The sequence below is a fragment of the Styela clava genome, chromosome 1 (assembly GCF_964204865.1).
Source record: "Styela clava chromosome 1, kaStyClav1.hap1.2, whole genome shotgun sequence".
NCBI classification, from domain to species: Eukaryota; Metazoa; Chordata; class Ascidiacea; order Stolidobranchia; family Styelidae; genus Styela; species Styela clava.
In genome coordinates, this window is record NC_135250.1 from 27,627,415 (window position 1) to 27,699,503 (window position 72,089).

At 33.9% G+C, this 72,089-nt stretch overlaps 4 protein-coding genes and 1 long non-coding RNA gene across 6 annotated transcripts; 2 read left to right on the plus strand and 3 right to left on the minus strand.

The window, feature by feature from the left end:
* Positions 1 to 6,773: 6,773 nt before the first annotated feature.
* LOC120326575 (uncharacterized) lies at positions 6,774 to 13,199 on the plus strand. Its single transcript, XM_078116379.1, has 3 exons — positions 6,774 to 6,911; positions 10,569 to 10,815; positions 11,517 to 13,199. The coding sequence occupies exons 1-3, from the start codon at positions 6,878 to 6,880 to the stop codon at positions 11,707 to 11,709; spliced, it is 474 nt and encodes a 157-aa protein (XP_077972505.1). The 5' UTR covers positions 6,774 to 6,877; the 3' UTR covers positions 11,710 to 13,199.
* A 5,225-nt stretch (positions 13,200 to 18,424) lies between these two features.
* LOC120326586 (uncharacterized) lies at positions 18,425 to 23,022 on the minus strand. 2 transcript variants are annotated; one of them, XM_078115734.1, is made up of 4 exons: positions 20,510 to 20,924; positions 20,007 to 20,235; positions 19,469 to 19,660; positions 18,425 to 19,388 (listed from the first exon to the last, which is right to left on the minus strand). In XM_078115734.1, exons 1-4 carry the CDS (start codon positions 20,646 to 20,648, stop codon positions 19,352 to 19,354), a joined length of 597 nt encoding a protein of 198 aa, XP_077971860.1. In that variant the 5' UTR covers positions 20,649 to 20,924; the 3' UTR covers positions 18,425 to 19,351. The 2 variants fall into 2 exon arrangements, with proteins under 2 accessions (XP_077971860.1, XP_077971859.1); XM_078115733.1 differs by lacking the exons at positions 18,425 to 19,388; positions 19,469 to 19,660 and adding exons at positions 21,742 to 21,936; positions 22,086 to 22,319; positions 22,875 to 23,022 and having other exon boundaries at positions 20,110 to 21,206.
* A 6,776-nt stretch (positions 23,023 to 29,798) lies between these two features.
* LOC144423035 (uncharacterized) lies at positions 29,799 to 31,290 on the plus strand. The gene is made up of 2 exons (XR_013475525.1): positions 29,799 to 29,932; positions 30,471 to 31,290. It is a non-coding gene; the product is annotated as an uncharacterized LOC144423035 (long non-coding RNA).
* A 1,207-nt stretch (positions 31,291 to 32,497) lies between these two features.
* LOC120326318 (ceramide glucosyltransferase-like) lies at positions 32,498 to 58,170 on the minus strand. The gene is made up of 8 exons (XM_039392583.2): positions 58,003 to 58,170; positions 57,361 to 57,499; positions 55,226 to 55,328; positions 51,179 to 51,393; positions 50,206 to 50,387; positions 47,943 to 48,029; positions 37,565 to 37,754; positions 32,498 to 36,611 (listed from the first exon to the last, which is right to left on the minus strand). Exons 1-8 carry the CDS (start codon positions 58,110 to 58,112, stop codon positions 36,441 to 36,443), a joined length of 1,197 nt encoding a protein of 398 aa, XP_039248517.2. The 5' UTR covers positions 58,113 to 58,170; the 3' UTR covers positions 32,498 to 36,440.
* Positions 58,171 to 65,948: 7,778 nt separating this feature from the next.
* On the minus strand, positions 65,949 to 69,541 carry LOC120326356 (uncharacterized). The gene is made up of 4 exons (XM_039392631.2): positions 69,189 to 69,541; positions 68,056 to 68,438; positions 67,725 to 67,870; positions 65,949 to 67,281 (listed from the first exon to the last, which is right to left on the minus strand). Exons 1-4 carry the CDS (start codon positions 69,487 to 69,489, stop codon positions 67,098 to 67,100), a joined length of 1,014 nt encoding a protein of 337 aa, XP_039248565.2. The 5' UTR covers positions 69,490 to 69,541; the 3' UTR covers positions 65,949 to 67,097.
* Positions 69,542 to 72,089: the final 2,548 nt, after the last annotated feature.

Sequence of the window (72,089 nt, forward strand, 5' to 3'; positions counted from 1 at the left end):
TTCAGCTTGTACTTTTATATTTGCAAGTTTAGTTTGTTTGCTTCAAATTTTAGGCCGGATAACAGTTTGTTTTGTCGCAACTTATTAGCGGAATACCGTAATTGAATCCTGTGCGTAAAACAGACTAGGAAGTGTGCATATGCTGAATATTATTTAGGCATTGGTTACACAAGTATTTCTTAGACATGGCAAAGTTTGACCTTATCTGTTTATTAATTATATTTCTGGCTTTTATACTAACGATAACTGCAGGAGAAAATAGCGTAAAGGCGGCACTGAAGGTACTTACATAAGTTCAATTAAAGTTCAAGTTAAATTAAAGTTAAAGTTCAATTACCTTTTTGCAAACTTTTTACTGGTATTATATCAGTTTGTGGCGTTTAAAAGGTAGAGGTGATAATGGAAGTTGGTTCAATACACGAAAAGCAATTTAATGTAATATTTAACAAGCGATGTTGTGTTAGTTAGTTCATTGATAGCCTCGCATACTTTAAGGCTTGATTTTCAGAGCAACATAATTTTGTCATCTCTTTTGGAGAAGACCGATTTTTTTTTTTTTTTTTTCCAAAACAATCAGGCTTTTACTTTACGAAGATACATATTGAGTTTTAAAATTAAAAGCGTGTATTTTCTCCGGATATAAATCGATTACAATTTCAGTATCAAACACACAATTAAGAGTCAAAATGTTTAAATTAGGTATCTGTGGGACTATAAGCATTCTAAGAGGTTTTTTTGGCACCGAACATTGACTTTGAATACAATCATTTTCCAAAATTCTTTAAATTTAGCATAATAGTCGTTGATTCTCAGAGGATTTTTAAAAATACTTGTCTCTGAATTGGATTTTCACTTTTGAATTTTAAATACCAACTCCTTAAAATACTTTCTGCAATATTATTGAGCAATCGCATCTTATTTTATAGAGTTCTGCTGCTGCATATAGGAATCTCGTCGTCTATTCCAAAACAGGCAAAAGAGGTAATGGAATCCCTTTTTTTTTTCTTAATCTGACTTGGTTGCGTTTGATGAGATAACGTCAGTAAACGGATAAATTAATAAATTTATACCAAGAGCACGAAAATAGCTAAGTATGGATTATATAGATGTTTACTGGGCAAACCCTATCCCTATATTTCAGTGTTTTTCAAAAATTTCAAGAAATGTTCCATACATTTATAAAGGTATAAAAGAGCAATGCAAAAATATATGGACACGAAGATGCCATTACCGAATGCTCGCACTATTCACTGAGTACTAGTTAGCCAATTATATCCACACTTACAATAAATGTTTCATATTTTGTTATTCTCTTCAGATTATTCAAGCGGCACATGGACAGACAACACAAAATGTGAGACTTTTATCAGATTTGATTTTTTGAAGTTTATTGAAAATGTTTTTATAATGAATTTTACGTATCTGTTTCTTGTGAGTTCGCTAAAAAAAGTTGAGATCACCCTACTGAAATTGTGCTACTGAAAACTTGTTATCTTGTTGGCCGAAAGCTTAAAAATATTTTAAAAATAGCTCAAAAATATTATTCACCAATTTAAAAAATATAGTCTATAATTTCAGATTCGAACTTTCAAGAGACGTATGAGCTCTGTACAGGTAATGTACGACTATAGTAAGCTTATATATATTTTTTGACGAAAACTTTAGTGTTGTTTCCTTCGGAAGGAGCAACCTTCTGTAAGCCTCGCCCTTCCACCAGTTGGTTGGCATAAAACAGTTGAGCAGTATATATATATACGCTTTTAACTAGGCTTAAAACTAAAAACTTCAAGCAGCTTTTTCCATCTTTAATTTGAATTTGAAAAAAATGGTCCATTAGCTACGAGGAAAAGAATTTTTTTCCAGCAACAATTTAGCAGAACAATTAATATTTACACTTCATATCCAAAATATAGGTATCGTAGGGTTGTATTGAAAGTTTTCGCAAAAACATCTAATAGCCGGTTTTTGAAAAATCACCCCATAGCATAATATTAAATTACAAATAAAATCAATCTAATTATATTTTAGTGTCAATTTCAATTTCATTTCCGGATCTTGATTGCAAGAGTGCATTCGGCTGTCCTGGCTGATTAGCGAGTTCATTGTACTTCAACTATAAATCTCCAAAGACTTAGAATTAGAAAATGTAATTTAAGAGCCTTATAATTATTATATAATATGCAAATATACAAGTGTGTGAAATATCTTGAATATGCGATTGATTGTATTGCTGACATACCAGTGTATCATACTGTTCTGTCGATGTCAAAAACGTTTACGGCCAAAGGCATTTTTTAAAGAATTTAATTACTTGGAGTGCACTTTTCCATATTTGCTCTTCTGATCTTATTGACTTGGCATACAGTACTTCAATATCTTTGATATTTGTGGTGCTTAAAGCACCGCCACAAATCAGTATAGTTTTAGTATAGATCGGTATTAGTGATTGGCCGTATATCTGATCAGAGATGAGAGTCTCATTATCTCTGAATGATTTGCATAAAGTTAATGGGGCAGCAATTGAGGATTATAATTGATATATAATGAAATTTGAATGCCTAACGTGTAAGAGATGATGGGCAAATATAAAGGCAGTATGTTTGATTATAGAGAAGCCACACAATGTTAATATGGCCAGCCATTTACGCAATATGTATTTTTTTACGTGTCTTTTGCTAGGTCAGCATTTATATACTTATCCAGGGGAGAAGAAAGTTAAGCATTTGGCGAACAATTATCTCTCGTCTGGTTACCAGTCCATGTCGAGTATAGCATAGGTTGTCAAAGTGCTCCGTACGGATCCCCAGGGCTCCGCGGAAGAAACCTAGGGGCTCCGCGTGCTATTCGATTACTTTTCAAAATACTGACTTTGCAAATTTTGTAATTGTTCTAAGAAGCAATAACAGGTTTAATAAAATTTGACAACAGTATAGCCTCGAAATAAGGCAAAGAGGCTGAATTCAGAAATGACATTATTTATAAGCAGTAGCGCAGTCAGGATTCTTAAGAGGGAGAGGGGTTCAAAATTCGAATCGGAAATTTTTGCGCAACATTCTTCGCTATTGAAAAAAAAATTTCATTAGATAACGAGATTTCTGTTGCGTAAAATATTCAATCCATGACCATTGCGAGCAACATTTAAAATGTCTTGTCATAATAATTTATTTGTGCTTATCGTTACTCACGTTTGATTCGAGATTACTATTAGGATTACTAAAATAAAAGATTACTATTCTAAAATAATATAAAATACGTGATAAACTGCCAACAATGAATAAATTGGAATCGTATTTTTGCGATCTTGGGATTTGTCAAACTTGATTTGTTCTTTCGCATTCGAGGTTATTTTTAAGCAAGGTATCGGCGTTACAAAAAGCTCTAGGTTGACGTTAAAACTCAAAAAGTACAATTTACAATCAATGACCGATGCGGGCATATTTAAAATGACTTGTTCCTTGGGTTAATTGAGTTCAATGTAATAAATCATTAATTCTCAAATTCAGTGGCGGCGCGTGGTCATTTTGACAACCGGGACAAGCTACTGCGGGAACAAGTTACCCCCATCTACGGGGACAGGATGAGCGCTGTAAGTTCTCCCATCATTTTATTAGTATAAAAACCATTCCATCGGTAACACCAATCGGCAAAAGCGACAATTTTTAACTATAAGAAAGTGTCTTTAAAACCGGTCCAAGTCAAGGGATTAATAAATATAGACATAGTTTATTTTGAAACCTCTTTCAAAAGGAAAGGTAATATTTACCCAGATAAATACAATGACATATTAACAGAAACTTCGGGAAAGCAGACAAAACCTAAAATAAGGTTTAAAACGTTACTATGAAGAAAGGAAAGTTAATGCAAAGATAAGGACATGCGTCGCTCACTCATAGATATATATGCTGCTAGACTTCTACTGCTTGAACATATATGCAACACGCCGCGGTTTCTTGGAAGCAAAATGCTCAATAACGCGCTGATTAAAGTCATGCATCCCAGAAATAACGTCTTTGTGAACGGATAAAACAGCCAAGGAATTTAATCTATCTTGCTTCATTGTGTTTCTGAGATACGTTTCAATACGCTTCAGCGTGCTGAATGTTCGCTCTGCGTCGACGGAAGAAATAGGCGTCGTCAAAATGATATCCAAAAATTTTGCAGACGCCGCAAAGGTAGTTACTAGAGTGTTATCTATGAGGAACCCATAGAGCGCGCAAGATGATGTGATGTTCAAAAAAGTTTGATTGGTGTATGTACATCGCAATTCATTTTCCTATTTACCCACGTTTATCATGGGGTAAAATTTGGAGACAGTAGCCAACAAATGGATGGGAATTTGACGTGCAAATTTTGAAAAATTTTTGGGGTTCATCAAAGAGAACGCGGCAAGGTGTTCAGTGCGCAGACGATCGCCTATTTGATTCAACAGAATGTCACAGCATTCCTTTGCAGACAAAATCAAACGCTGCGTTGTTTGCCCGCGGCGTAAATAAGCACTCCATGTGTCGTCGTATTTTATTGTTTCCCGGATACGAGATACAGCATCGCAGAAGTCTGAAATACACGACTGCACAGACGCTCCATCCTTTAGCCTTGACTGCAATGCGCCGTATAACACATCCACATGATAGAATATTGTGGAGAAAAAAGCGAGAAAAAATGAAAACTCACCATCTTCTAGCAGACGCTTTAGACCCGCCGCCTCCCTCACAGAGCGTTCGTCCCAAACCGGAGAGCTCTGAATGCCATTGAAACACTCAATGAGCTCAGACCTAATTTCGGACACGCCCTGCACCACGCGTGATTGGAAGTTCCAACGTGTTGATGCACAAGCTGGGAGACGGCGGCTACATATCTGGCGAAGGAGGTCAGAGCGCTTCGGCGAAACGGAAAAAAATGAAGAAAACCCCAAAACATTTGCAAAAAATATACGGACGAGAGGGGTATCAAGACACATATTTTTAATAACGAAGTTAAATTGGTGTGCATAACAATGTAAATCTTCTTTTATATAAACTTGAACACCATGTTTCGACCCACTCATGACTTCCGCGCCGTCATAAGTTTGAGCTATCTATCAATTTTGACTTCGCGTTGTAAGGCTGTAACACTTCTTTCAGTACAGCCGATATCCCGCAAGCCGTGCGATCAACGATTGGTACAAAGCTGTGAAATCTCTCGGTAGGTTTACCATCTCTCACAAACCGAAAAATCACAGCTAGTTGGGAAACGCACGTGATGTCAGTTGTCTCGTCAGACTGAATCGAAAGGAACTGGCAATTCTCAATTTCAGCGGTTTCAGAAATCTACTCGCGCATAATTATCCCCCATGTGTTTTTTACTTTGCACGATTAATCAAATGATGGAAACCTGATGAATCATTGCTTTGAATTCCGAAACCATGATAGGTTTGCAACTTACGAATTATATCACTATCTGACTAACGTGGTACTAAGTGTAATGAATGTTATAATAATGTACAGAATGTCATTGTAATGCTCGAGTTGTCATATAAAATGAGTCGGAAAGTATTTTCCAAAAAATATAAGTGATAGTTTTTTAGCGATTTATTCTTTGGGTATAAATAGTTAGAAATAGATCAATCAAATAGCTACTTAAATAAGCAATATTGTCGCAACGACAAACTCATTAACCACAATCTAGAAAAACGACACTTTATATTTCAAAAAATACGTGAGACACAGTAGTAATTCGGGTCAAATTAAGGCCCTATAATAATATAATGAGTCTTAGAATACTGCTATATAATTAACACACGTGATACATCATTAATTAGAAAATGCAGTTTTTTTTTCTGAATAATTTCAAGTGTATGATCGTCATTCGTACGACGCAGCAATATTTTCGGTCACTAAAATTAGGAGCTTTTTCAAGAGTTCACTACCGACATGAATATATATATATATATGTCAGAGTTATTCGACTTGTTAAATAAATATAATATTCATTTAACAAGTCTGCGAGCAGTGCTAGGATATTTTTTTTGAAAAAATTTCCCTAAACTTTTGTAGCCCAGCGCTGTCTAAGTTGAAGTTGAGTAAAAGTCGGATAAAACTGAAGTCAGGTATTTGAACCCAGTTCTCTATATCCATCAGATGCGTAGGCTCTTTAATGAACACGCCATGACGCACAATCATCAACATTTGCTTGTGTTATTCCAAAGGTTCTCAACCAGTGGGCAATGGTCCACCACTGGGCCACGCAAACATTTTCGGATGGGCCATAAACCTATCGAAAATTGCTGTAGTTATCGACTGATATGTTGTTAATTTCTATTGTATTAGAAATGAATGATAATGGTGTTTTTTACTACTGAGTGGTAATTTAAATTGTAATTATTAAAGTGAAAGTGTCAATTTTGCAAAAATATTATTTTTTTTTTCAGTTTTTGCCTTTGGATGAAAAAGTTGACGGGCCACATAATTTTTGTGAAACGAAAGTTAGCCACGAAAGAAAAAGGTTTGAGAACAACTAGCTAAACATATGAATCTTTTTTGGCAATAATGAACTATTCTAACCTTCCACGCATACAGTGAAATATTCAACAGAGGTCAATCGTTTACCTATCCTACCTCAACGTAAGTCATCAGCAAATTTATTTGGTCATTAATCCTTCTTTGCCAAGAACAAAGCATAATAATTTGATGCAGGTGTAAAGAGTAATTAATCATCAACGTGATTCAAACGCAACTCTCGGTGAAATCATATTCTGATCACGCACTTTCATTAGTAAGGTTTCAGTTACCAAGTTCGTCGTATTGTGCTATTCAGGCTCCATAATAGTAAAGGTTAGAAGTTAAAAATCATTTTATGTAAACGAAGTTATTTCTTTATAGATTAAACTTACAGCACTACAATGGCGAGTTACCAATCCTATTTCTTATTGAACGGTAAGTAAACCTAAATTTAGTTGACGTTAAATAGATTGAATCATGTTCAATGTATATAGCACTGTTTGGTCTGTTATTTCCGAGTTTAATACTAATAATTTGTGATATGAAAACACGAGTAATTTCGTTGTATGTCGCCCACCGAGGTGCCTTCCGAGGTATGCATACGCCTAGGAGGCTCATTCTGATTATTTTTGCTGGAATGCAATGAGAAAAAAAGATTTATTCCGTTGAGCCAACGCTATTGAGCCAGCTCGAGTTAGATCTCACGCTATTGCCAATAGTGCCAAGATTAGGTAAACAGTGCAATATAAAACAAACGCTTTTATTGTCCAAACACATTGGCATTATTTTTCATTTATCAAGCTAAAACATGCAAAAATTCATCAAAACGTGCAAAAATCTTACTATATCAACATTTAGTGTAAGATTTCAAACTTTTAATAACGGAGAAAGTGCCATAAGGAAATTTAGATTGTCACCGGCACAACTTACAGACATAGTAAGCAATCATTGTGGTATTTTTCCTCCGATGTCCAGTCAAAAAAATTTGTTTGAATTGGGTAGCTTTCTTTTTAAACTCATGTTTACGAAATAACTTACAAATAATTACAGATTGATTGATCACAGAATTTGACCTAATTTGAAATACAGGAGGGTAATTACTAAATTTTCTGACAAATAGGCAGCATTTTTGTCATACTGTTACGACTGGTTGCAAAAAAACACCCGACAGGAATTATTTTGTTTGTCCATAACAATCATATTCAGTAATCAGCGTAGCCAACCTAAGCTAATAGATTCCTCATTCGATTTTTAGTTTTCTCTGAATCCTATTTTGTTAGCATATATTCCAGACCGAAAAGATAAAAAGTCAGTTAACAATTTATACTAGCCAAGCACATTATTCAACTTCGCTAGTTGCCTCAGCTAGCCGTAAATCTAGTCAATTTAATGGCATTGGTGGTGTAAAAATATATCAAAATAATTTATGGGTATTTTTATGACGAAACAACACCAATTGCAATTTTTTTGTTTACCCTCCTGCAAATGCGACGCGGGCCACGGATACTGAAGCGGCGGGCCACATTCCACTAGCACAAGGTAGATCTCCCGCTATAGTGTGGTATATCTCAAGTTATACCACTAACTTGAGGTAGATTTCACGTTTTAGCACAAGTTTGAAGTATATGCCAAGCTGTATTGTGCTGAACATCATGATATAGTATTAACTTAAGTGGAATTTCGCACAACAGTGAAGTAGACCACACGCTATAATACTCGCTTACGACAAATCTCACGCTATTGCGGGATATAAATTACACGATAGTGGCGCCTGATTACCAATCATAATAGTCACACGTTCTCATCTAAACGACTTTATACTTTCTCACAAGTAAAATAAAATACCATATTAGAAAAAATTTAAAAATATAACACTGCCTAAATTTATTGTAGCAAACGTATCAAATACATGTGCTTAGGGCGGGAAAAACTCGTGCACGTCCCCTAATGATGTTGAGCTGTGCACTCGTCTCGAACATTCTGATTCTCAGAAAAATTCTCTACATTGTAAAATTCCACGTTTACAATTTATATACAAGGTGATCTGACCAAGTGTAGAGAAATGTTTATTAAAATATTAATAATATAAATGTAAGAAAAAAAAAATTATGTTGCTGAAATTAGCATTATAAAGATAAATAATATAATTCATTGTTATTTTTTGATATATTCTCCCTGTGCATTCACTACACGCCTCGAACTGTTTGAAACTTAACTGCACGAGGCACGTTTGGTTTCTTCTGAAATTTTGTCCCAACAAGTCATCAATCTATACTGTAAAGCTAATGTTCTCAGCTTCAGGTACGCGCACTCCTAGTGGTACGCATGCAGCTTTGAAATATTGCAACAATAATTTTTTGTATTTGTATTCCTACAGAAACGGAACGGGTATGTTTTGGCCGTTTTGCGTGTTACGTCACGATACATCTACATTTAATAAATCAGCAAATAAGGAAGCTTTCGTGATAGAGGCTAGTACTGATAAAGATGTTTGACGTAACGCGCAAAATGGCAAAAACATGCCCGTTTGGTTTTAGGTGGACAGTAACAGACGAGAGCGAGAGAAAGACAAAAACTGGTAGCGCTATAAACGCCGTTTAGCGAATACAAAGGTTAATTGTTGCATTAATTCAAAGCTGCTTTTGTACCACTTGAAAAGCTATCGTGTATCACTAGTGGTGCGCGTAACTCAGATTGACTCAGAACTGCTCTAAGACGTAGATTGACGTCTAGTTAGGACAAAATTTCAGAAGAAGCCATACGTGCCTCGTGCAGTCAAGTTCCAATCAGACCGAGGCGAGTAGTAAAGGCAATGGGCGGATATTACGAAAAATACTGCTTTGGGCAGGAATGTCCAACTCAAATTTAACATTCGAATATTGCGAATTTCGAATATTGTTTTCATGTTTATAAGAATGATTAATTCGGCGCGCAAATCCCAGCGCCACCGTCCACGGTTTGAGTAAAAACATTTACCAACAATTTGATTTTTTATCGTAATCAAACGCAGACTTGTGTGTCACGGCAATAAATTAAACCCGACATGAAAGGGTTTTAATTAGCGCCGACTTGAAGTGCTTATAACGCGTCGAGGATGTTTTTGATTGAAAATATTTTACAATTATTATAGTATATTTTAATTCGTGCGGCCTCTGCAATAAATCTAAAAACAAATTGTGTAATTAATTGTTTCCATCCCCTCAGTTTCGATAGTGACCCAACATTATGGAAATTTTTTCATTTCTTGCAATTTAGAGCGTAAAAGAAGCTATTTAATATTATTTAGTATCAATCGCAGATTTCATCGTTATCCCGGCGTCGTTAATGACAATCTCGTTCAGTTTGACGTATTAATTTATTATTAAAAATAAAATCATAACAACCGACATGAAATATTTAAAACAGCGCAAACACGAACAGTCTTAATTCTCGAAATTCGCAAAAGACGAATATAGACGTAACAGTTAAAACAATAGAAAATGGAATGATGAAAAAAAAATAAAACTAGAAAAGCACAAATAAATAAAAAACGGAAGAGCGTAACGAAACAAGAAAATTTTTAATTTTATGCGCGTTTGCTCATTTTTGTACATTACGTTCTCTGCCAGCTATCAAATTTTAACGCCTTCTCTCACCTCTTCCGACCGCCGTCCTCGCACTATCCACGGTCTTCGCTTAGTTTCGTTGTAAAACGCCAAGATAGAAAAAACATACATTTCGTATTTATTGTTCGTTATTTCTCTGATCTATCCTCTTCCCATGCGTACCTTTTATATTTATTATGCAGTAATCTAATTCTAACAAGTATTTGTTACGGGTTTCAATCATTATTATAATTTATACAAATATTATGTCGGGGTTTCGTGGCAGCTTGAAACGGATTAGGACATTTACGGGTAAAATGCCACTTCCGGTCCCCACAGAATTTTCTACTTAGGTAGACGCATACGGAACGAATTAATTTAGTAGGTAGAGTTTCCACTGTATGTGTGTTGGATGTTTCAATATACATTTGTCTACACTTGGTTTGATCACCCTGTATATTTTCACTTATTAATTAAATGTAAAAAATAATGATCATTTTTTATTTAGAATTCCGCGCCAAGCGCATAGCTCGTTCGTCTGTTAAACATCCAACCGATAAAATGACAGAAGGAATGTCTCAGAAAGTCTCAACAACTTACGAAAACACATCAAGGAACGGAGCTTTTGAATTGGAGAATTCAACACAAAGTAGATGCAAAAACGACAACACGAAACAGACTGAAATAGCCGCATCAGTCGTACTTGGGATCTTGCTTGCTATTGCCATAATGATTATACTTATACAGTTATTCAGGTGAGAATAATATTCAAGTGACCACCAATGTACAGCTCAATGCCTCAGTTACCATTTGTACAAGTTTTCCTTAATTAGGCGCTTACTTTACAGTATAAATTGGCGAACAAGATGCTGGGGTAGTGTTCCCATAGTCATTAAAAGTGTTACATTGAATAGCAAAAAAAAATGAGTAGAATAACGTGTCTCGCAGAAAATTCAATTTGAAAAAAAAAATAGTATAATAGCAATAGCTTGAAATCGATTAGTCTTATAGTTGCAGAGTAACCAGATTTTTCCGCACCCAGCGGTTGTCCCCGAAACGACAACACTGTAGAAAAACAATTCGTTTATTCACTTCCAATCTAGCATAAAAGCTCAAATACATGGACACGAAGTTCGCGCACCGATGTCAGTTTTATTTTAGCTGTAACTTTAAAGAATAAATCAACTGACAAATGTGACGGAATACTGTTCATATAGCAATAAAATAAGACATAAACATTTTGGATGAAATGCAGGGCCCAATACAAAATTTCGAAAGAAAAACGAAATAAAAGTAATTGTATTCTAGCGTCTACTTCCTACCTTAGACCTAATGGTGGACATTATTAATCTATTGGTGAAATTGAAAAGCGATATTTTACAACAACAATAACAACAACAACAATTTAGTACAACAATAATATTTCATGAAGCATTAAATTTACCACTAATTTCAGGTTGTACAGAATCAATCGTAAAATATCTGAGTATCATAAATTGAGTGATACTGGCGCTGAAAATCGTAAAAAAGACATTGGAGATGGCGACCAAGACCAAGACGAGGTGGAATATGATGAAGTGGAATTTGAGCAAGAGAGTGAGATGGAACCGGTGTACAACGTCGCGTCTAAACCAAATACAAGTGAATAAAGCGAGGGAGAAATTCTTTACAATGTATTGTAGGACAAGGATATGCACCCCATCCCCCCCCCCCTCAAAAAAAATTGATAAAATGATAAATTTAATCATTTTGGGGGGGGTTTTCTTTATATTTGCGTTATTAATTTTGATTTTATTTACTACTCCAGCATTACTGTAATACTCATATATACACGCATTTTTCATGCGCACAACGGTACTCCCGTAGTGTGTGTACCAGGTTAGGGTTAGGTCATGATTTTATTCCGATTTCTTCTTATTTTAGTTCTATTACAAGTTCGGGGACCGTCTGTGTTAGCCAAGTGAATAGGCAGTCTTTTTATACAACCCTTTATAAATAAGCGAACGAAATTAGTTACCTCCGTATTGGTACACACACTTCTGGAACGTCCACACCACCAACTACTTAAAGTACAAAGGTGGGAGGGCGACTTGCGCATACAACTAGCAAATGTTTAATAAAAATTGACTGAATAATTACTTTTATGTATAGTATATTTAGGCGGAGCAGGGAATTTTACAAAAAGGTTGGAAACCACTGCCAAAATGCTAGCTATTTGGCGAACTTGACGGCGATATTTATTAACTGAATAATTTCAAGCCCATTCGATTAGGCTATTAGGCGTTTATAAGTAGTAGCTATGTTTTTCCACAATGCTGAAAATGCACTTTAAACTGGTTGAGTGGGGCAAATTGCAATTTCAAGCGTGTAACAATATTCTTTAGTAGGTACAAACTCACTTGCAAATTGACAGCGTGACAATTATTGTGTATATTTATTAATTTCTCCTCGAGCGTATTTGTATACTAAACACGAAGCTTCTCGAATTTTTTTTTTTATGAGATGTTCTCTAGCATTATGTTTATTTGTGTTGTATTATTATATATATGTCTGTAATAATATTTTTTATAACTTTTCGATCAAACACAAATATAACAAAATAAATCTTACTATCAGAATATCTGTTGTATATTATCATCAATTAGCAGGAACAATTCCACTTGACGGTGCGACCATAATTGTTCATATTTATTATTTTCGCTATGACGATATTAGTATATTTACTGTAAATTAATCTTTCTTTATTGCGATATTCCCTGGAAGTATGTTTATTTGTGATTTAATATTATATATTAAAATTTCTATCAAACACAAATATAAAAATATATAAAAACGTTTTCTAATATAGATATTAGCAGAATGTGCTTTGGTTAATGCACACGATGAAAAAAAGATAAAACCTTCGGAACAACCCTTCCTACAATTAATTGGACTGGATTGGAAAATTCCCCGTCAAGCAATTGATGTTGCAACTCTTTAAATGCAATCTCGAGAAATTGACTATTCATGATAAGATAGGTTAGATTAATAATTCTTATGGAAACCACCGTAAAATAGTAGTTTCCGATCTCTAAAATTTTAGTTTTTTCAAATTAGATATTTGAACCTTGGATGTCTCTGCTCGATAACCAGCTTTGGTTACTCCTATTTCTAGTAAAACTCTGTAATTTTTAATTCTTATTTTTATTTTCTGTGTTCTATTATTTTTTTTATTTATTTACTGCTTTGAATAAATAAATTTGATTTGACTTCTTATTACTTACAAATTTTGCTACGCCGATAAGGTCATGAAACTTTTCGAAATGTGTTATTGCTATCTGGGCTTATTTTAATTAGCATCTATAGGAATAATTGTTTTAAAGAGTCGCCATCAGTCCAACTCAAAAATTAAACAAAAAGACTGTACTCCCTAATTTGCAAATTGGGGGAAAATTTCCAGTTCAACCGGGCGCGAACTCATTGAAGAAATATTCAAATTAAGTGACTACATTACAATATGACCAACTCGGTTACACTCTGTCCAGCTTAAAGCCAGTTTTTCAGATTTATACCTGTATATTTCAAAGAAATAAGTTAAAGTAATGCATTGAGCATGCATATGAAGTAACGATATGATAATATACAAAGTAATGCGTTATTGTTGTCAGGATTTTGTTAATTTGCATCTGTAATGACTAATTGTTTTATTGAAAAGTCACCTTCAGTTCAACTCAAGAATTCCACAAAAGGACTGTACTCGCTAATTTGCAAGTTAGATAAAAAATTCCAGTTCAACCGGACGCAAACTCATTAAAAAATTATTCAAATTATGTAACGACAATACAGTATGATCAACTGGGTTAAACTTTGTCCAGCTTAAAATCAGCTTTTTAGGACTATACCTGTATATTTCGCAGAAGTGAGTTAAAGTACTGCAATAAGAAGAGATATTAAATAACAATATAGTACCGGATAAAGTATTTCGTTGCCCTATGGGAAATGAAGAGAGCGGGCCTCCGTATGGCTAGAAATTAGATTTATGAACAGAATTTACGATTTTATGTTAATGAATGACCTCGCCAAAACGTTCATTCTTTTATTACTTGGTCATACAGTATCGTTAGATAACAGTGGCTGCTTGTATGCGGCTTGTTCGGGACGAAAGGTGTGTTTCAGGCAGTCAATCTGTCTTAAGATACACTTATCAGTGTTGTTCAGCTTTTTTTCATCACGATCCACTTTGCACGGCTAAATATTTTTGCGATCCTCAGGAACAAAATAAAAATAAAGTGAAGTTTAATAAGACAGGAGATGTTGAACAAGAATTATTAAAATTGACCATTAAACGACCGATGTCCTTACCTATTCTCGCATAAAATATCGAAACTTTGCTCTCTTTCGGCGATGGTGGGTCTCAGTATAGTACTGTTTCAGAATCTTTCAAATTCGATTGAAACTTTTTAAATTCAACATAAGACAGTGTCGAAAAAGATTTTACCGCAAACTCTATTAAGCCCATTGAAGAAGCACTTCGGATAGAAGGGGTGAGGAATTTGAAGAGCCGTGACTAGTGGAAGCCTAACAGTTTTTTCATGAATCCTGTTAAACTCTATAAAACCGACTTACCAACCAGAAAGAGATTCCTTAGTAGGGGAAATGTTGTCATTCTTGTTTTAAATAGTGCTTTGGTTTTATGTTGTGATACTAATAATTTCAGGTGACTGTACAGAGGGTGACAGAAAACATATCAGTACTTGGTGAATAGGAGTACCAAATAATTTCAAGATGCTTAAAATTTTAATATTACACCTTGATGGCTATGATCTGTATGACTACAATGTCCTTGAGATTTCTAGCGGGAGGCGTAAAAAGAGCAAGGCAAGTCAAGTCAAGTCAAGTTTATTTTTTCCAACCAGTAAAAAACAAAAAACACATGCAAAAATATATAGAAAAAATGATATTTAAATTACTGGGGAAGGGAAGCCGCGGGGAACCAAAACTGGTTATCGAGCTGCGACACCCAAGGTTCTAACACCTAGTTTGACAGATCGGGGAGAAGAGTTTCAACAAATAGATAACATATAAATTTTACTAAAGAGCTAACTAATTGCAATTGTTATAGATTATTACTAAAAATTACCGTGCATTAAATGTGCCATAATAGCAGCGAATAACGGGGGATTTCCCGTTTGCATAGACCTAGCTGTAGCGAAATGTTGTTCTGTAGAATAGCTGGGGAATTTTGAAGGTGACCTGACCACAACGTGGTTGTGCTATGAAGCGATATAGCAATGGACACCGATCAGGTAAATAAATAAAGTGAAATTAGCACGCTGGATGTTGGCAAGTAACTTGTTACTCAAGTTATGACCAGTGAAGGAATTCAGTATTTTATCACATAAATAAAATAAACACGCTGACGACAGGTTATGTGCTTTTAGATCAATACAAACAGAACGTTACCCATTTTCAGCGTTTCCTACATTGCTGCCTATTAATCTTACATATATGAATGACATAAGTCGTGCCCTACCCAGCGTGAATGATTGAATCGCGAATCAAAAATTTTAAAATTAAGGAGATAGTTCGGCGCTTGAGAACAACAATAAATTTGCAATTTGTAAGATTGAATTGTTTGCATTTACGGGCATTGTTTGTCTGAACTTTAACCAACACCTTCTTTTGACCACCCAATGGATTGGATAACGTCTAAAACAGTTTTTGAACAACAAGAACGGATTCGCCGATAATCCAGACATTCTAAGAACACGTGCGAACCGCTTGAATTTCAACACTAGTTTTAGCCAATATTCTATAATATATATATATATATATATATATATATATTATATCGAGATTTTGACACTAGAAAATGCGCTTTAATGAGTATATGCAGGAAAAAAATCACGCACATCGTCACTGCGGATATTACATTATTATAATAAAATTTTCCAAAATAGCAGGTAGTCCAGTCTTATTTCGTTGTAGATATCCGCTGTTTTTGAGTATCATCGTAATATAGAATATTCTTTGTTTCCGCGTCTAGCATTGTGTAATAGTGCAAAATTAAAAATGCGATATATATATATATATATGTTTTGATTGTTCTATTTTCGGGATTTTCTTTTTTTTCGTACAGAAAGACGAAGCGTTTTCCCAGTTACTCCCTGACTACTGCGTTTGCTACTGGGGGATGGCGCTGGGTGATCTCCAGGCGTAGGAGCCACCGAAGATATCGATTCATTTGGGATCTAAGTGCAGAGAGGCGTGAGAGTGCGTGAGATTATATAGTTATATAAACCCCTAAATACTAAGCGTATGGTTACTAAATAATCAAAACTAAATTTAAACCGAGACAAAATTAATGGCAATTAATGGTTCTCAATTTCCTTTTTCTTGCGGCCAAATTTCAGCGCCTAAAGTAATAATATGTCCTCAAAACCTTTGTTAAAATGCTCATAATATAAACAATACAGTAAAAGTGACAATGACCAACCAAACTTATCTTTATCCATCTTTTCAAGTTGAAATTTCGAACTTTGGTTCAATTTCAGGCTTACTTTTTTTGGGACCTACTGCAGTCACATTGAAAAACTACAGGCCCATTAAAGAAAAAAACATCTTAAGAAACATTAAATCCAGAAGGCCAAGCCCAAAGTTTAACTCCAATCTCTTCGTAATTGTTTCCGCAGATTGTAGAGCATAGATTGAATGAAATGTACAACGCATTTCATAATTAAACAAATTCAACGGATTTTATATTTTTTTTTCAGCTGATCAAGAGTTGGGAGATTCGATGGAAGTCCAGAATATGTTCGATGAAGCAACATAGGATGAGACATACAAAGAATAAAAAAGGAACTGGCATATATACAGAAAACAGATATTTTTAGTGTCAATAATATACTGGAAAATGAACTGTAATTTACTTACAAGCACGATATATTTGACATAACTCATTTTGTTGTCGTATGTGATTATTTTGTTTCCAGAATATGTTGGATGTGCAGTGTAGGGTTTGATAAAGTGTTAGTGTTAAAATACGTAAAAAAAAATTTAACATGCCTCGTGCACTAATAGTTGGCATATAAAGGTGTATTAAATGAAGTACCAGGTTAGGGTTAGGCCATAACTTTATTCTGATTTTGACTTATTTTTGTTCTATTATGAGTTCGAGAACTGTCTGTGTTCGCCAAGTGATTATACCCTCATAGGCTCAGTCCCTTTACACAACTTGATATGAAGTAGGCGAACAAAACTAGCTACCTCGATAATGGTACACACACTTCAGGAGAACAAAAAAAACACCAATCTAAATAAAATCTGACCAAGGTATGCCGTAAACTGACTGTACAACAAATTTTAACACTGTAACAGGCTTTATGAGCCACATGTAGGCTACATTGTTTACAATATTGTGAACAATATATTGTATATTCAGAAATCGGATAGCATATTCCTTACAGCAATTGGATGCTGCACTCGTTTTTTAATAGTGCCTGCGGCAAACTGAATACTACAAAAGGTCGTTTCAAATTTTGCAACAGAATTACATTGCCATTACGAGTTCAAATAATCAATTAATGTGCTGTGTAGTATTTCTTAGTTGGTAATCACCTAACCATCTTTCGTCACAGAAGTTGCTTGTATACTGAACTCGTTTTGTGAATTCAAACAAAAAATGGAAATATGATTAAACTACTGATTCCTTTCTAGTTGATTCACCACTGAGACTGAGCAATAGAACAAAAAATTCACAACTCATATAAAAAAGTGCGATAATAAGTGGGAAGAACTTAATTGAAGATATATATCTGTGGTGGTGATATCAATTTGAGTCCTGAAATCTTGCGCTTCCAAACGTACACTTATGATTATAGAAACCTTTAGAGATCGATTAATGTTTAACCATTTCTAATTTTTTAGATCATTTCATAGTTGTCTGGGTTTATAGAAAATTATACGTTATGATTGAATTCTATTCAAATTCTTCAAATAACCATAAAAAAGTCTTTTTGTTAAGATCTTTCTGTGAATCTTGCGGAAGATCGGGAAACGATACCGCACATAGACACAATCTAATTTTTTCATAAAAACATACTTTGTTGAATGATTTATCTACTCGACCAACAGACATGAATTTGATGCTTCTGCATAACCATAGTTTGAATACTCGTCGAGCGCGTATTATACTGGTTCAATATATTTTTATATTCCGGAGAGTTAAATTTTTCAATCCAAAATATCAAAATCATTTGTTTAAATGACAAAATAAAAATGACAGCATTTTTGGTATATATATATTGTATTTTGATTAACATTTAAATTTTAAAACTAATATTACAATTACAAAATTGATGAAAAGGTTTTTGTTTATTACTCTAGTCAACAAATGTTATCATGCTGCATTAAATGGCACGATGTTTTGTCAAAACAAATATTTTATACAAAGTTTCAATAAGAAACTAAGTCATTTGAACTGTCGCAAAAAGCATCATAAGTTATCAAAACAAACTCAAACGACTTGGCGAAACTATTTTGTTAGTTAAGATAGAAATTATCATTTATAATATATTTGACAAAATATTTTTTCTATTGTACACTATTGTTTTATACGTATAGAAAATGAATTTGTTAATGAACAAATAAAATCATTAATCTTACCAGAAATGCATTACGTATACAAAAAAAAGATTTTGTGTTATCTATTGCATAAACTTTCCATGTTACTTTATTAAAAAACGTAGAAAAACGAAAAATAGAATAAACGTATCAGTCAACTTTTATTTACGAATAATCAGAGTGTGAAAAATATATATTTGCAGAAAACAACAGTAAACAAATGACTTGCTAGTGTGTATATGACATCCGGTTCGAAAACAAACATTTAATTATTTAAAGGACTTCGATGCTCTGTAAGAGTTTCCTAATCGAAGTTGTGTAATATCATTCCAATCACCAATCAATGCCGAATCATTGGACCTCGATTTTATTTAAAGTTTGAACTATAATAAAGTCAAAAACCATAAACTTTTATAACTGTGGACTAATATTTGATTCAAATAAAATGAGAACACTACATTGTGTGGACTCAACTCTCATATATCTTATCTAAAAAAGCAAATAAAAGTTTCCAAAAAATATCCCAAACATGTTTCTGGCAATAATTGACTAACTCATAAATTAAACAACGAACAAAAATAAAATATCTAAGATCGAATCCTAAATATAGTTGTCACTGTTAACTGTTTACTGAAGGTTTCGGATTATTTACAAACTTCAGTTTTCAGTAACAATATCATCAAGGATTCTTCAGTGAAAGATTTGAACGGCATATTCTCCCGTGATCCTGCATAAAAATAAATAAAATAAAATAAAGAAAATTTGAATTTACTGTAATAAATGGGAACGAGGTAATGGTGTTCTTACTTTTCTGATTGAAAAATTTCCTCGAGTTCTCCAATCTTCTCTTCAAATGTAGTATCCAATTCCTCAATTTCTTCGTAAATATTTTCAGATGATACATCTGACCAACGTTGTGACCTTGGTAAATCCATCGTTGGAAGACTAGGCAGACGACGAAGTAAAAATTTATTTGTGTCAGATCGTTGGTTCTGATCGCTAAAAAATAAAAAAATTGTGAATCATTTTTTCGGAATGATCAACATTATTTGTCTGTTGCAAAACATTTATATGTTGAATTAAATTGTTACATTCAATCATGTCTGTTTTCATAACTGAATAAACAACACATTCTAACAATTTGATATCTCATCGTTACAAAATTGCATACAAAAATATCGTGTTCTTATTTTCGAATATGCAAATTTGATATAAAACACATTAAATAAAACCGATAAAAAAAAATTAAATTAATTGTAAAAAAATTATTACTGAAACTTTTTTGGGCTCGGAACAACTGAATGAAAATATTGATTTTGTAATGTGTGACAAAAAATATGCCTACCATTCAGAAGTTGTTGGAGCAGATGTTGTAGAATTATCGTTGCATGGGGTGTTTTCACGTTCGACATTTGCATTTACTGATTCAGAAATATGTTGTTGCCTGCTGTCGTTTTCTTCCTCATCCTCATTTTGAATGATTGATACAATCACAAGGATAAAGAGAAAACCCAAAATACTAACAATGGTAATGAAAGTTACATCACGGTTTGTCAGGGCGTGATATTGATAATCTGTTGAATGAATCAAAATATTTAATAAAATATTTTGTTGAATTCATAAAAATATTACAGCTATAACTTGCTCAAAATTGTTCTAGCATAATCAGTTTAATAATTATTTGTTCGTAATTTTATATTTAATTTTTTGTCTGACAAAATCAAACAAGTCATTCTTTTTCATATATTATGCTACGATTTTTGTGTTAATATTGTTTGAGAAAATTCATAAAAATAACTGTAATATATTTGCGTATTCGGTATCATTAAAATTACATTTGAGCCAAACCTAAAGTCACATATTCCAATCTGAATTGCATTATAGATGGCTCGCACATGTATTTCAGATATATTTTGGTAGTGTCCACTTTTCGAGTAACACAATTTGTATTATTAAATTCCCCGTCATGAGACATGTAGTATATCATACACACATATTTTGCGTTCGAGCTGAAGTTGATATTTTTGTTATAGCCTTCTAAAAATATAAAGTTTTGAAGGTATGATAAAAAAAACAATTACATTTTTTATGTTAAGACCTTGAATAATTTTTTTGAGTTAAAACATTTTTAAGACAGTAAACATAAAAATAATATTCTTAGTTTTTATATTTTCTGATCGAAGATGACAAGGGTTTTTAAATTGGAGAAATAATACAAAATTATAATAATAATAAAGATGTGTTATTGCTTTAAATTTATGAAATTTAAGTATTCACTCAAAATTTGATGGTTTGGTTTCAAATCAACAAAATGTTAGTATAAAATACACCATACCTGTTGTTTCAATCCACAGCATTTCTCTGTCGTTTGCACTTGTAGTTCCAGTAAAATTGAGAATTAATGTTTTTCCTGTATTCTCTTGATAATAATCAGAAGACATATCAAACCTCCAAGAACATACTCTTTGACCACATTCCGATTTGTTGTTAGGACTTTGAATTGTTCCATTGTAATTGACAATCCTTTTATCATTGCATGTGTTCTCTTATATATAAAAGTTAGATAGAAAATATCAAAATATGTAAAGTGTGAAATAAAAATATGAGGTATCTCATTTCAAGATATTAAAATGAGAAAAATTTATTTCAATTTGTATGCGGAGCTCGTTATAGTGCTACACCAGACATTGGCAAATTAGGGACGGGGGCCAAATCCGGCCCGTTAGAGGATTCGATATGGCACGGCTGATGCTGCCACAACAAAACTGAAACCAAGATTTTATTTTTTAGCTAAAAATAGCTTAATGAATTTGTTGAGATTGCGGTTAAATTTAGTTTTGGCACGAGGCTTAATGTTTTCCACCTTTGCTTTGTAACACTGTAAATATTGTTCATGAAATGTAAATTTTTACGTCACACAAACATGGCCCGCCATACTGGCCCCTGGTTTAAATACCTTGCTCACCCTTGTGCTACATCAACAATCAATATAGATGAACACATTTTAAGTATCCGAATATAAAGAGCAAAATCAAGAAGATTAAGACTTTTAAATATTTATCCAAGATCAAATTACATACCACAAGGATAAAAAGCATAGTCCATAGTAAATTGGAATCTGCTTGACTCGCATTTAAATTTGAGTATGACGTCATCTTGTACTTGACGAGTCTTGCATTGTAAAGTTTTTATTTCATCCAAACAATTATCAGAGATGTAGTAGGACAAGCATACAGTGGATGTTGATACCAAATCGATTTTTTGGTAACTCAGTCCTAAATTCAAAATTTTTGTTTTGTGTATATAAGAATAAAAATAGAAATTGTATGTTTTTGGAAATATTCAGCGTTTAGCATATTATGTGTAATCAACTGTTTTACTTTGTTTTGTTAACTAGTGTGACTGTTATTCATATTTTTGGTACCTTCTCCTTCAATCCAGAGTAAATCATCATTCTTGACACCAGAAATTGTCGAAACATTCAATACAAGTAAGTTATCATTTATGTTATAATATCCATCTTTTTTCAACTTAAATCTCCATGAACATATTTTGTCTTTGCATTCATTCTGGTTTGAAGGGCTGATTATTGTTCCTGATACATGATTGATGTAACTACCATCTGCGCACGTACTAGCTGTTGAATACGATATCAAACCTGAAATAATAGTTTTATTACCAACAATCAGTAACCATCAAAATACGTTATTAAAATGCTAGACAATAGTCATTAGCTTAGTATTAGTAAGTGATCAACAATAGTGCAATAGCTTAGCATTTATTTCCTTATAACCTTGTTATAAATTATGATAGCGAGCTATTTGTCATTCAATTACTAAATTGTGAAGAAAAGTTAACAACACTTTGTGCATAAACAGATAAAAGTCAAAGATAAACAATGGACCAATAATTGAATAACTGTTTTACTCTTTATTAGGTAAGATGGCATTTCCAGGCGCATAATAGTTTTCATGCTTTCCAACATGAACTTTAAATTCATTTATTTTAAGTATTTTGTTGTTAAGTTGAAAAAAATATTACTTTATGGTCATGCGTCAAGCAAACTGAATTTCAAACATAATAGATACATATGATTTTGTTGTAATAAAATTTTTATTCAAGTTTCACATTGTAGTTTCGAGATTTTATAAATACAAGTAAGTAGTTTAATTAATTGTATTGTATGGAAATTGCATTTACTGTACTTACTTACCAAAGAACAAGAGAAGAAATCCAATTTTAGAGTACATCTTGTCAATATCATCAACAACGCTCATGTAAAATACAAACAAAAAATATTTTTATCTAATAAAGACAATGTTAGTAAGGTCACCCATCACAGTTGACGCTTTGATTCAAACGATTCGCAAACCACCCTTGTACTTATAGGGAAAGAATAAAACAGCGCATATATAAAGAAATGTCCTTTTTGCTATAGAATTCGTATATACGCTTTGAATGACGCTTTAGCACATTGAAATATTATGAAACAAAATGTCAATGCAAGACGATGAAACTTATTTTACATCCGTTGCTCCATTTATCAATAGAACAAAAACTGCTGAAGCTATTTTTTTTACTAGTAATATACCCATAAGACAAATATATATTCATTTGTAATAGAACTGCTACTTTGACGCATATCGGGAATGAAAGTACTCGCATTATGAATGTTTGCCATACATTAGATTTTGCATAAAAACAAACGGTCAATTCTACAGAAATAGTTTTCAATTTTTCCTAAATCCTAAAGCGCTGTATTGCATAAACAGCTCAGTTATAAAATAAATGCAATAAAATAATTTGATACGCACTCAAAAGTAGGCTCACTCGTCCTTTCACAATATAAATTGCCTTTGTGTGAACCGGGACATATAGATTTTTCTCATTATAGCAAAACATGATAGTTTCTAATTCTAATATGTTGTAGATCCTTCATCGCTGTAAATTGAAACATGGACACATTTAGATATTTGACTTTAATAAAACTTTTTTTAGAAGTGCAATTACCACCTCGTCAAATCTCATTTGCATTGAGCGAGGCGCAGTCGCGGATATTTGTTCAGGTGCATTTGATTGCTAGAATGGAAAAAATCCCAGCAAAAACAACAATTATATATGCTACATCAGCGTTTCCCAAACTTTTTCGGCCACGAAACACTTACACTTTTTATCTCGCCTCGCGGAACACCAAAAAAATGAAAGGTAAAATTAATAAAGAAACAAGTGTAATGTAGCGGATCCCAATGGGTTCGCCGTGGCGAGTGGCCAAATGCGCCGCGAAAACTAACAGAATTGTATTAATCATACCTATAAAATATGATTGAATATTTTTTACGTATTGCATTTATTATAAATGTTTTATTGTTTCTAAATTTGAATGTCGTGTATATGAATGTATAAATTCCTTTCACCTTTGTATGTCGAATTTAGCGAACATGAGTAATTTTTTCAGCCTTTCAAACTAAAACCAGACAGAGATGGCCTTTATTCTTTATGTCTATACTTGTTTGCCTATAGCAAAACCAAAAGAATTGCTGCAAACTTGATAATGAACTTAACAGTCAATAAACTAGGCCGGCGGTTAACGAAAGTGACACTACCCTAACATAGTTTGTCCGCTTTAGGCCGACGGTGACGCGATGTTGGGAGACAACTTCAAGATGCCTTGATCGCCATGGCGACAAATTTATGAATTTTTTTTTCACGGAACACTCGGAAGACGCTTGCGAAAGACAGTTTGGAAAACGCTGTGCTACATAAATGAACATAGATATCCATAAATATTATATTCATTTGTAATCCCTAGAACTTTAGGTTTGCCTTCAGTGAAGTGAACCCACTATGCAAAAATATAGGAACGTCGTATTCAATACCCTCAGTTGTCTGAAATTCAATATCTCATGTTTGCCTTTGTTGTCGTATTGAGCTAAACTGATTGAAATCTTGTGCCTGGCCGTATTTAGTAAGCAGAAACTAAAAAACGGTGTGGCTTAAAACATTAGATATTCATTATTTTATAAGAAAGACTTTTTGTTAATCTCTACAAACTGTACGATTTTAAATTTATTTGTCTTATGCCTGACTGTATTTACTAAGCAAAAACAGATAAATGCTGTGGATTAAAAACATCAGCTATTCGGCAATTTATACTGAAGAATTTTGTATGTTTTTCTACCGAACGTTAAAAATTTTACATGAATACGTCTTAGTAGCTCCTGACACTAATTTTGCGCATACATCAGAGTTCTTTATTTCTGCTCAATTAATCTGGACCCTGTTCAAATTATAAAAAAAAAACGGTTTGAAAATGAGATACACGTTAAATACAACCCACTTTTGATACTTTTTGTATAAACAGTTTGGAAATTTTAGAATCGTTGCAGGTAAAGTACACAAATGAGGTAGCCATATTTCATGCCCTGATGACGAGAAACTCGTACATTTCTTGTTTGCATAACCATATCAAAAGTGTAACAAATAAACTACCAATACAAACAAGAATTTGAACACGGAATTATTATATTCCAAATATTAAATTCGTCAAATAATATTTGCGTTATCACACTTGATATTCAGGAGTTTGGTCATGACAACATTGTAAGCTGTTATATTTATTTTAGGAATCTGTTGGTTCAGCTTCTATGTGGGAATTTCCAATAAACGAAAATATAGCAATGGATTTTGCTCATATGTTCTAAATAGCATTGCCCAATGTAACACATTCGCAAAGTGTTATTTCAAAAACACTCTTACACTCTTCCTGTTTCGATGCCACAGTCACATTGTTTGCTATGTACTTACATTCATTCAATACTGATGCGTGTTACAATTTGCGAAAACTGCCAACACTGTAAAAAATATCAAGATTCATGTTTTTGTTTTTATATGTTATCTCCTACTTATAGACATTTCATTGAATTACTCAAAATTATACTAAATAAATACATTCAAATAGAGAATTAGATACGTTGTTATCATGGGTTTTCGTTAAAAGGTGGCTTTTTATATCAAAATGCTTACAGTAACGCACGCTTTTCAGAGTTATCTGATTTAAAATGTATTTTATGGACGTTTTATTACCTTGAGTTTATGTAATAAAAATAATAAGTAATTGAGCTCTGCATCTAACATCATTCGACCAGTGACTGGCAAAAATCTGGATTCAAACTGAAAAAGTGCGAATAGACGCATGTAGTAGCACTATCACATGCATTGCATTTTCAAAAGTCTTGAAAATGATTTATCTTCATAACAAGCGCAAAATAATAACCTACATGTAGTTAAATATACCATATGCAATAGACCAATTGACATTACTATATGTATAGTACGAATGTAATATGTATTTTTGGGTATATTTTAATCAGGAGCCATTGATTTCTTCATCTAGACTGGCAGGCCATGTAAGTATGACGTAAAGAATTTTATTTATGAACGATGATTACAGAATTACAAAAGCAACAGTGGAAAACAACAAACCCTGCGCGAAAACTAAATTTAGCCACAATCTCAACAAATTCCTTGAGATATTTTTAATTAAAACACCAAAATTTGGTTTCAGTTTGGTTGTGGCAGCATTGGGCGGGCCAGATTGAATTACCTAGCGGGCCGTACTTTGCCCATGTCTGCCCTATACTAATATCTTCAAGAAGATCCTAGGCTATGGTGCGGAAGATCTCATGCTATAATACTATCTTTAGGAAGATCTCAAGCTATATTACTCGATTTAGTTAGATCTCGTGCTATACTACTCGCCTTCATTAGATATGCTATACTACTCGTTTGGTAGATCTCGCTCTACAGCGTGGTAGATCTCACGCTATAGTGTGGTAAACCACATCCCGAGCTTAAGCTATGGCGTGGCAGAGCACAAGCTATATTACTACATTAAGGCCACTCATGAAGTGTGAGTTCAAATATGGAGGTAAAAAATTTTGTATTTCTATTTTACATCAATTTGTGTAAAAAGACTGGAATCTGTGGACGGAGGACAGCGAGATATATACTTGGCTATCACTGACTGTCCCCGAGCTCGTAATTAGAACTAAAACAATAGAAAGTGGAACAAGATTATGGCCTCACCCTATTCTGGTACACATACTTCGGGAATACCAGTTGATGTATATGTCAGGTTATTGTGTGGTTATATCGCGATATATGACTATCTAGGTTGAGTCTCACGCCACCGTGCGTCGACCTCAAGCTCTAATACTACTTGCTTGAGACAAATCTCACGACATAGTGGGATATTCATCACCAAATAGTGACATCGGATTACCAATACAAAAAGTAATTCATACCTTCGGCCACAATCAGAAATCGGGCCTAGTTCACTAAACGCCGTCGAGTACTTCTGGTTGGCGTGGCATAACTATTTTTGCATAGGCTATATCAATTCTAACCCTCACCTGACTGCGTCATCCAAACATCACGTCACAACAACGTCATGGTAAAAAAATAAGGCTTGTTATAAATATGTGAATTGTCGTCTAACTCTAAAACGCGCAGGAGACCACCCTAAATCAAGCCAGCTATTTTTCTCGTTTTTGCGTCGTAACGATCCCCATACGGGAGAGATCGCAGACTTTAGCGAATTCTTAATTGTCGACGTAGATTCGATTTTTTGACTTTCATTATTTGGCAGGTACAAATTCACTTGGAAATTGACGACATGAAAACTATTTTGTATATTTATTATTTCCTCTAAGACCTATATTTATACTGAATATAAAACTTCTCGAAATTTTTTATTGCGATATTCCTAGGCAGTACGTTTTTTTGTGTGTAATATTATATATTAACATTTTTATCCAAACACAAGTATAACCATATAGAGTTTTCTTATAAAAAGTATTGTCAGAATGGGCTGTGGTTAATTTGCTTAATGTAGGAAGATAAAACATGTTAATAATGCATTCAAATATTCATATGTCTATGAGCTCATGAAACTTTCTGAAAATATGTTATTGTTGTCAGAGATTTTGGTATTTTGCATTCATATGAAAAAATTTTTATTCAACAGTCGCCTTTGATTCAACTCAAGAATTCCACAAAAGGACTGATTTGCTAATTTGCAAGTTGGATAAAAAATTTCCAGTTCAACTGGGAGCGAACTCATTGAGAAACTGTTCAAATTATGCAAATTCAATATGCTCACCTCGGTTAAACTCTGTCGCACAAAAACGCGCTTGTAGGGCTATTTAACTGTGTGTTTCAAAACGATATTTTAAACTATTGAGTGTTAAGTATGTATATACCGCAACGATATAGGTAGGACCTGTATACAGGGCTGGCTTTAACTATTGAGGGGCTCTATGTAGGAGACGGCCGCGGGACCAATCGGGGTGTGAAATTTTACAATATATAGTTATTATTTTATTATCTTTTAACGAAATAGCAATATCACAATTAGAATAATTTTACACTTATTGCTTATACAGAGTGAATGCGATGACCTATACGTAGTTGTAATGATTAAATTCAATATTTTTCACCCAGAATTAGCGCGGGCCCAATGAGATCACACAGATTGTCATGACTTTATGCAGCCGGCCTTGTAGGTAAAACTCTTCACAGATAGAGTTACTGTTGAAAGGATATTATGGCAATATGGCTTTCCGATAAATATAGTTTATACTAGAAGTATATCAGTATATAAAGCGAGAGTATAAATCAGTTGTTTTCTATTAAGAACCACTTGTTCGGAATGCTTAGTAATATTTTCATTATTTATGTATAAAACTCCCTAAAACCACTCAACCCTTTAGGGATTCCTCACCCGATGGAGGATTTTGTCGATCTTGGGGAGGTATTTTGCTTGAATACATTTGCTGTAGTATATCCAACTAACATTCTTCAATTCTATATGATTACTATGGTACTTATCTATGCACATATTATAAACTACTTAAACTATACAGAAGTGAGAGTACGTCTTGCGTATAACACAATCGGATCAATTAATTGAAGATTGAACAATAGGTCTTTCTGAGATGCTGAAAACTTTAATATTAATTACCACTCTGATGGTAATGATTTGCACTACAACAATGTCTTTGAGTATTATAGCGAGAGTTGGGGAAGGAAGAAGGCAAGTAGTTTGTTATTTTATTTTAGTTGTGATCACAGTTCTTACAATATGATATCGGTATTTGTGACAAATCTATGCACGTGAAAAATCATACAAATCGTTAAAACAGTGATATTGTGGCGAATATAATGTAATTTTCCCAAATATGGCGCCGGAATTTGGTTCATAATCAGCTATAGATAACACACAGTGTTGGGACTCGCGGTTGAAAGACTTCTATCCATCACTAATAATACATTTCTGTCGTTATGGCATCAATATTACTGCGATATATATATAGTATATATTATGGGTTGGAATTTACATATTTATCCCGAGGTAGAGGAAAACCGATTTGAACCTGCAAACCTACGCAGGGTAATCATGGGTGCGTGCGATGGCGAGCGTATTCCACGAGCTCAGCACGATGCGCCTCACCGCCGAGCACGGAAACTGCATTATATGGATATTTTGTAGAAAGCCTCCGACACTAATGCAAAAATGTGAGATTAGATAAAACTTTCAGCCCCGTTTAAAATACCGCAGATTGAGATGGAAATTCAGATTTTCAATCACTCGCTTTTTTTCATTTTATAAAAGCAGAGAGCATAAATTTTCAGAGCATGAAATTGTGGGGTGAGATCGCTTAATTCCGTCAATGAATAAAAATTATAATTAGATGATTACTATTTTTTTTTCAAGAAGCGGTAGTTGAAGGCATGAGATTTCCTACACACAATATGTTTAAGCTTTATTGCCAGCAAAGTTTACATTCTATATATATATGTTATATTGTGTTATTACCAAGTAGCTTAAGTTAGCCACGCCCACAAATTGTATATTCTTGTGCTCACATATCACGGAGTATAACGAATAAAACTATGACATATAGTCAAGTCTTATTTAGCAACTGGTATTGGATTTCCACTATATTCGAGTATCCTAGTAACATAGAAGGTTCCTTATTCCGTGTCTATTATTGTGTAAAAATGCTAAATTAGAAACGGTAGACTATAAGTCAAAATTATATATGTTTGGATTGTTCTATTTCGTGGTTTTCATTTTTAGGTACAAAAAAACAAAGTTTACTCCCTCATTAAAGACTACAGCGTGGAATGATGGTCGATGGCGATCGGTGATTCACACATGGCGTAGACACACACTAATACATCGATACCCCTGGGATCAAAACAATGAGAGTATGTATTATTCTATGTTTGAATAAACCTGCAGATATTCAATTCTAGCGTATGGTTACAGAATATTTGAACTAATATGAAACCGAAGCAAAACTAATGGCATTATTTCTAGCTCAATTTATTGAAATGCAGAAGGAAGTAAATTTAAAGAACAGTGGTTTTCAACCATTATTTCTTGTGGCCATGTTTCAGCACCAAAAGAAATATTATGCCCACAAACCTTTAAAAAAAATCGAGAATCATTAAAATGTTTTTTTATTGATGTAAACAATACGGCAAATGTGTCAATGACCAAACTAATCCTTGTGTGTATTTATCTTCTTGTCAAATTGACTTTCGAAGTTTGGTTCAATTCCAGTCATACATTTATGGGATCTACTGTAAGCATAATGATAAGTTCAGGCCCATTAAAAAAAAAAAACACTAAATCTAGAAAGCCAAACGCAAAATGCAATTCGAATCTCTTCGTCGTCGTTTGCGTAAAGCATAGATTGAATGAAATGTTAAAAGCATTTCATTTTATTTTTTTTTTCAGCAGATCAAGAGTTGGAAGACTCGATGGAAGTCCAGAATATGTTTGATGAGACAATATAAGATGAGACATACAAAGCATTAAAAAGGAACAGGCATATATATATATACAGAAAACAGATATTTTTAGTGTCAATAATTTACTGAAAAATGAATTGTAATTTACTTACATGCAGGACTTATATTTGACATATATAACTCAATTTTATCGTCATATGTGATTGATTTTTTTCAGAATATGTTAGATGTGACGATGTAAGTTTTTATAAAGTCTGAAATGTAGCCTACAGGGTGTTCATGAAGTCCAGTGTTAAATTACGTGAAAGAAATTTGACGTGCCTCGTGCACTAATAGTTGGCAAATAAAGGTGTATTAAATGAAGTAGCCTAAATAAAAAACACTGATAGGAATATAATCTGGCCAAGTTATACCGTAAACTGACTATACAACAAATTTGAACATGGTAACAGAACTTTATGAACACCACATGTAGGCTACATTGTTTACAATATTATCGAAGAAATATAGCATATTCAGAAATCGGATATTTCTTACATCAATTGGTTTGTGATCTAGATTTTAACAAGCGCCGGCAGCAAAATTCATTTAAAAAAAAGCACAAACATTAAAAAAATGTCCGGAAAAGAATATATATATATATTGCCATTACGAAGTCAAATAAGGAATTATCAGTTTTAATGCAAGTATTTTTTCGTTGGTGATTACCTAACCATCCTTTGTCACACAAATTGCTTACTTGTAGGCCTATACTGAACACGTTTTGTGAATTTCAAAAAATAAAATAAAACTTATGAGATCTGAAATTACTCCATTGTAGTTGATTTCAAGCTGTTCCGCCACTGGGAGGGAAAAAAGAAAAAATTCCACAAGAGAAATAGAAAAGCCAGATATTATTAAAAATAATTTTTATTTCATTTATTCCACTGGAAGAAAAGCAGCCAAGGCGGTCCAATCACACGGCGGTCGGTTATGGGGTGGAACAGTTTTATTCATGCTAATGAATGTATCGTGTGCCTCTTCCAAGCCACGCTGTTATCCCATCAAATTATGTACGACTTGGCCGAACTATCCATGTGAACTATGCATTCAGGAGACAAGAGCGCGGCGCTAACGAAAAATATTCAATTAAAAGATTATATTATTGTTTGCAATAATGGGATTTGTTTTTTTGAAATTTTACCAAAACGCTCTCTTTTCTCAAGTTATCATTCATGCATCGCAGGAGTTCACACTTAAATAATATTTCCATGATGACAGGCTTTTCCGAGAACCTTATCTTTTGTTGAAATCTCCAGGCTGCCTTGAACTGTTCTTATAGTGTTCTCTATGTGATTTTGATGTAGGCAATAAAGCTTACCTGATCCATACATTAATCGCACGCTAGATTTTTAAGAAAAACAAGTATTTTAGCGCGCCACATGGCAGGGCTACTAAACCGGCGGACCGCGGTCCGAATACGGGCTTTTCGACCATTTAATTTGGACCGCGTCTGCTTGTTTATTTTGGCAGCATAAGCATCGTTTTATAGTTTTAGATGATTTTGATACAATTTGAATACAGTTTGTCTTACTGGTGCCGATGTGTGACATTTGTGTCCATATTTGCGAGCTATTCATTGCTCTTGTATTTAACTTAATATTGCATTTGAAGTTTCATTTATTTAATGAAATAAATTCCCTGTAAAGTCCGGACCCCAGTAATTTTGAAGTTTTGTAAACGGACCGTTGGTGAAAATAGTTGAGTAGCCCCGCCATATGGTATCAGGTCCGCCAGTAATCTTCTATCAGCACCATTTCCACATAAAGTGAAGTGTGAGACCCTGCTTTGAGCAAACTGATTTACATAGCGCACACATGTTTTTATATTTCACCGTTAACTGTTCCGCTGAATTCCAATATACATAATTGATTCGCTGACAGTCTTGAATTGTCTCAAGTCAATATAAATATATCTGAATAGCTTGTCAAGGCTCGAGACCTTGCTTTGAGCAGACTTATACACAACGCACACACATTTTCTCGTATTTTACCATTTATATTTCTTTAAATCTACCTTTAGATTAGAAGCAGGAAAAATCAGAATATAAACAAGACTGGAACATTTTCATTAAGGCACTTTTTACTGACACAATCCTAAGCTTTAAAAACCATAAAATTACAGTTCGCAACGCTCCAAAATCAACTTCATGTCCAGTAAAATCAAATAATTTAAATGGGGAAAATGGAATAATGCATAAACTTCTGAGTTGCAGATACAAAGAGAAATAGACCAACCCACTTCTAAATTCAAAGTTTGTTACGCTTGCTGTCAAATCATTTATAAAGGAAATTGAAAATCAAACACTTAAAAGCTGCGTTGCGATTTATGAGAGGGTTTCGCATGGGCTGGCGTGAATCCGTTCTGGGAATGTCCTGACAATCAGAGAACACGTCTTCTAAGAGAACCAGTTCTTAAAATCAGGAATCATATCACTGATTATATGGTTTGTTTCTCAATAATTTCACAATACTTTTGCAGTTGAGATATACTACACAGTATATTAGCCTGTGATGTTAAAAATTTGAGGATTACCGTATATACTCGCAGATAGGTCACAATTTTTTCCTTATATTTATATAGCCGCGACCAAACCACTCAACATAAGTGCAAATCGTCACCAAGTCGGAACAGCGAGTTGGTTATTCATGAAAATTGTATGGTCTGCGCTTGCGTACATGCACTTACTAATGTTACTATCGCTCGCAGGTGTCAAAAAACATATTTTGATTAAATGCAATACAAAAAAAAATAGCAAGTTATCTATGCAAAAAGCTAGGGAAAGGGCCTTTTAAATTCCTAGATTTTCAGTGCGACTTATGTGCGAGTCATCTCTTTGGGCATGGTGCATTTGTTACCATCATAGAGGTCAATCAGAACCATAACTGCTGTGAAAAACCCTTTTGAATATTCAAACTGGAAATACTGCTCCATGGTTACGATGCAGTACCAATCGTTTGACCAATCTGACCAGAAGATCTGTAATGATATGGTTTTAAACAAACCAAATAAAACCAGCATGAATCGTGGTTTATAAATATGGTACCAATTTAGAACATTCTAATATATACCTCTGGATGGTGCATGTCATTTTGAATACCTTAAACCAAATATCAAGAATATAGTACATCAAAATATCAATATGTTATGGCCATCATTTAAAATGCAATTATAAATTTGAAAGATTTGTGAAAGGAAAAATTTTCAACACGCCAAATGTTTTGTTGACAGCTGGGAGAAATGGTATTTAAACAAAAATATCAAGAATGTGAAAAATTACCAAACTGGGCAATGAATTAATATTTGAGTATTGAGATGTAATTTTTTGATACTTAAAGCAATCCTGGCTGAACATTGTTCACACAGTTTGTGCAGAAAGGCCAAGTCACAATAAGTAACCCTTGATGAATCAGTATAGGGTTCTAATAACGGCAACGCAAGGCAATAAATAAGATCAAGTAAAATTGTTTCTGAAACATAATTTAAATGTAAACAATGTAGCCCTGATCACACTCCATTGCAGGTAACCCAAAAGATAAAGAGAGGGGGAGGGACGTGGCAGGAGATTTATGACACCGCTCTATTTCAATAGGGCTATAGAGAGAATAAAAAACATGTATTTATGAAATTTCAAACAATAACTCGGTCAGAATTATTGGGTCCACTTATAATTTTAATTTTGTTATGAGGTCGATTTTCAATACAGAATGATCCAAAAATAAAAGTAATAAATTTCTTAGTTACTTCTACAAAAATGAAAAAAATTTATTTAATACTTGAACTTCTGTTTGTGTTCGATTATATCCGAAAGTTACAGTAATCTAGCATGCTTTGCACAAACGTCTTATGGCTCAACAAACTACATTTGACATAGATAAATATTCCTTTTCTGAAAATGTTTAAGACTTTAGGAACACCCTGTATAATTGAAATATTCAGTTGTGATTGTGTCATGTGCCATCCTTAATAAAACTCAAATTCTGACAGGGACAATATTCAAATGATTAGATAGAATCTTTATACCTATTAATATAAACAAATTAATAGAAATTGTTGACAAAAAAATACAGCATTTATTATTCATTGAAGATATTTGGTTGAGAGTTTCAGAGTTTGAATTAAACAAGTCTTTGAGCAGATCTTTCATATCAAACTTGCAAAAGCACTTTGAAAGCAAAAGCATCTTTCCACAGAAAATCTTTTGCTTTTTGACAAAAAGCTTAGCATTACGAAAGGGCTCAATGTGGGCACGGTATGTTTCAAGCTAAGCCACTCCTCTGGTTTGGTCCATGGGGAAATATAAATCTGGCTATTTGTTTTAAATGCATTGAATAAATTCTGTTTCAAAACTTGTTTAATTCAAACTCTGATTTTAAAAAGAAGAAAAATTACGGCCACAAAGTAGGCACAATGGATTAGTTAAAATAGTATAGAGTGAACATTCAACAATGTTCATATTATTAAAGAAAGTAATATTTTATAATTTTCACAATCCATTTTAAATTTAGCGGTCCAGGGATGCCCAAAATGAATCAAATATTCATACTTATTCAAAATTAAATATATTCGATTAATTTTAAATTCCTTAATTTAGGAGTTGGTTCCAAATGGTTTAAATTGGTAGTTCGAAAATGTAATTAAAAATGTGTTCATTTAGTGCTTATCTCAACTTCTTTGCAACTCCAAATCGATAAATATACATCGACTACCTTGAGTTCTTTGTTAATTTTGACCTGATTTCAATTATAGTGGGTATATCATTTTTAAATAGGAATAGTTGATTCATGTATTTTAGCCATCCCTGGTTAGTGCCTTCAGTTAGAGCTCACAAGTTAATCATAAATTTATTATAAGTAATTTATTTAACACTACAAGTAATAAAAGAAAATTTTCAATTGTGCAAAAAGGTGGTGATATATGATGAGTACCGTCACGTGATGGTGGTGGCAGATATACTTCATTGTATGTGAGTCGGGCACATACTTTTCGTTTGTTTTTAACTTTATTACAAGTTAAGTCGCCTTCAATGTAACTCTGTATTTTGTTTGTCTGTTTGTTATTGTTATGTTGTTTTGTTTTATGCCATGAGCGACCCCAAAATAAAATTGATGAATTGAAATTCAGATTATTGATTTGACACTAGAGTGTGCTAGAGAACAGCAAAACTAATGTGGGTAAAACTACAATTTAGGTAGGGTTGTATTGGAGTTGGGATTGAATTCTCATATATTTTATTTTGTGGGCGGGGGAAGAGAAAAGCTTATGAGGCAGCTTACTCATATAGCAAAGGACTGCCTCATAGAGACATGTGATCAACCATTATATGTCAGTAGGGTCCCAGTGATGTAGTTTATGCCCACTATGTCGACCATGGTGTATAATTGAAAGGCCTAAAGCATAACAAAAAAAGTATGTAAGATATTATCTGGAAAAGTCGAAATTTGCTTTCAAATATTGTTTAGAATTTGTTGTGTTCTTTAAAGAGACAAGTTTCTGAGTTATCTAACCAATCAATTGGACATTATGAAATTTCTTGATGAATTTATGGAACATGAAAAAGATGAATCGAATGACCTTCAAAATGAGATAACGACCTTCACACAGGTTAAAGGTCGTTTCAAGATCAAACCCTGAGTGTTAGTAATGGAACACAATGCCGCTCTCGCTTACAATCTCGGAGAGCACTATCATCCTTGCATTGTTGAAAAATAATGAAGTAGAAAAAATAAGGCTATGAATGTAGCCGTTTCAGTGGGTTACGAGTAAAGGTATGAGATTTGGAAGAAGTCTGTAGCGAGGCCACTAAACTTGAGTACAAATCACACAAAATGTGCGGTAGGTAGACTTTCCTGCTCTTGTGTACTCTATGGCGATTGTGGCCCACTTTTTTGATATTGTCCTGCGTGCCACCGCCGGATTGTCAAACATCTGCGACTTCTTCAGCACGACCACCGCACCTTACACGATATCGACCATTTTGCCATGTTATCGTTGGGTCCCAGATCGCGGTGAGAATAACATAAGGTGTCAATGTCTCTCGTATAAACCAAGCCACAAGAAAATCCCTTTTACTGATTTGAAGATGCCCATTCTAAGATAAAAAAATATGAAGTTTAGATTAGTGTTTCATAAATCGGCCCCTCGTTCACTCGAGGGAGTCGCAGAGCACTTTTCTGGGGGACATGAGCAAAGGTGATCAATAGAGCTACCATTTGAGCTAACAACATTTATTTGAAGTTAATAACTGATTTTTTCAATTCTATGACCATAATACATTCGTTTGTCAGCCAAATTACTCAATCAACGTACTAATTAAAGCGTCTTAAAACGTTAGACCTGTGGTTCTCAAACGATGGGGCGCAGACAATTTTTTAGGGAGCATGAAGCTAATTAAAACTAAAAATATCTGTTCGATTTGATCATGCTCGCCCAATTTGTTTTTGAAACTTCTCATTTATACCATAAATTACTTCCATCCACGTAATTTCAAAGTGTATTTTGAATATAACATACTTTCAATTCACTATCTGTTATTTGTAGCTTATTGTTAAATAGTTATCGTGGTGGGGCGCAAATCAAATTCTAAAATTGGGACGCAGATTAAAAAGTTTGAGAACAGAACTGTGTTGGCATCACTGGTTACACATTTCAGATTTAAATTCCACCACTTTACCCAGGATAGGCATAATGAATCGGATAGGCAATGTCGAACTGTTCAGTTCTTCTGTAGTATGTGTACCAGGTCAGGGTTAGGCCACAATTTTATTCTTATTTTAGTTCTATTGCAAGTTCGGGGACTGTCTGTGTTAGGCAAGTGAATATACCCCCTGCCCATAGGTTCCAGTCCCTTTACACAACTTGATGTGAATTAGGTGAACAAAATTAGTTACCTTCTTATTGGTACACATACTACTGAGCGCCAAAGATTCTACCAAAAATAGTATCTTCTTGGATATTGTCAGATATCAGTGACTGCTTTGGCAGGTCCTTGTTCAGAGCAAAAAGCATGAACAAGCATTGTATAAGAAAGGTAGACAAACAAACCTCCAGCGCCCTGAAGAACATATAATCTGCAATAAACCATCCCAAGACATGGTAAAGAAACACGACCATCATGTTCCAACCAAGAAAATGATGACTTGATAACGCCAGCAGAAGACCAGCAAGAAAGCATTCTGAAAACGGCTCCAAAATAACAGCGAAAGGAACCATTGCTATCCGAAGCTTTGTCCACCTGTAACATAAGAAATAAATAGTAATATGACTTAGCCGTTCAATTTATGATCATCAATGTACTTTCATGCAAATGCCTTTTGGCTCACATGTAAAACGAAGCAGATTGCTTGTGGGTAAATGGGATTCGATGACCAGTTATAGGTTGGAGTGGGTTTAAAATATTGGGCGAATGACTAGTGTGCACAAAAAAAAATTTGATGAAATAAAATCAATTGTTCATGTATATATAAAGTAGGTGCTTTTAAAACAGACCTCCCGAAAATTTTGTCATTCAGAGGAATCTGTGAATACCTACAAGAATGAATTTATCAAGCGATATGTGATATACAGTCATAAATATATTATTTATTATCAGTAATTAATCAATAAGATAGAAATACATAAACATGGCAAATCTTTCTCGACAATAATAATATGTCACATGTTGACAAGAGACAGCTAAACAACACGATAACTGTTTAAAATTAGCCATTAATGTTTCCAAATGAAATTGCGCCAATATCATGACACGCAGGTCGAAAAGTTTGAACCAAAATAGTGCAATTAATCTATATTATCAAAAGGCTATATAAATGTCAGAATTCAGACAGCTGGACATAGTGTTCCAGTTTCTAATCTAAAAAAGAAACCGAAAATAGGGAATAAGTTTACATGAAATTTGATCTATTTGTAGAATTTGAATAATATAAATCTTGGATAAGATCTGTTTTACAGAGTCAAATTTATAAAGTATGTTTTGGCACATAAACTATTGTTTTGTTGGAAAACAGTTATTATTAATCAACTATTTTTAACAACCCTATACTTTTGTTCCAGTATTAATCAAAACTATAAACAATTTCAACACAGAATTTCAGATTTCTCAAATATGTATGGCCATCGCTTATTATGTTACTTTAGGGACAGAGTTGATACAAAATGACATTTTAGTGTCCAGTATGTCAACATAATAACAAATCCTCGTGATATATTTCTGTAAGTGCGAACGTGACAAAAACCGCGTGCACACTGTTAGCACCCTAGGCAATAATTCTTAATCTTAAAAAGGTAAATAAATTGATATAGTAACAACATAATAAATGGTCGCGTATTTTTGAATGCCGTACTTTTTTCAACAATATTTCACTTAATAAACACTCAAAAAAGATTTCTTTAAATTGAAAATAAAAGAACCGAATTTGGGGCAAAATATCGGTCTATGTAAACCTTGGAAAAGTTTTAAAAAAGTAAAACTTTTAGTAAAGAAAATAAGTGCCTAAATTTTTAGATGTTTAAATTTATCGCATTTAGCAACATGTTATTAATAAAATTGCCTCTGGAAAAATTCCATGGTTGGTACTTGGTAGTAACCTCACAAATTCCAACCACTATGTGGGCTTTACCAGATCAAATGACAAAACACGACATAATCACGGTTTTTCCCATCCATGCAGACATGATCGGATTAATTTTTGCCTCAAGGGAATACTCTTCGAGAACATTGCAACATTGCAGAGCAATGCCGGTAAATCTAAACCAATGCTGAGTCATAGTAAGAAAAGCTAAAAATAGAATGTAGCATTCTTATGTGTATATATATATAAATATGTTTGAAAAATTTTAAATCGGAAAAATATTTGAAATGAACAACAGTATAAAATTGTATTATTTTCATTAAAAAATCAGATATTCAAAACCACAATTTTATCTGCAAAGAAATTTTGCCCACCTCGACTAGCAGGCCATATAAGTTACATTTTATGAACAGAATTCAATTTACAGTGTTACAAAAGCAAAAGTGGAAAAATGAGCCTTGCGCCAAAACTAAATTTAATCGCAATCTCAACAAATTCCTTGCGCTATATTTTAGCTGAAACATCAAAATTTGGTTTTAGTTTGATTGTGGCAGCATCAGTTGGGTCAGATTGGATAATCCAGCGGGCTGGATTTGGCCCGCGGGCTATGGTTTGCCCATGTCAGATAAAGACAGTCACATTCCTTCTTACCACAACCTATTTTCAGGCGTAGCATTACACAATGCTCGTGCTACCGACATTTGGCACAACAACAAAAGGAGGAATCCCAACTGATTACGGTGGCTTCATTATAATTGAGTTACCGACAGCTAAATATGTCTCAATTATTCCATAGGGATTTGAGCCGGCGGTAATACATTTTTCAAACGCAGAGAAGCCTTTAATAAGCATTTCCAAGCTGTAAGGAGGCGAATATAGCTCATAAATGCTTATTAATAATATGAAATGATACAAAATTGGTAAGAGTGTTAACCAACATGGTTTCAACTAAGAGCAATTTCAAAAACACCAGGCATAATTGCCTGATATTCAATGTGTTAAGACTTGACTATATCGACATAGCAAGCTAGAAATCTGAGTTGTGAAACCCATTACCTCCATCCACCCCAGGCTGTAATAAACTAGGTAGACAATGCAAAACAGGAAAGATTCGTCCCTAAATACAGTAGCTCATTACCTAGAAGTGGCTACTTTTTCATGTTCAAGACATAAAAAAACTATGTATCCTGTGAAAAAGCATTGCAAGCAAGAAATCGAGACGCAATACTGACTGATTGGAGGCTACCAATGATTTTAAAATCATGTCAGCCATGGTTACTTTTAATTCGCTATATAATGAACAAATTCAAGTCCTATTGAAAGTAAAATTGAATACCAGTTGCGGTTTATGAGGGCCAATTTGCAATGCACACCTAAAGCATGATGAGATACTCTCTGATTTACCATAAGTCTGTGAGCATTTTAATATTACATGAATATATCGGTAAATACAATATGAAATACATTATATTCAGGCTTTTATTCGAATGTTTGATGATACATTCAATAATTTACTATTGAGTATTGAATTTTCATAGACAAAAAGCACAACAAAACAGTTAATTATTGAAGGATAGTCACTAGACTAGACTCACCAGACATTTACCAAGTTAGCCCAATAAATTTCTTAATTTCCGGTACTTAATTACAAAAATGGAGAAAAATTTCGACACATGAACTTCTGCTTATGTATGATTGATTCTAGGACGCTTTTCACAAAAACTATGTTTTCTCTAGAACAGTGGTTCTCGAACTTTTTAAGCCGCCAAGTCTCGCGCCCCACTTCAAAAATAACTAGCCACAAATAGCAGGTAGTAAGGCGAAAGTATGTTTTATTCTAAAAATACGTTGAAAATATGCGGATAGAACGTAAACAATGAAATAAATGAAAGTTTTGAAATGTAAATAATGAAAATCTAAAATAAGGCGAGCAAGATCAATGGTAAAATTAGTCGATCTAACAAATATTTTTATTTTCAATTAACTACGCGCCCCCCAAAATTGTCTACGGCCCCCTTGTGGGGTGCGCACCACCATTTGAAAACCACTGCTATGAAAGATATTTTCAAAACGACACAATTTTGCTACATTTTCCTGTATCACGTGTTGATAACGACATTTTGTGGGGTGTAATAAAACATAAAGTAAATACACTAAGAAAAACAAACAATTTGTTACTCTTTATCATTTATAAAGCCCTCATGTAAACCAAAGATACACAAGGGTACATAATACAAACAATGGCCAGAAATTAGCTGTAGATAAACTTGATTGACTATGCTTGAATTAAATATGTAATTTCAGTGGGATGGTAGTACTAGTGACAAGGGGTTGTAAAACAATAGTACGGTAAATCATTCACTAACACTAAACAATTTTTAGTTTGACAGTATTGAAACCATGCTACCTTGTTAATAAGAAGGGAACAATGCTTTTAATAAATTTGCCTTCACATTATGCTTGGGTGGCCACTTTAAAATGAGCTTATGATAAGTCTAATCAATTGCAATTGGCTTTGTCTGTATGAAATAAATTACTGTGAAATCACTATTTACGGTGGAGCATACTCCCGGGGGTACATTTCGACTTTTCAAGGGGTACATTAGATTATTATTAAGTATTGGGATGTATTTTCCATAACTTCTAATCTGCCATAAACTATTTTTTTATCACCTGATATCAATAAATTGAAGACGTGCTCAGGAAGTCCTCAGGAAGTCACATTGTCATTAAATTAGAAGCTGTAACTACAACCACAGTAACAAACAAGTTGCAATCACAGCACTCAGTACAATTTAGGGCAGGGGTCACCAAACTACGGCCGTCATTTTATCCGGCCCGCAATAACACGCAAAAATGGCTAAATTTTTTTCCAAGGAAGATTACCCCGAGCATCGTCTTCCTTGTTTATTTCGTAGCATTGACCAATCAGCAAGATGCAAAAAAAACGTGACGTAATAAAAAGCCTCTTCGCATCTCAGCTCAGATAACTTTTGTCATCCTGACAGATTTCCAGTCGTGGTTGTAAACAATACTTCGTTTTTGCGACTTTGTATGCTATTCGTTAGTTTTTGATTGTGTTTCGGAAATTTAAGTATGAATCAAATAAGTCAACTATCATTTGCATCCTTAGGAGTTGTAGTTTTAATAGTAGTAATAAAACATTAGTCTAGAAATAGCTGTGAAAAAATAGGCTCAAATTCTCTACCGGTACGCAACGTTTTCTGCGAAAGATGCACTTGTACACTCGTGGCGCGTGCTTTCGACAAAACTGTTTACGTTTCTTGTGCTAAAATAAATGTTGAATGTGCATTTTGCGCTAACAGTACTATAATCCCTCGCGTACTGCTCCAATTTCATAAGTCACACTAACTTTTGGACTGCTCAAATGCGGATATTCATGTAGTATGTTACAAAAAAAATTAAAGTTCATCCGATTTAAATAAAAACTGCGCCAGTGGATAGATCTGAGTGAAAATAGAAAACAGTACCAAGTTTATAAAAAACGGTCAAGAAATAACCGAAATATCGGAATTTTAGGACCGCCCGACAGGGCAATTATTTTCATAAGGATTGTATTACTTTTTTGATGAGAATTGTAATAAATATGAAAAGAAAACACATGTCAATCACTAATATTGAGACTATTTCGGGATTTTATTCTGGCAACGGTCATTGACACCGCCGAAAAATCGTCGCAAATAAACTCTGGAGTTGTGCATGATAGTTTAATTTGCACTACGTATAAAAGGGGGGAGGCGGAATTTTTAAAAGCGTCGAAAGCTGAGAAATGTATGCGCTAATGAAAAAAATCAAATACCAGATATGTTGTTTATTTTATCTAAATTATGTCAAAATTTCATGGAATTCCAAGCTACAGCAGGCAGTCCGTAGTCGTTTTTAGCAGTAGCAGTATTCCAACACGACGTAACAGTACTTAGCAGACGTGAAGCGTACATTATTTTGGCCCGAAATAGCCGATTTTGTAACATTCCTAATTCATGACAGCAACGTTTTGATAACAGCTAAACTCAGGATAGTTGTCTAGATATATATAGAAATCTTGTATATTTGTTTTCCTAGGATGTTTTTGATCTATCTATATTCTGCGATATAGATAGAATTAAATATTCAAGTCTTCAGAAATGTAGAATATATATTGTTAAATAAATTAGATGAATTTCCCAACTTTTGTGAATTTATTTTATTGCATTGACAAAAATATTCATCCGGCCCGTTTCAACCCAGTTTGAGTCATACCCGGCCCGCGGTCAAAAAAGTTTGGTGACCCCTGATTTAGGGGGTACACAAGCGAATCTTCCATTTCAAAAGGGAACCGTTAAACGGGAAGTTTGGAAAACCCTGATTTAGGACATCAAATTCATTCAAGTGATAATTTTCGCAAACTAGAAAGGAAGTGCCCCATATTTCTAAGGAAATACACACAAAATACCAACATCCCAGTTTCTGTGGGTAACATTCAAGGCGTGAACATATTTCTCCTTAATAAAATATATAATGAATTTGTATCTTGTATTTACATTATAATATCTATTGAATAGGCCCTAGTTTATTACTCTTAGGAATATGTAGTAGTCAAAAAAATTTCAAAAGAATATTTATTACCAAATCCGTATAATTGAAATACTTTTATGTGGTGCAAGCATGATTTTTAACAAATTTAGACTAACATAAAATTTTGTGTTCTAAAACTTTGAAGAATTGGAATATCAGTTTGAAATATTCAAAGTATACCCTAAGGCAGCATTTCCAATCAGGAAACTCCCTAGGACGGAATTTTGTTGATTTGGGAGAGAAGAACAAAAGTGTTACCTAGTTTATATTTGGAGTAGTTTTGATAAAATTCTTTACTTATATAGTATTAGTGCAATAACATATTCATATAAGCAGACACAAAACCTTCCTACACAAAACCCAAAATAGTATCGACACAATAGGGATCATTTAAAAAAGTTCATTTCTGAGGATATTTCTCCATAGAGTACCACTTGAAATATTGCCAAGATGTTTGGAAAGGGCCTGGTTGTTCTCATAATAAATTACTATTTACACAAATGGAACTGGCACGCCCTGTCTGTGTATAGAACCTAAATAAACGGTTGAGTAACCAAGTAATTCCTAACCTCAATATAACAGCAAATGGAAAATTACAGACCTAAGATGAATTAGAGCAAGTAACGCTCTACTTAACATCTAAAATGAAAAGCCTTTTGATGAATTCATTGGTATTACCAGTAGAGAAGAACATTTTATGTAATTTATACTAACCAAATTTAGACATGAATTAAAATATATTAAAAACATGGATTGGATGATTTTGAAATCTGAAATAATATAATTAAACCAGATCAACATAACATAAATAACAAACGGTTTTAAAAAATATTAATGAATTGAGACCAAATCAGATAGCCCTACCCAATGACCTTGACTGCATGTTAAAATGAGTGTTTATTAAAATGTGAATACCGGCTTACTAAGCGTGATAATGAGAATTACAAAAAAAAAGATTTTATTTTTAATTTTCTGGGCAGAATAACATGTTGTGAAATCAATTTTTTTCTCAGGTGAACACAAGTTTTTTTACCCTTTCCTCTCTAAGCAAGTCTCTGTGCAAGCATCCATGGTTATGTAAGAGGCTGATATATTTTGAATAGACCAGGAATTGTAGAAAAAAATGGATAGCAGTTTAGGCTTGGCATGGTGATGTTTCAACAAAAGTAGATCGAAAGTTTTTATTTCATTTTAGTAAATATTTCAATAAGTGTGATTCAAGTGTTTCCCCAATGACACTCTGGTCATCAAGGGCATTATGATATCATCATGTGACATTTATGTCATAATTGAATAAAAACAATTTTAAACATTCAAAAAAGTAGGAAAATTAGGTTATTATTTTGCCTTCATTTTATTATTTTGAACATTAAATTATCGTCATATTATGTAGTAAGAAAATAGGGTCATGCCTCAATAATTGTTCTTTATTAATTGTATCAAGCATAGTGTTTACAGAATACCACTTTCATGCATAAGATCTATGGAAGAGCATAGAAAGGAAATTCGGTCATCAATAACAAAAAGAGCAGATGAGTAGGTCAGTTGTGGAGGTGGTACGTTGCCGATAGTAACGCTTTCAAAACGTCACTCATCAATATAAAATCAAACAGACTATTTCCTCAAGAAAAAAGAATTTCCTAGCAACCCTAGTGTCCCATAATAATCATAGTACTATGACAGAACAATGGGATGATATTTAAGGAGCATTAGGAACACAATAGGCAATTCCTCAATGACTCAAAGAACGAACGCACGAAGCATTTGCCCTGTAATAGCCTCTTAGAAACGGAAACGTTCGAATGATTCAGCACGTAGACAAATTTCTAATTTATCCAATTCATTGAATGGATCCACAAATATCTCTTCTTTTGATTATTTCAAAGAAGAGAGAATTGGCTTGTGGTTTGAATACGAACGCCTTATGTTTGAATATCAATGAAGAATCAGAAATAACCAATCGCCAAATGATTGAAGCTATATAACCTGGTATATACTAAGATATATTTATAATTATTCCAAGGATGTCTTAATCATATGCAAACCACATCCTCCTTCTGTTTATTTATCTAGATTGCATGGGCTTGTTGGTAGAGGAAGTCTAATACAAAAGGCTACAGGCACAGTTACTCTAATTAAACATATAAAGGTAAACCCATTTGACACAATCAAAAAAACCTTGCTATCAATTAAACACAGATAATAAAAATCACTTATACTAAGGTGCAGAACTTGTGTGATCCGTACAAGACTTATGTTCATAAGGCATGACTAATCAAGCATAAGACAATGAATTTAATAGTCACATGACTCCTAGCATTATAGTTGTGTCAACCCTAGTTTAGTGATGTTTACATTGGTGAGCTTATTTTATTTACATATCAAACTACAGGTATACATGAAAGTTCAATTAATTGCTCAGTGACTCATGGGTAAATAGACACAAGGTGGCATGATATGAAAGTTTTACTACGGGTATAAATTTATAATGATCCAAAATTAGGTATGACTGATGTATTGGATATAAAAATTTATGATACACCATTTTGCAAAAACAACAATATAAAACTGCTATATCCTATGCAGTAAATTGTGTAATATCTCGCAGACTAAGATGACCAAGATGGTCAGCGCATTTGCATTTGAAGATAAGATGACCAGATTCACTGAAACAGGTGTTGGCAACATTATTTGTCAGTGGGCCATATAGCCAACATCTGCTGGGCCAAACAAAAAACATTTTTTATGTACACAATGAATTAAAAAATTAGCGAGAACCAGAGCGTCACTGAAAAGGAAAGGGAATAGAATGTCGCTATAGATCAGCCTTCGAGTAACAATGACACCGGGCAAAATGGCGAAAGATGAAATGCAGTAATAAGAGCAAAAATCATTATGTGTTTTCACCATTGTGAGTGCCTTTTAAAACAAACTGCCGGATTGGGATTTTATGCTTGATGGAGAAAAAACCTGAGTGTTGACAAGGGCCGTACTAAATGGCTTGGCGGGCCGAGTTATGGCCAGCAGGCCGCGTATTGCACACCCCCAAACTAAAACATATATTCGTTATTTAGGAGTATCACAATATGACCAAGAGGCCACTTAAGAGTATAAAGCTAATCAAATCATTGTTTATTCAACTGTCTTGCATTTCTAAAATCAATTTCATTATATAGGCATTATACGTGAGTAACGTAGCATCCCAACTATTCTACTATGCGTTTCAGCTGTGTAAGACTTATTTGAGAATATAGTCAAATATTCCATCATCAAAAATAGCCTAATCATAATGAATGTATTCGAAAAATAGAATATTCGGTTTTGGCCATAAATACCAAGTAAGTTAGAAAGTATAATAGCCTATACACTGATAGGGTAAAACATACAATGTAACCTATCCAATAGATGTAATCTTATAGCCTACTTAAAAAAATCTCTCATAAATCTATAGAAAGATTGGATATGATATGATACAGTGAGGTATCCTCACCATAGCAATAATTATCTCAGATTTCCATAGACGGGTTACAATGATACATTATCCTTGAAAAGAAATACAAACAAACAAACCATGGAGTGGGTTCCTACTTTTTAGAGAATATATATTTGGATCTAATATGCTATTTTTTGTGGAAATTTACTTAATAATTAATACGAGATAACTTGTACTTAGAAAAAAAAATTGTCAGTAGCACTGACCATACATGAACAAATGCTGACATGTGTAATATCAGATTGAAAAGTTTATCAATAGCTGATTATGCTTCGTAGTACTGATCCCGGAGTAATCTCGATATATTATGGATAAGATTTTTATATTTATCATGGGTGTGAAAAGCCGATAAGATGACGAACCATTATACTTTTCAGTTTACCAGGCCCTGTCGGATATCAGAATAGTTATCAAGATAATTGTTTCAGATACATAAACTTGATCATAAATTTGATGTACAAAATTATTAAAACAGTTTGAGTAATTCTTGCCATTTCAGTGGTCATATTCAGAGATGAGTTGCCATCCTCTCTGAGCGAGTGTGTATGAGCGTGTTGACCCCCTCTGAGTGAGTGTGTATGAGTGTCCGCCCTCTCTGAGGGAGTGTGCATGAGCGTGTTGACCCTCTCTGAGCGAGTGTAAATGAGTGTCAACCCTCCCTGAGCGAATGTGTATGAGCATGTCGGCCCTCCCTGAGCGAGTGTGCATGAGAGTGTCAGCCCTTTCTGAGCGAGTGTACATGAATGAGCTTTGATAATAAGTGAATTTTCTTGCAAATATTTACCTCGACATTCTCTTTGTGAACCCTCTGATGCTATACTGCCCAGAATTTTGAAGTGCTGGATACGATGACAGTGCACACCTCCAACCACTGAAAATATAAACAAAACTTTTATTATAAAAATAATTATGTAACATGGACAAAATTTGTATAGAGTATATCCACTAGCAAGTAAGGTAAAAAAATTGGTACTCCCGTAGTGTGTGTACCAGGTTAGGGTTAGGCTATAATTTTATTCTAATTTACCTTATTTTAGATCTATTACGAGTTCGAGTTCCTAAATAGGCTAATACTTCTCAACGAAAATTTGAAAAAAGTATTTATCTTGCCATTCAGATAGAGCACTGGTAGCAAAAAGCAGTGTAGATTAGGAAATATAAATCATTTTCCAAAGAAGACCGAAGAGAGTAAAAAACCAACATTTATTTAGAGTGTAAACGGAGCATAAAATCCAGTTGAATGTTACGTTGTGAGATGGCTACCAATATTATTCATCAATATTCATAATGATGATTGCTAGTTGATACAAAGATACTTTATTGGATAGCCTACATTATTAAGCTTTAATAATAAACAAAAACAACACAACATCAAGTTGTCATACTTTTTATTCGAACATTTTGAAATGCACCCTCAATTTGTTAGCTTTTAATTTCCCACGAGAGTAAAACGAACAAATTTCTGACAAAACTTCCTAGTTGAATACATTTAATAAAATAGAAATTATTCATTCGTATCGACATAAAATGCAATTAGCATTGGAAAATTCTGAGTTTAAAAAGGATTAAAAGCAAGTTAAGATAAAAGAAATTTGACTGGTTTAATAATATATTTTACAATATTCTGGATTTGAAAAACGTACTTTTTAATCACACTAAGAAACCTTAATAATTGATTAAACGATAATTTAATATTGAATTGAATATATTCGTTTCGGCCATCCCTCGCTAAGATCACATTTGGCCTCACGCACAAATATACCAACATTGCATAATTTTCCATTTTAGTCAAGTCCTTAATTTTTAACTGTTGTCCAACCGACTTCTGTTACCATTTCTAATAATTTAGGAGGTCCCAACCCAAGTCACACAAGAATTCAATGGGATAATATTAAAATGGAAATTCATAGAAAACAAGTAACTATGTATGTTCACGGTAACTAATGAGTAAAAAAGTTAATGACTGCAACTCTCTTTATTAATAATTCCCGGCCATTCATTGAACACAAGAATTCAATGGGATATTTAATAAAAGAGTAATTCATAGAAAACAAGTAACTTTTTATGTTTAACTAATTGGTAAAAAAATTAATGACTTAATGAGTGTAACTCTCTTTATTAATAATTACCGGCCATCCATCGAACTTTGTAGAAAATGAATGGTTTTCTAAGTTTAATGACTGCAAATTTCTCAATCAATTTAGCCATGCATCGGTAACATTTTACAGCGCTTAGCGCCAATAATAGTTTATTTTACATGTGTTACAGACTTACAGTGCACCGAGAAGCACCCGAGTGGAACAAATCTATGAGTCATTACTATGATGCCTGTTTCGTGATTTATCAAGAAACTATGTGTGGATTGTGGCATGCTAAAATAAAAAGACTTTCTTAAAAAATTTCCTAAACCTGCAATTAACCAATAGGCCATCATGCCCTGTTATTTTTTGAAAAGTTGATTCGAAGCTCTTCATTACTTTTTTAAAATTTGAGTACAGACAATCGTAAAATTGAAATACACTTGAATAAGTAAAATGGATAATTTTGCCTCTCTTTGCAAAAACAACAACTTATTGTAATATGTGTCAGACATCTTTATTTAAAAATGGTGATTTTATGGGCTTAGACACATTACCAAAAGTGCAACAGTCATTCTAAATACGGTAGATCCCTATCGAGAGAACTAAAATGGTAGAAAATTGAATATTAGAAATTGATAAATTAAATAATTTTGCACGTAAAACTGTGGAGTGTAATATTGTGTATTTCAGATTTTTTGTATACATAAATGGTGATTATACAGGCTTAGACCGCATATTATCATAAGCAATATAATCCTTTAAAAAGATTGAACGTATTTGATGAATTAGATAATTTTACAAACTGCTCCCTGCAGACTAACAAATGCTTGAAACCATTAAAGCGAAACAATGCTATGATTCATTATATTCCGCCACCCCAACCCCCCAATGAGATTATTCTTATTTATCATCAATAAACAATGCGCCACCAACATGCTCAAAAAAATGCAAAAGAATTTGACTTACTTATCAGAAAGGCATTTCGCCATGAAGTAATCTTCAGCTATATATTGTGATAGAGTGCTGAGACCTCCCGTGCATTTATCAAACACATCTCTTCTAATTAGAGTAGACATTCCTGTCATGCATATAATCCCTGCTATGTGCGCATTTATATAAACTCTTGCATGTTGCGTACCGAAATATATCTAAACAAAAATGGTTGTCATGGTGATTAGCATAGGAAATTAAGGAAATGAAAAGATAAAGAGGAATCTATTGAGTCAATATCCAAATATTCAAGAACTCCTGAAACAAATCTAATGCCTCAAAAATACATGTTAGATGGAAGAGAAATATATAAGGTAATTTTTTTTAAACAATAAAGAATAATTACAAGAAAAAATGAGGGACTACTTTTTGGGGGAGTGATTGAAAATTTACGTAAAACGGACATAAAAATACTCAAATTAAAGGTTTTTAGTTAAAAAGTTTATAGATTATGACCAAAATTTCATTGCGGTTGAGTTTCAAGAACACTGATTGATGCCCACACACAAGGAAGTCATTTGATAGGATCAATAAACTGTCAGATAGAATTTGAGTCATGCTTGATGTAATAAATAATATGCAATGTCAGAAAGGAGGTCGCGAGCTATATAGGCCTATTTATTACTATCTGGTATAATAATAATCTAAAATGGAGCTGTTGAATGTATTTTATAAAAAAGTCTTTTGGGAATTAACAAAAATATATTTTTCATAAAGCTTATGCAAAATTCAAACAAACTATAGCCTATTGTTTTCAGAAGCCATGATGATACCATTTAACTGCATTTAATTTGGGCAACAGATTCTGCATTTATTCTGGGAAAGAGAAATTACAACATTCAGCAGACATTGAATTTCAATCTACGGTACCTCTCCTAGGGGTGAAAAATTTGTTTCTTGTTAAATGGAAAAACAATAAACCAATTAGCTGGACATAAATCTGTGTTACCTTTTCAACTGCGCTTGAAAAGCCTTTCCGATGAGCTGTGTAAGGTACCGCATGAACAAGCGCAACTTTGTCTGTCATTTTATCAACATGATCTCGTAATGTTAATGGAAGAACTCTGATTCCAGCATCGCAAATCCAAAATAAATTATATTTCATTACATTGTAACCTTGCATTAAATTGTTGACTTTGGGATTCGGCCCAACCTTTTTTCCACCTGAAAAAGAAATAGTTATTCATTAGGTAAACCAGGAACAAATTTAGACTCAAAATACTAATGTATAAATGATTCAAGAGGCGGAAAGGGTACGAAAAAAGAAATTTTGAGATAGAATTGTGGGTACTCCCGTAGTGTGTTTTAGTAGTATCCGTACTCCCAGGTTAAAGTTGAGTTGAGCTTAAATTTTATTCAGATTTTTTTTCAATTCAGTTCTATTACGAGTTTGGGGACTGTCTGTGTAAGCCAAGTGAATATACCCCATGCTCACAGCACAGGTTTGAGTCCCTTTACACAACTTAATGTAAAGTAGGCCATAGGTTCTCAAAGTGCTCCGTACGGAGCCCCAGGGCTCCGCGAGAGTAACCCAGGGGCTCCGCGAGCTATTCGATTACTTTTCAAAATACTGACTTGGCTAATTCAAAACTGTTCCTAGAAGCAATAACAGCTTTGATGAAATTTGACAACAATATAGCCTCGAAATATGGCAAAGCGGGCGGAATTAAAAAATGACATTATTTATAAACAGGAGCGCAGCCAGAATTCTTAAGAGGGAGGAGGTTCAAAATTGGAATCGGGAATTTACGCGCAACATTCTTGGCGATTAAAAAAAAAACGAGATTTCTGTTGCGTAAAATATTCAATTCATGACCGATGCGAGCATCTGAAGTGTCTTGTCGTAATAATTTAATTGTGCTCATCGTTACTCACGTTCGATTCGAGATTACTATTAGGATTACTAAAATGATAAAATACTATTCTCAAATAGCATAAACTGCTAACTATAAATAAATTGGAGTTGTATTTTTGCGATCTTGGGATTTGTTAAACTTGATTTGTTCTTTCGCACTCGAGATTATTTTTAAGCAAGATATCGGCGTTTGAAAAATCACAAGGTCTTGACAAAATACGAAAGATTGAACTTCATCTTAGTGCATGCGGCTCTGTCGGTAGTTTCGGAAAGGAGAAATGGTACATCGCGCGCATAATTAATTGACTGTTTCAATTTTGCAGTTACGACGATGAATAACCGAAAACCTAACATTACACCAAATTTTATGATTTACAATGTCTGTAACAGCGTTTTTATTCTGACGTGAGTCTGGTGAAACTAAACTTATAGTGTTATATTTCATTTTAAGTTTTAGTTCTAATATTTTAGAATGCCGATTTTTAATCAAGATGATTATAATATGGTAACATGTTTTTCACATTGAACTCATAATTCCCCACGAGAACGAAAAAGCAATTATTGTAGTCATTGTGGAACAATACATGTATATGCCAAAGGAAATTTTTGATTTAGGGAGAATAAACACCGGCGTAAAATGTTCGAGATTAAAAACACGCCATGCTGACTAAAACAATCGGCGATTGTAACAAAATGCAATCGCGCACGTTATAGCGGCCTTTTAATTCTTCCAAAAATGTCAAGAGGGGGAAAAGATTCGACCAATAATTTATTAAAATGTTTATCATGTGTCAAATTTATAGCTTTAGTATATACAATTTATCTTTAAAATTTAGATTTATTTATGACTTGTATTAACCCTATTTAAAAGTGTTCAGTATTTAAATTGAGTAAAGTAGGTTTAACTTACTCAGGAACATTAATCGGAAAGTAACAACTTTAACATTTATTTTGGGGCTCCGTGAATAATAGTCAACCTTTTCAAGGGCTCCGCAACGCCAAAAGTTTGAGAACCCCTGAAGTAGGCGAATGAAACTAGTATCTCCATATTGGTACATATACTTCTGGAGCACCGACTTGTGGAGGTAAATATGGACTATAAACTACAATTGGAAAAATTGATAGCTGCAAAATTTGGTACATAAGCATATTATGTTTGCAATTTAAAATTCAGTGATTTATAAAAAATATTCTAGTTACTTAACATGATTTCTAAGACTATCAAAATGATATCATACATGTCACCATGTCATATTATGTGATCACGATTTGTTAGTTCGTGATAAGTGACCTATGAGAAACGTCATTTGTGTATACAAAGCCTGTCAGCTTATAATAGTGTATGTATAAAGGTAAAGAACACAAAACACACAGGCGTAACTAAAGCAATACTAACATAGGTGTGACGTGCCGGCTATTCAAAATCAATTCACCATTATTATGACTGAAGGGCCTCTACGTCTTAGCATAATACAGAATAATTGATGCCACAATGACTTATGCCAGAAAAGCATAAAGAGAAATTCCTTGGTAGGGTTCAAATTACCTGGCACAATATTTAGGTCAAAAGACTTGTGCTTAGTGGATGGATCTATATATTACACTTTGAAGATATTGTTTGGTAATTTAGAACTCTGGTTTAATATTAAATTTGATTTAGGTTTCATTGAAAAATATCAAAATTTTCCAGATTCAATTAAGAGTATAATATTCAGAGTAAAAATTGATACTAAATCAGACAATTATATGCCTCTATTATTATAAGTTTGGTTGAAGATTACAGAGTATCTCATATTCTTATCGTATTTTCCATATAAATTCAATGTCACAAGGTGGGATTGCAAATGCAATACTGTAACATGTTCTAAAACTCCTTTTGAAGTGTCAGTAATTTTCCTGAATTTCGGTCAATGTAGACTATATAATATAATTTTTAATAGCGTGACAAAGTTCCAATTAAAGGAAATGGATGTCTAAAGGCAAATTCGACACACTAATTTTGGTCATTCATATTTCTTTTGTAAAACTTTCAAGAGCACCCTAATTTCAATAGACATCCCTAATTGTGGCCCTTTATATCAGAGTCGTTACATGACTAGCAGTTTTAGGGAAATATTGAAATTTTATGCTGTATATATTCATTATGCTGTGTGTATATGCTGCTGCAATCCTTAACTCTACAGAAATACGGTGGATATGGGATATCTATAGACAGGGCATAGCAATATTAATTAACATAGCCACCTATTACAAAACTTTATGATCAAACTGAATATATTCATGAAACACAAAATAATTTTAAATATTATTATAAATGGTCGATTAATCTTCAATGCAGCCGGTAACAGAGGCAAGTCATTTCCTCATGACTAATTACCGGTTCTGCACCTGTAGGTTGATGCATAGTATCGAAAATAAATGCAAAGTGGTCGAACAAAGAATAATGTTTAGTGATACACTGTCAGCATATTATCTAACTCAAAATTGCAATGAACATTCAGAATATTGGCAGATGTTTCACACAGCACTGAATACAGCTCTAGACAAATACCCTACGATATGATAATACATGGGTAGGCTGATAGAATTCGTTGCTGCATTATTCCAATTAACTTTATTGTATACAAAGCACTTTATATGTTGGAATTAGGAATAATTTAGGTGATGAATTTTCGAAAAACTGTTGGAAAAAATGTAGGCTATCCGAAAGTAGGTCACACAAATCATTTGGAAAACCAGAATAAAAAATGAATCATTATGTAACACAAGTTCACATTATGTCACTGTTCATACACCAAACTGCAACATTGTGAAAATATAAATAAAAGCTTGTTTGAGGTATGGTTACTCACAATTCCATAATTATGGATATTCCCTATTCCCAATTTCAAACAATGACTACATTGCATATACACAAGACATAAAGGGTAGTGATTAGTGGTGATTTATCTTTACTTCAGCAGAGTCTATCGAGCAACTGGGAGGGAAGTCACTTTTCAAAAAAGTGAAAATTTAGGAGAAATAAATAAAATTCCCCGATGTGTTATGTGTTAAGAATTAAAAGTTATATAAAACATTTGGGAAATGAATAAACATATATTATATTATTTGTTCTTGCAACATACTCTTACCATTACATACCTCTTACTATCTTTGATGGAATATTTGGATGTTTTGCCATTATTCTGTTACAAATTTCATTCGCAGGATCATCCTCATCTTGTATACAGAAAATTATTTCATACTGAAAAAAAAAGTTTTATGTTAGCAATATGCTGCCTTTTAATAACATTTTTTGGGGAAAATAAAACAAAGTAATACTGAAACACAGTATATATTAATTAAGTGTTACCTAGTTAACAGTATTTCAAACATTTTCAAAAGCACCATGAACCATCAATAAATACTGAATGGAGCAAGTTTTGAAAAAAAAAAGTTCAAATCTTGAAAAAAGTTATATAAAGGTGTGAAAAAAACTAAGTATTCGGTTGGGAAACAAACTATAGTACCGAGAAATTCGCTTTGTGAATTGCGATATAAAAAAGGTAGATACTTCTGCAACACCTTGTATATATATGTTACATAGTAAAAGGTTATGCACTCTACAATATTATTGATAAGGGTATAAACATCTTTATCAACAAGAAGACAAACCATAAAAATAAATCTGTGCAAAGTTAATTGAAAAGAAAATTCACTTTCATCAAACATTCATGCCCAGATAGACTTCGTTAAGAAAGCTGATAATTATCAAGAAAATTAGGTCATTAAATTTTTATCACCAGACCAGTAGTAGGATATAAATGTAACTCAAGGCATGGATTATGTATCGGATCGTATTAACTTTAGGATCAATTGCTTAGTACAGATAATCTACTTTTCCAAGTGCATAATGAAATTTTTTTATTTTGATAATTTTTTAAATATGAAATATCGAAATGCTAATTTGGGTCTTGTTATTAAAATTGATTTCTGCACAGATTACTGTATATTCAGAATGGCTTATTATGCACACAAAGTTTAGGATTAGCATTGTATTATATGTTTTTTCTACAGTTCCTAGAAATTTAATTAAACCATTTTACCAGTTCCAGAATCCAGTTAAGATAAAAAAAAAAAAGATATTAAGTCAGCACTCAGCACCCAGAGTGTAGCAACACTTGGAAAAATTTCAGTAATCAAAACATAAATATCCAACCTGCCCACTCTGTGGAGTAATGATGCAGATACACCTAACACCAATTAATAATAGCCTATTATGTCAAAATCCAAATTTTAGAAATAAAATTATTACAAAAAATGTTAAAATGAATTTGAGGCCTATATATTTTCCCATTTTATTAGAACAGCACAGGTATTTCGCATTTATAACGATCAAAGTGAAAAATATTATTATAAGATACGACTTTTAGTTTAAATACTTGATCTGGCTAAATTCATGATGTGAGAAAGAAACATATGGCTTCACTTTCGATGTGATAAGAAACTTGAAGGAAGACATTATAAGCATATGTGCCACAAAAGCCCACCATATTGATATCAGGCATACAGTGCATGAAATAGAAACCATAATAAAGATATGCAATCATGGTACATGTACACCGTAATGTGTAGTAATATTCTGTTTCCTTCCTGAATTAATAAACATATGCTACCAAGAATGAATATCGTGAGCTATAAATTTTGTTGTAATGTACCATACTTATTTCCTATTCTGCAGCATGCCTTCTACATATGGTTTACATGATTCATGCAAAGACAGCATGCATAGGATGTGCAATATCTTATCTCTCAAAAGATGGAATTTGACACCTCAGGATGTAATAAGGTTATTGTGTTGCTGGCTAGGCCTCTTAAATTCCCTCTCAAATTCTCCACATATCAAGTTGTCCAGTATAAATTCTAATCCTGGTCAGACTATTTTGATAAATCAAAGTTTTGATTACACAGCAATAAGTAATTTTTGTGGATTTGGAAAAAAAAATGATAGAGGTAAAGACACAATAGTCATTCAGAAGTGAATGAGATTCTTTATTATTATTAAAAGCTTCGACACTCTTACTCGGAACATAGCTATATTTAAAAATAGCAACTGATACCAAATGAGCCACTAATTTTTCAAAGAATAAATCTGGTTAGACGTTGCCATTATAATTTATTAGACCATGGCGAGACTGTGGGCATAGGGCCTTTATCTTCCATGCAAATACAGGTCAAATGCATTAACCCGTAGGTTAGGTTCAACAATTGCCTGACAAACAATGATAAGTACAAACCTCTGGATAATCAATTTCAAAAAATGACTCTAAATTTTCTTCAAGATTAGAATCTGCTCCTTTTAAAGGTTTTAATATAGAAACACCTTGAAGTTCTGCTTTCATCAATTCCGGAGGTTTCCGATTCATATAAAGTTTCCTGGAAAGAAAAAGAAATATTGGTAAAACACACTGAATTCTTCAGGCTATAAAAATAAACCAAGTTTCAGTATCCCATTATATATTGTCAAAATGGGAAGATAAAATGCAGGAATGATAACAACAATGGTTTAGTTCAGGGGTGTGCAATCTTCAATTCAGGAGGGCCAAATACAAATAACTGGCCAAAACCGCGGGCCGCCCCGGCCGCTTTGCACAAGCTAGCTGTTAGGGCATTGTAACGACATGGGTATGTATAGATATTAAATTAAAGGCTTCGCACCGCAAAGGAACCAGATTGAACTAAATTGAAAACTCAGTTTTCAGGTCGTACACCATTCAAAATTGGCATATCTCCGTGGGCCGCTCTATTTTTACTTGTGGCCGCATTTGGCCCGCGAGCCGCAGGTTGCACACCCCTGCTTTAGTGTGTATTCCTACTGTTCATTTACACCACAATCAGAAATTTTTAAAGCAAAAAATAAAGAAAAAGCTGATACTTACGCGTATGTATAAGATATCAAGTGCATTATATACAAAACAATATTTAACACAATTCCAAAAGCACAGAATGCTTCGACAACGTACAAGAAGGATATCCACCACCACGACATAATCCTGTGGAATTATTCAAAAACCCTAACCTTTAATAAATTAAATTTAAATATTCTGAATGAAGAAAGGAATACACATAAGACAAGCCCTAATCAACAATTGTATGGCGTTGCCCTGTTTATTCGATATGAAGCAGTGGGGTATATCATGTATACTAGGGCCAACCTGTTTTCAATCGCGATCGACTAAAATCTTTAAAACAGCTCGCGATCGAATGTTCCGCAATACGGTCCCACACAAAAACGAATGAGTACTGGATATGCAGATAGATCCACACACGCATACAAAAAAATCATACAACGCAAACACATACAAAAATTCCACATTCTGACATTCATAATAAAATCGACACAAAATTTGTGTGTTTTATGTTCTATTTAAGTTGTTGATTTGATTATTTAATTTTATTCGGAGTAAATGCTTCATCATTCATTTGAGATTTATTCAAATCCTGAAATCATAAAATTCAGATAGGCTATACAGCTATAAGGCGTGCCTAATTTTTAGTCATAAGTGTCGGAAATTTTTCAAGAAACCTTGCAAAGTATTTGTGTATTACTGTATTATCTAAACAGCGAAAAATAAATATTCTCAAACCATGAATGTTACATGACTGCTCAAACTTTAGTATCTAATTTACAATTTCTTCAAAGTCTGAAAGTGGGATTTTTCGCTTGCTTAGAAGTAGAAAAAAGTGCATTTGTTACGTACAAATATGCTCTCTCAGGCTTGCCCAAACTCAAATACTGTATGTGAATATTGTATTTTGCGCATGTACAGCACTGAATTCCACCTGTTTTAAAACACAAAACTGGTTCAAGACAATTTTTGGGGGTACTTTATTAAAATTCACTCAACACTGCAACATCAGACGCGATCGACTGCTCGAGACATGGCGATCAACCGGTCGATCGCAATCGACGAGTTGGCCACAGTTTGGGTGTGAACATATTTAAAAGCTAAAAACTTTTTTCAATACAATTTTAATGTTAGAATATTTATTTTTCAACCGTTTCTAACTTCATTTCTCAGTTTCTGCATTTTTAGATTTTATTTTGAATTTTTTTGCCAGGATGCTGTGGTAAGTTACATTAGCCCAATACATTGTCAGTGCTTACACCAATACACAGTTTTACAGCACGTTATTTCAGTATTTTTGCTTGTTTCTGTGTTCTGCAAAATCTCTCGCTGTCCCGCTGTCTGCGGGTCTGGAGTAGACTATTGCTAACTGCTGAACTGGTTTATATATCTGTCATTAGACTATCCTCTTTTTTACATCTTCATAACAAATAAAATAAATACAACTTTCCACGTATTTCCTATATCGCTATATAACTTACACTAAACTTTCCGATAAACTGACAAAAAGTAAAACGCTCGCCAGGCTCCGCGCAGCAAACTGAATCGCAGGCGGCACCCAGTTGAAAGTCTCGAGTGGTATCATGCGTGACGTGACCGATGTCGCGTGACCACGAGTAACTGAATATAACCCTTTTACAACTGAACAATATTCTTAACACCTAAAAACACTAATGGCCAATTCTCTAATACGTATGAAAGTGCCATGGGTTTTAAATTCGTATTAACGATATATTCATACGTATAAATATATAAGTATATGTGAGATATATTCAATTTTTTTGTTAAGAAAGACGTCATGTGCGAGGTGAAGGTTAACAATTTCGCAACGCCGGTTGCCTTGTCAGCGGCAATGCCAGAATGACGTAATTTCAAAATACGTCAAATTATCACGTGGAATGCTAATACTATATTTCACATGATCGTGATGTTGTTATTGGTGGTGACGTTTGAGAGTCGAATTGAACCTCAACTTCCGCAATATTTCAACATCGGCAGATTTTAACTGACGAATAAGGTGAATAAATAAGGAATTTTAAGGGACCTATAAATAGGGTTACCACATTTTTGTGACTTCAAATCGGGACGGCTCGAAAGACAACGATCCCTTAGCTGTGATTTTATAACTTCACATTTTCCGATTTTACTACATAGGCCTACATTTAAAGCTGTCTCGGCTGTCTTTATTGCCCATATTGTTATCGAAATTTCATGCGCATATTCTCTGTCCAAATATCGGGTTCAGTTCAAAAAATAGGAAGGGATTGACGTTAACGATACCGGTACAAATAATTCGAATTTAGACTAACTAGTATTGGTTTTTCATGCGATACGTCTGCCATGAATGGGAATCAGCGGGAAACGAACGCATTCACCTTCAGTAAGTAGGCTAGCGCTGCGCTACACAGAAACAACAGTAACGAGAACATGTTTGTGTATTATGCTGGAAAAGCGGGACTTTTGGCTGACTTATCGGGACGGCGGGACTGTCCCGCCTAAAGCGGGACGTATGGTAAGCCTACCTTTATACCGAGCAGTAAATGTCACACCAATTCGACGATAATAATATGAGTGAATTGAAAGTTTGGTTTCTATTTCTTGCAAGTAGGGCCATATTGAGACTTTCCAATACCCACTCGAATAATAAGGTTGTGTATTTTAATATGGAAATGAAAGAGATCAGCCTGAAATCCGTTAAGCGTTCCAACTAATAAGACATTTGTCGAAATCAGCTCTTTTAGGACGGTGTCAAGATGGATGAGTTACTTTGTATTGTAGCCCACCGCATTTCACTAACGATAATGTATGTACTGTATTGCACCCACGTCATAGTCTCATAAAAAAGCAGGGGCTTGTTTAAAAGAAAATCGTAAAAAAAATACAAGTGAACCGACCACTCAACATTGCCTTTTATCTTTTCAACATAAATTATTACATTTTTAGATGAGTGACAGCAGCTTAAGTAATAAAAGGTAAAAACGAATACACTCCGGACAACATTTAACACGACTAAAACGATACTAAACGCAAACCGAAATAAATTCAACTTTACCATCTGAAGTCAAATGACAACTCGTACCTTGAATATGATTACGCGTCATTTCAATTTGTGAAATTATTTATATATGCGTATGCATGCTAATTAGGCCTACATCATCACATGATCGAGAAGTGGCGTGATAATAGTGTGCTAATATTTATAAATAAACGATACTATACATAATCATCAAAAGCACGAGTTTTGGCAAAATTGATAAGGGTAATTTACTACACCAAGAATAATAAGGATACCGAATTTCCATAAAATCTGACTATAATAACATCTATCTACTCAAAAAAGTTATTTATTATTATGATTGAGCGCGATGCAAGCTTATGTAGCCTACGCAAAATAATAGTTTCATCATTTTCCATCACCAAAATACAAAGCATAAATATATCACTATCTCTCAAAAGATTTCTAGAACTTTAAAAAGCGCTGAATATAAAAGTACCAACAATCTACAGAGTAGAAGTTGCCTACTGTTGATAACGACCAATGATTATGGCTCGTTTTTAACAAGTAGACAACTTCATGTTGAAATTTTCCATGGCCTAAACCCCTCCAGTGATAATTCCATGAATATGATATTTCATTTTGAAGAAAGATTACAGTCTAAGCAAATTATTAAGCAATATTCGTTTGTTCTCTATAAATTTTACCCCAAGAACTAGGGTTTTGTTTTTATCAACCAAAAAAAAAACATCGTGTCTTAATAAAAGGGCTTGTTTTAAATCAATTTTTTCCGCATTTTTTATTGAGATACCCCTTGCACCGCCGCGAAACTACGACAAAACGTTGCATTCTGGCAGCTGCACACGCCGCCGGAAATATAATTTGAAAAATGTAAGTAAAAATTCTTATTTTGAATTTTACTTCTATTGCGTACATTTACGTTTGTATCTCCATTAAAGTAAGATAACATTTAAACCGGAATGTGCATCCGAGATAGTGTGCAGAGAGACGTTTTGAATGAGAAATATCATGAAACTTGGCTCACGAGCCTACTACAAAAGAAATTAGATCAAGGGCAGCCTTTGGCAAAACGAGTGGGTCGCGATAATGAAGAATATGCTTACATCGGCGGCAATCTACTGATATAAACGATGAGACACCCTGGCCTAGCCTATGCTAATTGATGTAAGAGTCCTCTGATGCAAAGACGCCACAACTAATCTGGTATGACGCCATAATATGGATTTGACATTTTTCTCATAAAATGAAGGCATTATTACGGTTAATACTGCTCGGTTAATTTATGCTTAGCATACTTTGTTTTAAAGGTTGAAGTGAAGGTTTGGTTTTTCAAGGTTATACAAACTCATTTATTCGATCGCATTTTAATTTTCGCTAGGTGGTTTCGTCGCAAGCAGGGTCGTTCACGTAATGCAGGGGTTCCCAACGTTGATAGACCGCGGGCCACATTTTGAACAGAAGGACATTCGCGGACCAGAACAGAATAATTTGAAAAATAGGGACTAAAATATGCCGAAAGCTGGATTTTAAATACACCTAGCATCGCAGTTTGGCATGTGATAAAATTAATAATTATAATAGTTCGGTGATAGAATGAATACCCGAGAAATAACAAGCACGTCTTTCAACAAAGAATTTGCAACTGATAGCGACCAATGAAGCTACTTGCTCATCTGGCATACGACCACGTATAAATGACTACTTATTATTTGTTTTGTTACACAAAAAACATCCCAATGTATATAAATATAAAAAAAACGAAATGCCAACATAATTTAGTTGTGTATTTTTGTAGATACGTGTAATTAGGGTTGCTCAAAATCAGATGTTCAAAACGATGCTCCAGTTTGGTAGGTACATTGTATTCGCAATTCGCTGCATTCAAGTGATTATCTGCCAGTCTGGGTCGATGTAACGATGCTCATAATTGTGTTGTTAGAAAGACTGATGCTGAAAAATTTACTTCTTATATCAGGAGAAATGACATCCAATTCTCTTTAGCGATGTTGTGGGCTATAATATAACTGGCTAATAACGTGGATTCACTTTCCTTCGACATTTATTTGTTTGACTTTAGCAAGGAGAATGAATTGCCAATGAGATGAGTCGCGCGTTCCATCTCAATTTTGCACCGTAAACTCGCGTCTAGCAACTTTTTATCTGGAGGGACGTTCTGTGCCTTCATTTTAATAAAACCAAACACACTTCTACTTTCAGACGTGGGACATGTGACACCAATGGCGAATCGCATATCTGAAGTAGCAACCAAAAGCATGGAACAATAAATTGTTTTATTTTTTTTATGCTTTTTTATGCTATATATCTTCCTTAATTAAAATAAAAAAGGCCACCAATACAACATAACAATTAGAACGGTAAACTCTCATTTTCTAATATCTCTGAAGTACGTGAGCTCACAGTATTTTGATTACTTTTTGGTTTTCCCGACTGCGGCACGCAAGTCATCCTCAAAAAATTTATGGGGCTCTTCAATCTCGCAACCTTGGACCACCCTGATATATATATATATATATATATACGAAATTCGTATTACGAATTAGGTAATATTGATATATTATACACCAATGTTATTTTGATTAGAATTAAACTTCTTTCCTCAATTCTATGTAATCGAGTTGCAAATGCCAAAAACAGATCAGTATTATTATCGAACAATTCGATATTAGTATATTTAGTTCAGGATTACTGCTCGTATCATGGTAATCATCTTTCATTGTTTACCTTACGAATATGCAATTCATAGCATAGTCTCTTTTTAAACCCTAAGCCCAATTCGATAATTACTAATTTGGTATTCTAAAACGATGCGGAGGTGTTTTTCTCAAATCTCACATTTTTGCATTGGTACATTAGCATTAGCTTTATACAAAAGATCCAAAATTAAAGAAGTCTTTCTGAATTCGTTGATGAGATAAAATTTGAAAACAGGACAACAGTAGGAACTTTGCAGCACGCGGAAGAACTAGAGTCGCAACTTGGTAAATTCCTTTCTTCGCCTATTTTTTAATTAACTCCTAATTCCTCCCTGCTAAGCATAAAACTACTTTATTTATTCAATTTTTAATGAACCCTTTGCTAGTGTTATGATCAAGTCGCACTCTCATTTTCGTAAAGTTTAAGTAGTTTATCATGTGTTTATGAATAAGTATCATAGTATACTATTGAAAAATTTTCTACGTCCCCCTTGTGGGGCGCGCCTCGCCGTTCGAGAACCACTGTACTAGAGACTTGAGTACTACGTATGGCTATTCCAGATCGGAAACAACTCCCCATTTCTTGGCATGGTTACTGTTTTTAAGCGAGATGCTTTCGCGGCGGGAGTTGTGAACCATTATGACACAATTATTAGAAACTTTGGTGATCGTTCTTGGCGTATTTGCAAAGTTCTGTCCAACAAGCCGTTATCGCAATACTCGGGCTTGTCCATGGGACATATTTTTCTGTCCCATTCTCATTCCATAGCAATTATGCCCGCCCCATCCAATGGGATTCGCATTAGAATAAAATTCAATAAAAATTGTTAAATTTTGGTTTAGCGTCTACTAAATAGGAGGACTACATGTACGAAGACACATGCAAAACAACAAAATTTACTTTGTTAGCTTTATATTCATAACTATTATACATGTGTTCATCAGCCCCTTCATGAAGTATATTATTGTAAATGCTTAATATATTTTGCTCCTCATAACTAACGAGAGAGCTATGCTCAAATATATGTACACGAAGTCCATAACGATATGTTTTGCCATCATTTCCCCGAAAAACATACGGTTTTCGTGTCCCATAGAAAATAGAAAAACGTGTGCTGTCCCATCCCATGACGTTACCCATGGACAAGCCTGGCAATACTACACTCGTTTTATTTACGCCACTTCGCGACTTACGTAAAATTGGCATGGCGTTATTTATTCGAGAACTGTTCCCTGTTAAAGCTGTTTTGAGCGTTTGTTCACTTGCCTTGACACAACGAGATGTTTAAGATTCTTTAATTAATAATCTATTACTCATCTTTTTTGCAATATATATATATGTACGATCATATGAACGTTTTCAAATAGGAACGAAACGATTCCAATATTATGGAACTTTTGTTACTATATATACCACTCTCGTTACTCGTACATATAGTTAAGACCGGGTGTTTCAAAACACTGTTATATATGTCAAAACAGCGATGTTTCTCCTTTCAAACCGGATATTTATGAAGTCATAGGAAATATAAACTGAAATTCATAGGAGTAATATGTTTTGACTTAACACAAAATATGACAACGCCGTCACTTTTGTCGAAACTTATTTCAGATGCGATTGAATCCGCTGGTTCCGTAGGATTTGTTGCAACGGACAGAGTAGCAATTGAGCTCACCCATTACATGAGACGCAATGCTACTGAAAACGATCCACGCACATGGTGATGGCGTGATAATAAAATGTGTTATTCTAATTCGCCAGCAGTTTGCCCTCAATATATCAGTTCCAGCAACCTCAACTGCCGATGAAAGAGATTTCATGACTGTGGGCAATACCGCCAGAGAATTGACTTCATTGTGATTTTGAAGGGAAATGCTGATTTGTTACTGCATGATATATTAATTAGGTGAAAGTGGCTACCTTCCTCTCACGTTTTTCTGATTGTTCAGCAGTTTTTTTTCTTTTCATTCACATGTACAGCTTGTGAATTTTTACTTTCACAATCCGTTGTTGTATTTTCCCCGAGCTATTCAAACACTGTTTTGTCATCAAGCAGAAACATTTGTTGAGAAATTACGTGCATGTGCTTAGTATTATTATTATTCCATGCTCTCGAATTAGCTTCAGGTGCTTACTTTATCATGGATTTATTATACTTGCTATTATACATGAAATTCGGTGTGTAATATTGGTGCGATGTTTTTATGTTTGCGACAAACTTGTTTGGTTCCGAAATACCGATGTTTCGAAAATGCCCAGCCCTACCTATAATATAACATTTCCGTGGTGAATGGTATGCTTGACAAATAATAAGATTCGGGCTCAACTACACCTCAATCATAAAGATTGCTTCTCAAAACAATTATTATACAATGAACAGTTCATGAAGTACACGCGTTGTGTTCGGGATTTCGGCTCTTTTTTTGTTCCGTTGCATGGCATAATTCAAATAAAATCCTGTCACTATATAGTTTATTCTAATTTTAAAACTATTAAAAATGATCAATCCCGCCTCATACTCACTACGTCAATGTTCATCAGAATACAAAAAATTTCATTCGGTTTAAGGAACTCCGTTTTATACGAATAATAATAAACACTGCAGTAACAAAATTATAAAGAAACAGACTTGAAAAAAAAAAATTAATCACAATGGTTCTTGGCAATATAACCTGTTGTATAAAAGTAAGTTGTAATGAAAAAATAAAGATTAAGTTACAATGTCACTTGTTTGAGCGGCGTTTGGAAATACATGATTTGGATACGCCTTGTATAGGATTTGCATTGCGTATAGGCAAAAAAATACGTTTCATCAACACAAGTCGAATTCACGTATCGCGCTTCAAGCTATACTTACTATATAACGCCGTTGTTACGACAATGTACCCAATAGGCCTAACTACTAAAATGTCTGTTGATGAATAATTAAACGACTCATGGAAGAATCGTAAGTACCATACACCTCGAGGGAGAGACATGGTTGAAAACTAGGATTAGACAAAATGGCGTCTGAAACGGGTATTTGGTCTCGAAACCAAAGTTGTAAATGCGAAATACCATAAAAATTCCCCGTTTAGGCTTGTATCAACAGATTACGTTGGACTCTGGAGTTGAACCTTTAAATCCAAACTAAGAGCGTTTAAAATCATTGAAGTATATGAAGTCGGCATTTTGTTATTCTCAAATCGGGGCCGATTTTTGAATTCGGGATAAGAATTGGAGCAAACATTTTTTGAACTCGTACTTATGGGACTTACAGTCATGATTTGCTTGCAGTTGGACGGAACTTTTTCCAATCCTTATCATTGGTTTACGCATAGCATTGCGTAAGTGAAGGTGGAGACTGCGAATAAATAACGTTAAATTCGCAAATCGAAAACTTGAAACACGTTTCCTATTCCACAGAAGCTTCTGTCGATACTGGGAAAACACAGTTATTATTTTCTGCAATTTCAGTTTTTACTTCTTCTAATTTTGTATTTTCTTGCTGTTCTTCTTCGTTTGATTCGATTAAAATTCTGTCAAGTTCTTGGATGTAACTCAACGCCATTTGCAATGTTTCGTACTTTGAAAGTTTTCTGAAGTAAAATATTATACAATCAAAAAAGTGTCGTTATTTTACTGAAATTTATAAATAAACTTAAGTGTAACAGACCTTTAGTGCATTAGTGTAAAATAGTGGTTGCCAGAAAATAGATTTACCACAATCAAAATAGTAATGCTTGCGGGTTGACTACAAGTCGCTTCAGAAGTATGTGTACCAAAATGGAAGTGGCTAATTTCGTTCGCCTATTTTACATCAAGTTGTGTAAAGGGATTGAAACCTATGGTCAGGGTTTATATCCACTTGGCTAACACAGACAATCCCCGAACTCGTAATAAAACTAAAATAAGGAAAATCGGAATGAAATTATGGCCTAACCCTAATCTGGTACACACACTACGGGAGTACCGATTACGATGCGTCTCAAATAGTGACAAGCGGTATTAGACAAAAAGAAATTACTAGGTATATACATACCTTGTTTTACTAATAGTTGGAATCACTTTTCTTAGTTTATCAAAAGCTGAATTGAGTCCTTGCATTCTTCTTCTTTCACGTGCATTTGCTGCTTGCCTCCTTTTCTTTGTAGTGCAAGGACTGGCACCTCTCTGGCGTTTCGACGGCTAAGGAAATAAATGAAACGTTTTGAAAAATTTTACAACATCGAAAAATGATGATATATTTTTATATTTGACAGCAAATTATTTGTTACAACAAATAAACGTATATGTTATACGCTGAAACTTAGAGGGTATGATGTCTTTTTATTGGTAAAGCCTAATTAATGTCAAAATAGAAAGTCATTTACCGAATTCAAATCCAACATCGTTATTCCGTTGCCATGCATGGAGTTTGCTGACGTCATTAGTGACGTATTATTATTTTGAAAAACTCGGATTTCTTGCTTAACCTGGCTGTCGTTGAACCCGATGATAGGGTTCCAGGGATCAGAAAGCATTTCAGAGTCTGAGAACATTTGTTGCATCCCAAGTGATTCGTTTATGAAATATCTTTCACGCAGACTTAGTTCAGTTGTGTTCGTACTGTTGCTCAAATTTGGTACGAAATGTCCAGCATGATTCGTACTGTAATAAGGTGGAATGAAGATGTCTGACTCGCTCGGTGAGATTGAGACTTGAATTTCTTCTTCTGAACTTGACGATGACTTGCGAGCTGGCGTTGAGGCTGTTTCTGAAAACAAAAATGCAAGGTAATTCATTGTAACGAAGCGACAAATGACCAGAATTTTACACCAAAAAACGTATCGTATCTGAGCCATTCTAATTGAAACAGTAGTATTCCGAATTATTGATATTGAATCAATTTTATTTTGGTCGCTCTGGTATACAACTAAACGGACAAACAAAATGTAGAGAACCTGGAAGACGAGCATAACTCAAATATAATAGGGTTAAAAACATATGGGTACGCGCCGTCCACCAAAACAGTTAAAGCAGTATCCCAATTATAAAGGTCGAAACTATTTTGGGTATTTGAATAGGCACAGAAGTTCAGTTTTGCATCAAATTGTTCGCGATGTCTCTACGCTGCTCATATTTTTGAAACAGCCTGTATTGATAATAAAAAAGACGAGACGGGCCAAATTAAATATCGACTAAGTCGTCGATGAAAAATCACCGACGTATGCTATTTGTAGTGGTTTATGTTCAATATAAGGAAGCATCTGGCTGGTCGCCCACATATTACATGTATCTGGATGGTGACCGTACATTTGAACCCATGTACATTTGAACCCATGCGTATATCCACGGGTTCAATCTATATGCGGGTGCTAAAACCCATGAGTTAGGGTTAGTATGGGTTTAACTATCCGTGAAACAAAAAAAAATTCCATAGGTGCAATAGCATACAGGTGCAATTGTCATGGGTTCAAATGTACGTGGGTTAAAATGTAATGGAACCATCTGGATATATTCTTACCCGAGAGGAAGCCTCCTATGATGGAATTTCTCGTAAACGGCATTTGCGTTTCCTGCTTGGGAATATGTGTTGTTACGACACTTGAATTTCGCATTTCAAATCCTGTTTGTGAAGCAAAAATCGACAATTCTTCTGCCGGTTGTGATATCACACAATTCGCCTCTGTTGCGTAATAAATCTCTTCTCCACTGCTGTCATCAGAGCAGCTATTGTTGTTGTTATTGTTAGTATTGAAGTTGAATGATGACGGTTGCCACATTCCTGTGTTGTTTTCTGTATGTTCGGGTAAAACTTGAGTCATTTTTCTTTACAAAGGTATAGTTGTTTATATTATGAATCTGACAATAAACAAAAAATCGTTTAACAGTTTTGTTTATATTTTACTGATTGGAGCCATTGAAATGGCGATTAGTAAAAACGAACCATCTTTATCCTACTACTGGATATCATCGAATAAACAAGTAGACGCATCGTAGGTAATATTGCAGTGATGACCAAATAACAAAATACAGTTTTACACTACAGCCTACATCTACTCCATCATTAGTATACGAATTATGGCGAAAAGAAACAACTATTTCTACGTGTATATTGCAGCGCCAACAATAATTTTATATCACCACTATCTTGTCATATTCAGTTTGACAATTTAAAAACTATGAGCCGAGAAAATTGACTCTTCCTTCCTACGAGCACCTGGTAACTATGACAGATCAACTAATACTTTTCCGCTTTATAGTGAATTTCAACAGCAATTAACGGATTACTCTCCCGATACACACGCGTCACAATTGCAATACAACTAAGCGATTTTTAATTGTGTTTTGAATATTTAATGACGTCATCAATTAGATGACATATCGTAATAGGATTATGTTTTGAACACTGATAGCATTATATGTTAATATTTTTCGCATTATGTCCAAATATATTTAAACATAAACGGATATAACGCCCTTCCGTCCCGCTTGAATATGTCGGAAATCGCTTGGATTACGATAAACACTTTCTCTGTCACATTTTCATTTTACTTGTACTCCAAACAGACCTTTTTATATTTTAGATATTTTCCTACAAAAGTGTTTTCCTCGACGTCGAATTTTCACGACAAAAAAGCTCAAAAGCATAATGATGCTTGAAATTTACTTCCTAAATCTGTGCTGTAACGAAGGGAAAAACTCAATAGCTGCTTCTATATCTAAAATTCCCATTTTAATTTCATGATTTTTTTTTTCATGCCAATTTTGTACTATGCACAATAAAGTGAATGAGTTCAAATACGAATAAGACAACATGCATTTTAGGGCAGCTTTCAATTCATATTTTCGGCTTGGTCGTTTTACGCTATATTTTACCAGTATATATATAAATCCAATAAATGTATGCATTACTCTCACTGTAGCTACTAGCTACCATCTTTTTATAAACTCAACCCTGAGATTACATCATCTTCCCAATTGCGACCAAGCATATTGAAGAAAGTGAAATCGTTGTTCATACGTGCTTTTGTATCCCTCATATTAAATACGGTTCTATTCTGGACGATCTTGCGTTAAATACTGCATAAAATTGTACTTGTATTTTTGGTCCGTAAGAGGACTTAAACTTCTGTAAATACCGGAGAAAATACGTTCCGACTTCATATATACGCACTTTTATATAATATTGACGACATTTATGACGAAACTATTGCTTTTCCGACTGAAAATTCAAACTGGCCAATGAGAAGCCATAAAAACTGGGATTTAAATGCAATGAGGGTCGCAAAATAGAAGTCATCATCAAAAGTCCAGATGTCTATGCAGCCCATGCAATTTTAATGAAGTCATTGAGGCGTCATCCAGCGAGCGGAAGGTTTCTTGAATTTTAAATGAAGCTAGAACGGTGTGAGGTCATTCACTCATATTCAACATACAGAATTATAGCTTGCATTTCAGTTCATGAGTAAGGGAAATAAAAATACACCTCAGTTCACTGAGACTAAAATTAAATCGAATAAGTCGATGAGTTTGAACAAAAAATACCTCTTCGATATTGCTCTCAATTTTTGACAAATTCATCAAAACTGAATTTTTTTTTTAAGTAAGGTATTTCTGTTCTGAACTATTTTGAGCCATTGTATTTGTGTGTTCCAAAAGTTGAATTTGCCTTAAACAAATTAAAGATAGAATTACGATTTCTTACTGTTATAAAGCCGGCGCTATGATTTTCAAACAGATGCAATCGATAGGTCCTAATAACCCCTCTTGCCCGGGGTCCAGTCGAAGCGAATTTAGAACACAGATACCACGGGAACAAGTGGCATTCTCGTAATCAATATCAAAATTCTCAGACCGATTGATCAAAGAAAACCTCAAAAATTCATTATCATATTTTCAAACTCAATGAATATTTTATTACTTCACAGGTTCCCACGTCCAAATATGAATATTCACAGTTCAGCCATTACGCAAGAAATTACTATTCGATACGTATATACGGCGTTCGTGTCTGATAAATATAAAATGCAGCTTCATGAAGTATGTTGATTTACAAAAAAAATTTTCACCACTAACTAACCAAGCCCGAATTATGCTTCCCCGCTGTTAATAAATAATGCGATATATATATATATATATAAAAGAGTTTCTGATCTCACATTTTTGATTTGATATTTATATTACAGATTAAAATACTGTTATTTTAATAAATATTTTACTTATGTGTTTTCACACGACTTTAATTGAGAAATATTAATATTGAAGTATCGTGTGAACCAAAGAATTTCGTTTGAAACTTTTCGTCAAATGAGCGTTCTTAGAATTCAATTCGAGTTATAATTTTCGGGAAGGAATCGTTAATGAATAGTTGTGTAATATACGGTGTTTTGTATAGCTTTGTATTAAGGTTTCACAATCTTGA

Bases quoted from the DNA above. Each gene is read 5' to 3' on its own strand.
- LOC120326575 (XM_078116379.1), top strand. From the start codon at position 6,878: ATGGCGAGTTACCAATCCTATTTCTTATTGAACG. The intron at 6,912-10,568 runs GTAAGTAAACCT...TTTTTTATTTAG, and splicing joins ATCCTATTTCTTATTGAACG to AATTCCGCGCCAAGCGCATA. The intron at 10,816-11,516 runs GTGAGAATAATA...CACTAATTTCAG, and splicing joins ATACTTATACAGTTATTCAG to GTTGTACAGAATCAATCGTA.
- LOC120326586 (XM_078115733.1), bottom strand. From the start codon at position 22,938: ATGAGCGTTGTTGATGATATTGACAAGATGTACTCTAAAATTGGATTT. The intron at 22,320-22,874 runs GTAAGTAAGTAC...CTATTATTTCAG, and splicing joins ATTTCTTCTCTTGTTCTTTG to GTTTGATATCGTATTCAACA. The intron at 21,207-21,741 runs GTATGTAATTTG...TTTATATATAAG, and splicing joins CTATGCTTTTTATCCTTGTG to AGAACACATGCAATGATAAA.
- LOC120326318 (XM_039392583.2), bottom strand. From the start codon at position 58,112: ATGTCGTGGTGGTGGATATCCTTCTTGTACGTTGTCGAAGCATTCTGT. The intron at 51,394-55,225 runs GTATGTAATGGT...TTTCTTTTTCAG, and splicing joins TCCATCAAAGATAGTAAGAG to GTGGAAAAAAGGTTGGGCCG. The intron at 48,030-50,205 runs GTAAGTCAAATT...TTATATTTTCAG, and splicing joins GCGAAATGCCTTTCTGATAA to TGGTTGGAGGTGTGCACTGT.
- LOC120326356 (XM_039392631.2), bottom strand. From the start codon at position 69,489: ATGACTCAAGTTTTACCCGAACATACAGAAAACAACACAGGAATGTGG. The intron at 68,439-69,188 runs GTAAGAATATAT...TTTTGTTTTCAG, and splicing joins CATAGGAGGCTTCCTCTCGG to AAACAGCCTCAACGCCAGCT. The intron at 67,871-68,055 runs GTAAATGACTTT...TTATTTCCTTAG, and splicing joins CGATGTTGGATTTGAATTCG to CCGTCGAAACGCCAGAGAGG.